We start from the raw sequence: 72,089 nt of genomic DNA, 5'->3' as shown, positions 1-72,089 counted from the left end.
AAAAGTAACAAATCTACTACAGTTTTAGGTGAGAATGCGAAATTCTAAAATCCTCACTTTGGGTACCAAGTTGCTTCATATCTTGCCTCAGAGACATGCACATTTGGTGATCAGAGTTAGCATGACCAGAAAAAATCAAAGTTACAGGCCTGACCCTCTCAATGTCTCCGTCTCCCAAGAAACCCAAGGCATTGACTTCTAATTAGAACTGTTGTCCACCACCCGGCCCAAGCATCTCTCCTATCTTTCTATTTACCTTTTATCTCATAGCGCCCTGACGCAGCATTAATAGGCTTTGTTTAGCTCCTCAAAAACCTAAATAGTTGTGTTGTCTGTGCTCAGTAATGTGACGTGTCCATGCGTCTGCTGACCAATTGTACCGCTTGTTAGAGTGGGGGGTGTTGAGGTACGGCAGCCCCTGCTCTGAAGTCTCTGCCGTCAATGAACATCCCAGACTGTCTCTTTAGACCGAGGTGCTGTCACTTGGGGTTCCAGGTGCTTCATAGACCTGTGGAACCAGCTCTGTGGAAGAAACAGGGATGAGCTGGTATGATGAAACGTGCCCTAGAGAAGGGTACCCCTGAGAGGTGTTTATTGTCTGTAACTCTCGGGATTTCTTAACTTCGGAAACAGAGACGGTGAGTGGAGCTCCCTGCAGGGCTCAGTGGGGGGTTCTACTTGAAGACTGCGCCCACCTCCAGCGCCCACAAAAGAGATGGAACTTCCTGTCCGTATTCTTAAGGTTATTATAGGGAATTAAAGTTGAAACTTTATCTCCCAAACTGCTACCCTTACGTTTTCAGAGATATGACATCATAGGTTTCTAATGAGAAATTATTTCCTTTTACTGTTAAAAGTCTATTATTAAGAATACATTCCAACCATGGAAAGCACAGAGGAAATATCCGTTTTTTAGTTATTCCTTATAAAAATGATATATCATGCCCTTAAATTATGAGAACGAGGTTTGAGAGAGTTATTTAAAGTCGGGTTGAATGTGTGAATGTAACTGTTCTTTTGTAAACTAAAATCGCCGGTATAGTCTAATAGAGAGATGCTTCGAATTGTAGGCACAGAGTCATATAGAGACAGAGATAAAGAATTGCCTACAAACACTTGCACTCACGTAGAGAAATGGCAAATATAAATAACTTATTAAACGGGTGTTCGCATTAACTATTTACTATGTTGGATCCAAATGTGTGAAAGTAAATATTTTATTGTAAATACAAATGGGTGTTTTAAATACATACATGCGCAGATGTATAGGCATACAGTGATACAGAGAAAGATACAGATGCGCCTCGAGACCCTCCCCAGTGATTTGCCGCGCTTTACAAATCCCTTCAATTGATCTGCGCGCGCTCACAAACACTCTTAATGTTACGATTACTAGTATAATCCCAGTTCATCCTCCATTTTAGGAAGCCAGGTGGGGGCGAGAAAGACACTGGATCAGCCTGGGGTCTCTTCCATGGATTTCCCACGGGCCCCTCTCTCTTTGGTCTGCTCTACGGTATTTCCTCCAGAAGTTTCCCAGATGTCTCCGTGGTCTTTGGGGCCCATTGGCGAAAGGGGGGGGGGGGGGGGGGAGAAAGCACCGACCCGAGGCTCAATGTAAGTGTGATAAAGGCCGCTTTATTGGAAGCAGGTGCATTCTACACAATAACATCCTTGGCCTGCGCCGCACAATCTACACCTCATGAATATGTAATTTCCTGCCTCACCCCCACCCCCTCCCCTAACTGCTTACCACAATCCACAACAGTAACAATTGGCATAACGTCAATTTGCCTCTCTACCTGGCTAAATACTTTATTGTGCTTGACCTACCCCCCGATAATCCAAACAGTTCTCCTGCTCTTCCCCCATATATTAGAGAGAACCGCCCCTTCATACAAAATGCACCCCCACACCTGCTCCAGCGACATGCGAAAACCCCCCCCACCCAATCCAAAAAACCCCCTTGTATGCACCAGCCTCCAACAAAACACGGCCCAGATTCCCCGTCACCCCCAAAATCCCCCGCAAAGGGAGCTCCCCCGTAAGAAGAGATGCCAGACCTTGCCCCCCCCCCCGAATCATGCCCAGGGAGGGTGGGAGGGAAAAAATTGTCCCCAACGCCACCCCCCGCCCGGCGGCCGAGACACCTCACCTTAAAATGGTGTCTCTGCCGCGGTCCGGGCGGAAACCACCGCCCAGCCCAGAGGAAGCCCCACCAAGCCCCGCCCCCCAGCCCAAAAGCTACCAAAACCTGGAGCTGTCCCCGGGCGGCGCCATTTCTACCCCCTTTTCCCCCCCCTTCCCCCGGCCCCAAATTTCCCCGGGCGGGGAAGGCCTCCCTTCGGTCGGCCCCCCCCCCCAGGACCCATTGGGGCCCATTGGCGAAAGGGGGGGGGGGGGGGGGGAGAAAGCACCGACCCGAGGCTCAATGTAAGTGTGATAAAGGCCGCTTTATTGGAAGCAGGTGCATTCTACACAATAACATCCTTGGCCTGCGCCGCACAATCTACACCTCATGAATATGTAATTTCCTGCCTCACCCCCACCCCCTCCCCTAACTGCTTACCACAATCCACAACAGTAACAATTGGCATAACGTCAATTTGCCTCTCTACCTGGCTAAATACTTTATTGTGCTTGACCTACCCCCCGATAATCCAAACAGTTCTCCTGCTCTTCCCCCATATATTAGAGAGAACCGCCACTCGAGGGACGTGCTAACGGTCCTCGACCCCCCCCCAGGACCCCCTCCCCCTAACCGGTACGTGCTGTATGACCCCGTGGCAGAACCACCCCCGAACGATCCGGAATGCCGCGGACCCCCTCTAGCCACGTGCTGTCCGGTCCATGCCTCCGACCCGCCGGCAGGTCCTCCCCCTCCCCACAGGGCCATGCCCTCCGTCCCACTGCATAGGGTCATGTTCCCCGTCACCACGTATAGGGCCATGCCCTCCGTCACCAATGTATAGGGCCATGCCCTCCGACACCAATGTATAGGGCCATGCCCTCCGTCATTAATGAATAGGGCCATGCCCTCCGTCACCAATGTATAGGGCCATGCCCTCCGTCCAAGGTATAGGGCCATGCCCTTCATCACCAATGTATAGGGCCATGCCCTCCGTCACCAATGTATAGGGCCATGCCCTCCGTCACCAATGTATAGGGCCATGCCCTCCGTCACCAATGTATAGGGCCATGCCCTCCGTCACCAATGTATAGGGCCATGCCCTCCGTCACCAATGCATAGGGCCATGCCCTCCGTCCACACTGTATAGGGCCATGCCCTCCGTCCCCACTGTATAGGGCCATGCCCTCCGTCACCAATGTATAGGGTCATGCCCTCCGTCCCCACTGTCCAGGGCCATGCCCTTCGTCACCAAAGTATAGGGCCATGCCCCCGTCACCAATGTATAGGGGCCATGCCCTCCGTCACCACTGTATAGGGCCATGCCCTCCGTCACCTATGTATAGGGCCATGTCCTTCGTCACCAATGTATAGGGCCATGCCCCCTGTCACTAACCGCACAGGGCCATGCCCTCAGTCGACGTCACCCTCTCCTTCCGGGGCATGCTTCCTGTCCACGGAATCGAGCTCCCTACAGGTATGCCGCACTAAACGGGGCCGTGCCCCCTCTCTGGCGCCCAGGGCCCCCGGTCCACACCAGGCCTGAGAAGCCTCCCCGCGCCCGCAGGCAGTCTGCCGAAGCCGGCCGTCCCACCAGAGAGAAGCCCTCCGTATGCGTGTCCCACACCTGCGCCCGTCCGCCAGGAAGGAACCCCTGCCCAGTGCCCCCCAACCCCCCCCGTCACCTACCATACCCCGCCGCCCCCGGCCTAGCAGCGGCACCGTTCGGCGTCAGACCCCCACTACGCGTTGCGACCCCCCCTGTCCTCCGGCGGGCGTGCTCCCTGGCCACGGAGTCGAGCTCACTACGTAGAATGACCACACCGACCTGGGACCGTGCTTCCTCTCTGGCGCCCAGAAAGAAGTCCTCCACAGTGCGTCACCCCCCCAGAGCCTGTCCGCCAGGGAAAAGCCCACTGCAAAGAACGTACCCCTATCCCGCGCGACTCGAAACACCCGCGGCCCATGGAACGTCAAATTCGTTTGCCGTATTCCCAAGCGCCTGTGCAGCTATTCGGTAAGGTTGTGAACTCCAGGACTTCAACTGTGAAAAGTGACACTCCTATAAATTTCATGAGCTTGCCTCCCTGTTCCACACCAATAACAAGGGAAAAAAACGTGCCTCTCACCCACGCACGACTCGAAATGCCCGCGGCCCATTGAAACGTTAATTTTGTCTGCCGTATCCACAAGCGCAACCGCAGATATTTTGTTATGATGTTCACTGTAGACCTTCAACTGTGAAAATTGTCACCGTCAGAAACTCTATGCGCTTGCCCCCTTGTTTCACCCTAATACAATGGTCCTACAGAAGATATCAGCGTGGTACTCCGCAATGCACCATCTCCAATCTTGTCACAGGGTGAGTTTGGTCCAGTGAGGCTCCTAACCTCACCTGTCTTGTGATGACAGGGAGAGTGTGCAGTGATAATCTGACTGGCGGGTACCCCTGGGCAATAACGATCTTAAGCCTAACGTACCCAGGGCTACATATTCCAGTGATGCTTCAGTATGCCTCTAACTGGTAGGCCTTGAGTTGTGTCAGGAACCTGAAACCAGTGCTGGGACTTTGCCATCCCTGAACAATTTCACTTATGGCTAGTGCAGGTGCCCCTGTGGCAGCCATCCGACAGATTTACTGCAGGCTGCAGCGAGAATCAGCATTTTCATTTACTACACCAGTAGTGAATAATGAGTTAATATTCACTACTGGTATAATATAACAACGGGACAAAAACAAGGAGGCCGAGCCCTGAAGCCCGTAACAGCGAGCCACGACTGCCACCATCACAGGCCGAAGTGATGAGTCTCAAATGAAACACATCATTATTATGTTTTAATTCTGTGCATAATGTAGTTATTCGCACCAACATTTTTTCACACTTTTCAGGTTGGCCTCAAGCGAATCTGGACAAATGTGTGCATACTTCGTGTTGTTGCTGTACTTTATTCATGCACATTTCATTCAAGAGGGGGAAACAGTACTTAACCATTATAAACCATGCCTACTGGAACCAAATGGACAACCATCAATTCAATGAACTATTACTATATCCAAATCCATGAGGGAAACTGTTGTGTGCCAGAGTGCATAGGGCAGGTCACAGAGTTGCGTGGCACGGCTGCCTGGACTGTGACACGGGCTTTCGCCTCGTCTCTGTGGGAATAGTGAGCGATTTCTTTCATTCTGTCGATGTTGTGGGGTGGGGCGGGGCAGAAGAGAAGGGGAAGGATCCTATCATCAACTATCTGCAAGTTTCTGATTAAACCCACAGACCCTTCCGCCCAATTGCAGAGTTAAGCTGTTATGTAGACCACGACGTGTCAAACTGTGGAGGGTCCCCCAATGCTCACGGTTATAAGTACTCAAAAACTCCTTCTGGGTTTCATTTGGGTATAGAATATCTGAACATCTTAAATTAAAGTCGGCTTAGACGTTGTGAAGCTTTTTATGTTCCATTTATAAACAACTCTAAACAGTCAATCCTTTACAATGGTGGCCTGTACATGAAAGATATGTGTGCCACTGCCCTAACAGATGTCTAATGATGTATTTGCCCATTGCCAAGACATACTCTTCTTCTCAGCTTAAGTTTGTACACAATATCGTTGTATAGGTTGGCCCCAAGTGATCACAACTGCATCAAATACGTCACGTATGGGGCAACCGTGTACAGAAATATGAAAAAGGATATGCCCAAGGAAATTCCAATCAACATGGAGGAAGTACAAAGAATATAGCATTGAAAGCCAGGGGTGGTTTCAATCTGGCGCCCTTAATAGAGCAGTAATACAGCAAATCACAACTGTGGCAAGAAGCTGTTCGGGATTTAAAACACACCCCTATATGCATTGGGGCATTAAGTCTTTGTGGCTAGTCTTAGAAAAGTGACATTTTCTCCCCGCATCCCCCTTCCTAAAGCAACCAGGTGCCCCCAGGCCAGCTGACGCTGCAGGCGGAGCCATTTCTGTGCAAAGCATCGGCAGCATTGGAACGTGTGCCATGCACATGCCGATAGAACAATATAATATTAAAACAAACAAAAGCGGCATAAAATAAGGTAAAATAAACTATACACTACTAGCGCAGCGTGAGCACCTGGGGTGAGGAGCAAGGTAAATGCCCCCAGCCTGCCTTTAGCTAACGCTACCCTGGATCCAAGCTGTCAATCACAGGGAACAGATGAAAGAGATGACGCCACGGGGTGGCCTTCCTGGCCCCATATGCTCGGCTTAACCCAAAACTGACCTCGGATGTAGATACGTTGGAGACTTAAACCAGAATGCTATTAGCTTCTTAGACAGAAGATGTAAGCATTGCCATATTTTCAAACACTCATTAAGGGTGCAGTAGGCCACAAAAAGGCGCAGGGGGCGACCGTGTGGGCGGTAGTGACGCACTGCTACAGAGCACGGCCGCAACGCCCCCTTCAATTCAGAAAACATCCTGACAGCGAGCAGCCATAAGGTACCCTCTCTTTAATGGCGCTGATGTCAAAGGCCAGCTGCCAACGGGCCGCATAATCAAAGAATGGGAACATCTCTCAGTCAACAAATCTCCCGTGGCTAAAATCCATACCCTATAATCTGAGGTATATACAAATTACAAAGGCTTCTCGGTAAACCCACAGCACTCCGTTACCACCCACCACAGTACCACACCATCAAAACCCCAAGCCATGCACCCACTGGATATTCCCCATGCGCAGAGAGAGCAGTCAGACCCCACGAATCCTCCGAGAAGCACAGCCGGCGGTCTTCTCCCCTGCCCCACATTGAAATCCCGGCGGCCGTACAGACCCATCGGGTAGGGGCAGCGGGACTCACCTAGTCCCACGTGGGAGCCTGACCGCCCGCACCAGGCAGAACAGGCCCATCCGCTCGGCCGGTGGAGCCGCAAGCTGCTCACCCGAGCTCCTTGACCTCCAGCGATGGTTCCGGCCTGTCCCTGCACCTGTAAATCCGGCGCCATTATCAGCAGTTCCAAGGCGCCCCTGACGTTGCCGCATTCTCCACGGTGCCATCGAGCCTTGCCAAACGCCGGTGATCTCCGTGCACAGTACGTGCGCCGTCGCAGCGAGGCTTTCCATCATAAACAAAGTCCCGCTAAAGTCCAACAAAAAATTGTCCCCAACGCCACCCCCCGCCCGGCGGCCGAGACACCTCACCTTAAAATGGTGTCTCTGCCGCGGTCCGGGCGGAAACCACCGCCCAGCCCAGAGGAAGCCCCACCAAGCCCCGCCCCCCAGCCCAAAAGCTACCAAAACCTGGAGCTGTCCCCGGGCGGCGCCATTTCTACCCCCTTTTCCCCCCCCTTCCCCCGGCCCCAAATTTCCCCGGGCGGGGAAGGCCTCCCTTCGGTCGGCCCCCCCCCCCAGGACCCATTCCCAGAGGATGGCACCTGGCGCTGGTCACTCCTCGCCCGCCCCTTTTAGTGACGTCACTCTCCACAGGGCTCGATCTCATGCGCCTCTTCAGGGTATATAACCTCTGTCAGGAGACGGACACATCAGCCAACACCAGAAGCTCACCTGCCCTCAGCACCGGAGAGAGCGAAGCCGAGCGAACCACTGTCGCAGGACAGAGACAAAAGAGACCCCTCTCAGGTCGACAGAGATAGACTGCGGGGCACAGGAGGTCCACCTTGAAAGACAGAGACTGCTTGTAGAGACAGGGGAAACTTCTCTCAGGACAGAGGCAGACATCAGTGCAGAGCATGCTTCAATGCGCCTTCCAGGTGAGCCCCGCTAGAGGCATCAGGTTTTGGCAGCTTTAAAGGCTGGATTTGTATATTTTTCGTCTGCTTGGGGGGCATAATTTGTTTCCATAGTCCACTTAGACTGGCTGAAAGCTTCTAAAATACAACAGACAGCGCATTTACTTATTTAGAAAGTGTATGTGGCTATATGACTGCTTTCACGTTTATTTGCTTTTTTCACCTTGGCATTCTGATGCTTTTTATGTACTTTTTATATTCTCGTACTTCTCAAGTATTTGCTTGGTTTCTCAATATATGTTTGTGAATAAAATGAGAGCCCCTTTTATTCTTACCTTGCCACGTGTTTTAATATCACCAGTTCTGAGACCATTCGCCATGTGTTCTCTGATGTTCATAATATGGACGTCTCTGTCGTCCGTGAACATAGCAGAAGCGTCCTGGGTAGTTAAGGTCTGTTATAAGATGTTCACCAATAGAGGTTGTTATCATACGGAATAATCCTCAGAAATCCGACAGTAATATTTAAAGCGTCTTGGGGTTTTGTTGCAGTCCTGTTGTTTGTAGCGCTGTTGCTGTTAAGCACAGCCAGTGAAGCATAAACTGCTGGTTAAAATGCAGAATTAGCAGCAAGAGATTGCACTGAAAGGAGTTTGGGCCTTTATTGTAAGTATTTGCTTCCCAGAGTAGGAGTAAAAATGCACAAAGCTTGATACATAGTGCCTCGGTGGTGCACTGTGGCCCAAGACACATTGTCTTTCTCGCATCCACGGCAGGAGCAAAACAAAGAGTTTCACACTGTGCCAGCTGATATTATGCTTCACACTGCTTCACTGCCAACATCCAATCAGAATGCTTGCACCAGAACAGAGACCCTCTGATGTATGTGGTAGGGCTCTTGCATCATACGACAGTCTGTTGGCATCACAGGCCAAAAGACTAGCATCACCTGTCATAGGGTTGCGATCATATATATGCCAACTTAAAGGTGCTGGCATAATACGCCAGAATGGTCCCTATAATGACCGGTTACTCACCGGTAATATTCATTACTCCGAGTCGTAGCCCTCCCCGTCCCAGTCCTAACTACATGAGCATAGCTCCTCCCACCAGAAACTCCCAAGCAACTTGAAACCCATCCCTTCCCTCCAGGCCACACCCATACCCTGAGGCATATAACCCTGTGACCTGCCAATCAACAACCTGTACCCAACAAGCACAAGAAGCCGAAACAGGGAGGGAGGGATGGGAACCTGGACTGGGACGGGGAGGGCTACGACTCGGAGTAATGAATATTACCGGTGAGTAACCGGTCATTACCTCCCCGTCCCAGTCCTAACTACATGAGCAGATACCAAAGCAATAATCGGCTTCACTCAGTAGCAAAAAACAGACTTTATCAAAGCACAGAAAGTCACACCACCGGAGTAGAACGCAACACAGCGTCCCCAAACCCAGCAGAATCAGTCCCCCCAACCACCAAACGATAATGGGACATAAAGGTGTGCGGAGAACTCCAGGTAGCAGCCCTGCAGATTTCAGCCATGGAAGCCCCCTGAAAACAAGCCCAGGAAGCCGCCACCCCCCGAGTCGACCTACCCTGAACAGACCCTGGAGCCAACACACCACAGGCCTCATACGCAGCACCAACAGCCCATCGTAGCCAACGACTGAGGGTAGCCCCAGAAGGCTTAAGACCCTGACCAGCCAGGCCAAAGGTCACAAAAAGGGTTTCCACCTTACGAAACGGCCCAGTACGCAACAAATAGATCTCAAGAGCCCTCCGAACATCCAAACAGTGCAGCCGCACCTCAACCTCTGAAAGAGGATCAGGACATAAAACAGGCAAAACCAGATCCGCAGAGCAGTGAAAAGAGGAAGGGACCTTGGGAACAAAGGAAGGATCAGGCCGCAGTACCACCCGATCAGGAAAGAAACGTAAAAAAGGGGCCGAACGAAGCAAGGAGCCCAACTCCCCAATCCGCCTAGCCGACGTAATAGCCACCAGGAACAGCACCTTGATCGTCAGAAACCTCAAAGACACCTCCAGTAGAGGCTCAAAGGGAGCCCCCTGCAAAGCCCCCAAAACCAGAGGCAGATCCCAACTAGGAGCAAAGGACCGAATGACAGGCTTCTGAAGGAAGCAACTCCGCAACAAACGGGACACCAGGGGAACCACCGGGTCACAGACCGAACCCCGAAAGGCCCGAACAGCAGCCCACTGAGCCCTCAGGGATGACACAGCCAGACCCAAGTCAAAGCCGTCCTTCAAAAAGTCCAAGACCAGTACCGGATCCACCTCCAATGCAGACCACCCACGCGCCGTACACCAAGACTGAAAAGAAACCCAATGCCGGGCATAGGATTTGAGAGTCGAAGGGCGCCTGGACCTCTGAATAAATTCCGCCACAGAAGGAGAACACCCCAACGCCACAAGGTTCATCCTCTCAACAGCCAACCCGCCAGTCTCAGGCGGACCAGACACTCCAGAGACAGAGGGGGAAATGACAAGGGACAAGGGACCACCGGCAACCTCCAGCAAGGCCCCACAGCCAACTTCAACAACAGAGGGAACCAAGGCCGCCTGGACCAATCCGGAGCCACCAGGATCACCGAAGCCCGATCCAATTTGACCTTCAGCAGAACACGCGGCAGCAGGGCAATAGGGGGAAAGGCATACATCAGGCCCCCCTCCCACCGGAAGGACAGGGCATCCACCCTCCAAACCTCGGCAGAGCGAACCAGAGAACAAAACGTCTCCCTCAAGGCGTTCCCCGGGGCCGCAAACAGGTCCACCACCGGGACCCCGAACCGGGCCATCAGGCAACGAAAGACTTCCTGAGACAGGCACATGTCCGACAGGGAGGGAAACACCCTGCTCAGGCGATCCGCCTCCGAGTTCAAAATCCCAGGCAGATGTAAAGCCCTCAGAGACAACAAGTGAGACTCCGCCCACAGGCCTATCCTCTGAGCCAACAAATTGAGGGAAGCCACCCTCGCACTCCCCTGGCAGTTGATATAACACACCACCACCGTGTTGTCCGACCGCACCATCACATCCCTCTGGAGGACCCAAGGCAGAAAATGAGACAACGCCAATTGAACCGCCTTCAATTCCCGCCAATTTGAGGACATCTCCGCCTCCGGCACAGACCAAAGACCCTGCACAGACTCCTGACCCAAGACCGCACCCCAACCCAGTTCGCTGGCGTCGGTCGTCAGGACCAACCTCACTTGGGACACAAAGGGCGAGCCCTGTAAGAGGTTCCGATCCACCAGCCACCAGGACAACTCCCGGGCGATGGACACACTCCCCGGAACCAACAGCTCGTAATTCAGAGAGGCCGGATCCCAATGCTCCAGAAGATGATTCACAAGTGGGTATAAGTGTAAGCGGGCCCAAGGAACAATCATCACAGTTGCTGACATCAGCCCCTGAACACGCAACCACTGGCGAGCCGTGGAAGACCGAGCCCCCAACACCTTCTTCAGTTTGTGCACAAGAGTCAGTCTGCGGGGTTCCGACAGGAAGACCTTCCCCAACCTGGTGTTGAACACCCCCCCAATGAACAACAATTCCTGAGTGGGGTGAAGATGGGATTTTTCCAAGTTCAGAATCCACCCGAACCGTTAAAGGAGACTGCAAACCTCCCGGGAATGTGACTGAGCCTGAAGGAAAGAAGAGGAAGAAATCAGCCAATCGTCCAAGTAAGGGAAAACCTGTATACCCTTAGCATGCAACAAACCCACCAAGGGCGCCAACACTTTAGTAAACACCCTCGGAGAGGCAGACAGGCCAAAGGGCAATACCTGGAACTGGTAGTGATCCACCCCTACACAGAAACGCAGGAACCTCTGGGAAACTGCGTGCACTGGCACATGAAAATAGGCGTCCCGTAGATCGAGAGAAGCCAGGAAATCTCCCACCGACAGGAAGGGAAGAATCAACTGCAGAGTCACCATTTTGAAGGACCGATGAGGGATACACAAGTTCACCGCCTTCAGATCCAGGACCGGACGGAAGTCCCCATTTGGCTTTTGGATCAAAAACAGGATTGAGTAAACCCCCCGACCCTGTTGTCTCACAGGCACCCTCACCACAGCACCCTTTGACACCAAGTCCCGAACTCCGTCCAATAGAGCACGACATCTTGCCCGAGACCTGGGAACAGGGGTAGCTTTGAACACATCCACCGGAGGAGTCCCAAATTCTATTCTGTAGCCCAGCCGTACCACCTGTAGAACCCACAGATCCCGAACGAACTCCTCCCAGACAGGTAAAAAAGAGGTGAGGCGACCCCCAACCGGCACCTCCAAGGAATCCATCACATAGTCACGACTTGGAGGGACCTGCAGAAGAGGAAGCACCTTGTTGACCCCGGGACTTGTGGAAGGAAGGGACACCCCGGCCACGTCCCCTACCACGAAAGGGCTGAGCAGCCATCTTAGATTGAAACGCCTGCCCAAAAGCCCGCTTATAACCCGCAAACTTCCCTTTCTGAGAAGAGCGGACCGGAGCCAACAATTTTTTGTCCTCAGCTGTCTTCTTAATCAAAGCTTCCAACGGCTCCCCAAACAGCTTAGAGCCCGTGAAGGGAATCTTCATCACGGCCGCCTTCTGAGCAGCTTCCGCCTTCCAAGACTTAAGCCACAACTGCCTCCTAGCAGCAACCGAGGCCCCAGCAGCCGCCGCCGCAGCACTAAGGGAGTCGAAGGACAAGTCAGCCATGAAACGCAACTGCTGTTCCAACATGGACAAAGACTCAGAGGGATCCTCTTCCTGCATGAGCTGCGCAGAAATACCCTGACAGTCCTTAAGAAGCGACTGAACAAGATAGCTGGTGTAAGCAGCAGACCGAACAGCCAGATTGGAGGCTGCAAAGGACCGTTTCAAGGCCCCCTCGACACGCTTGTCCCCAGGATCAGAAGGCACCGCATCTTCAGACACCACCAGGCTCTGAGACGCCATGCCAGCCAGCAGAGAATCCACTTTCACCACAGCCGGAAACTCCTCCGCGAAGCCCTGCAAGGGATACCTCTTAGCCAGAAACCGGGGAAAGGCATGCCTGTCAACATCCTTCCACTCCCCCTCCAGCACCTTTCTCACAGACGTATGAATGGGGAGGCTTTCCGGATCTTTCTTCAGGTAATTGGCGAAGAAGTCTTCAGACTCTCCACCCTCCACAGGATCAGGGAATCCCAGATTGTCTCGAACATGCTGCATAACACAGCGAAGTTCAGCCCCTTGGACAAAACGACCCTTCACTTCCTCATCAGAGTCAACGTCCGGATCTACCGCAGCCGAGGCATCCAATCTCTGTCTCTTAGGCCCCTTGGGATCATGAGCCACAAAGGCCGCCGCCACAGCAGCCTCAATCATTTTTTGAATATTCGCCATGGAAGGAGCAGTGGAAGAACCAGCGACCACCTCCCCATCCTCACAGCCGAGTTCACGCACGTCTGCACCTCTACCCTCCATGTTGTAAACAGGAGAACAGAAATCCAGACCCCAAGATATACCCAGACCAATCAAAGCAAAAATCCCCAAGGGCCAACCAGGGAAAGCCACCTAGACCTGGAGCCAATCCCTACACAGGACTGAAGGCCGGCCTTCAAACCGCCCTATCAGAGAAGACTACCAAACTACAAAAGGAAAAGACTGAACAGGGCCCAACTGTAAGGATACAAAGAAACCCAGAAGACCCCGTCCCAGGAACCAGTGAACCCAGAGGTAAGAACTCCCCAACTCCCCAGCAGAACTCCACAGCAGGGCAGCAAGAGGCCAAGACACGAAATCAAGCCCCATGCAAATCCCTCCAGTAAAAAACGGCAATAAAGCAAAAATGGACCGCCAGTAGAGGGAGCTCCAACAACAGAAACGCGGGGAAGAGAACACTAACCCAGGAAACAATCACCAAAGTCGGACTGAACCTAAATATCGGGCCCCCACGGACCAAACAAAGGCAGTCCCCCCCCCTCCCCGCAACCCCAGACTCCACCAAGGATTGCAGGAAGCATAAAGAAAAAGGGGAAAAACACGGGCTCGAAGAAACGAGCCTCGAGAGTTACAGACAGAGAAGCCAATCCGGCACGCCCTCGGCGCGCTGAAAAAGCCAGCCACACACCCCCCCCTCCCTCCCCGGGTGTACCGGCTAGAGCAGGGAACGAACCCGGAAGATGGGAGGCTGCAGCAGGGAGTCACCACCCCACAGCAGGCAGTCCGGACCCCCAACCCCACGGTCCCGCTACAGCAGGGACTCAAAGCAAATGCCTACAAGGTAAAAGAAAAACAGGCACAATAGGGGTTAAAAACGGGCGCATAGCATCCCGTTCCACACTTACCAGATAGGAGGCCAATTCCAGTGCCCCCCTCGACGAAGACTGCTCGGAAGTGATTCCGCAGAAAAAACAAACAGGTTGTTGATTGGCAGGTCACAGGGTTATATGCCTCAGGGTATGGGTGTGGCCTGGAGGGAAGGGATGGGTTTCAAGTTGCTTGGGAGTTTCTGGTGGGAGGAGCTATGCTCATGTAGTTAGGACTGGGACGGGGAGGGCTGACGAGGAGGTAATGTCAGGGTACTAGGCTCTTTGCTAGGCAGAGCCTGCTCACGTGCCATGCTGAAGTCACTCGTTTGCCAGTCTAGGACTGCAGTTTGACAGATTGCACTTGCTAGCTGTGAAAACCCTCAGATCTCTCCTCTGTTATTCCTCCTTCTCTGTCCTCTTCTCGTTCTTGACTCTGTTGCCTTGTGTTCCTCTCTTTTAGCCCTGTCCACTCCCTTCCAGGTTCTTATACAATGAAACAACTCGACTAATATTGCTTTCTCCCTCTTTCCAGAAACCACACGCCGTCCTCAGACTGTCCAGGCAGGTGCACACTGCAGCGGTGGAAGGTAAGTGTCTGTGTGCGCCCACTGCTCTTGGTTTGAGGTCACTGTATTTTTTTAATGCAGTTAATGGTTCTGGTGTCCCTTCTGGTCTGAGACCTCTCTCTATATCTTGGCCCCAGTTAGTGGTTCTGGAGTCACTCTCCCTGATCTGATGCCGCTCAGTATACCCTGGGCTCGGTTACTGGTTCTGACGCCACTCTTCTTGTGCCCGGACCGCTCTGTATCCCATGGGCCCAGTTACTGGTTCTGGTATCACTTACCTTGACTTTGGTCCCTAATGCCATGATCCCCATAACCGGGTATAGAGCCGCTAGCACTGGTTTGCATCTGCTATCAGTCTAGAACTCCAAGAGTCCTGGGTAGGGATTGTCCCATATAAACATCATCTGGTTCTGGTCCGGATCAGCTGGATTTGTGTCTGATGCCTGCCCAGAATGCTTGTTGTTCTGATCCTGTCTCTTCTCTTCATTCAGTGCTGGAGGGGAGCCCCCTGGAGAAGGCGGTCACTAGCAGCTTTGCTTCCTTCATACATGGAGTCCAGACAGATCACCTGTCCCAAACCGTGCGGCACCGAAGCAAGCGTATGATCCTGGACAGCATCGGCGTTGGACTGGTGGGAAGCGCGACCCATGTGTTCAACATCGCCCTGGGATACTGCCAGGTAAGGGGAGACATTGAACTCACTAAGCAACACACCATGCAGAACAATTAAAAACCCTTTTTACGCCAAGAGTGTGACTGTACTCCTGTGGTTGTGCCATGTAAAACTGCTTACAGACTTTAGTGGTTCAGGATCACCATGAGATTTTGTCAGGTTATTCAAATCTTGGATCGAACCAAGCAACACACCATGAACCCCTTGGCTATTAAATAACCCTCTAGAATAATAGGGTTAAATAACCCTCCAGAATAATAGGTAAGAAGAGAGAAAGACCAAGTCACACCAAAATTACTCATCCACCATGAAATACTCATCCACTAATCACAGCCCAGGCTGCCTTCAGATGCAAAGCAGCTAATGTCTTGAGACACTGGCAGGACTGCGAGCATGGACTAGGGTACTCAAATAAACATTAGGAACTCTGGTCCCCTAAACAACTGTCCTTCAGAAACAATGCATCTACTCGCAGTGACCCCTTGCCTGACCATGTGTTTCTTCTAATAGATACCACCACCTATCAGGTGAATCATCCTGTCTTTAGAGTTGAATAATCCACATTCCCCAAATCTCCGCTGTTTCTTTATTAGGTTTCTAGGTGCACTTTCTATTCCTAACTTAATTCTATTTCCAACAGGACATGTACTCCTTGTCTGCCATCAGCTCTGTGTATGGAAGGAAAGGATTGAGACTCCCACCTACGCTGGCTGCATATGTCAATGGAGTAGCGGTAAGGATTTTGAGAGCGGGCTATCACTTTATCCCTCAATCATACACTAAGAACAATGAGTTTATGAGAATTTTACTTAAATGCTGTCTCCTCCAATGTTCAATTCTGTCTGTTTCCACTTCTGTAAAGAGTCTGTATTGGGCAATGGCACAGTCACTCAACCAAATCTTAGACTATGAATCATACACTTCTGTAAATTGTATCCATAGGTCGATGATACAATCTCTCTACTTAACATCACTTCCTGACCCACCCTTCTTTAAGTACCTTCTAATCCTCTACTCCTCCTTTAACAGATTCACTCCATGGACTTCGATGACACTTGGCACCCTGCCACCCACCCGTCAGGTGCTGTGCTGCCAGCTCTAATGGCTGCCTCCCAGATGTTGCCCGTGGGATTCCGACCCAGTGGCTCAGACTTCCTGTTAGCATTCAACGTGGGCATTGAGGTGCAAGGAAGGCTCATGCGTTTCTCCAATGAAGCCAGCAATATCCCTAAAAGGTTTGTATGATACCCACAAAGGGCAGAAAAATCCCATGACCAACACTTGATGCCCACAGGGGGCGCAGTATCTCCCGGGCATGGTTATGATGTACGATGTATGAAAAGGGTAGAAATATTCCATGTGTAATGTATGAGAACCCTAAAGAGGGGGTGTGTTATGATGTGTGCCCGATTGGCACATAGGGCAGAAATATCCCTAAGAGGAACCTATCATACAAACAAAATCATGTATGTGGATAGCACACAATACAAAGTAAATATGGTAAAGTAATTTTTTCTGCTCACTGTAACTAGATTATTTATTTGTGTCAAATGATTGATTAGATCCTATTATAGTTTCTCTGTTTCCTTGTACTACATATTAGAATTAATGGTTTATATGCTTTTAGTATATTTCCGTAGTTCGCACTTATTGTTAGCATTACCCCTCTTTTAAATCTATTTTGGTATTATCCTTATTCCGTGTCTGACACTGATATTTTTTCTTTCCTTCAGGTTTCACCCTCCTTCTGTTGTTGGCACCATGGGCAGTGCTGCTGCTACAGCAAAACTCCTTTCATTGAATGCAAAACAATGTGCCCATGCTTTGGCGATCGCTGTCTCTCTGGCGGGAGCACCTATGGCCAATGCTGCAACTCTAGCCAAGCCTCTCCATATTGGCAATGCGACCCGCTTTGGGATGGAAGCAGCTCTTCTAGCCGCCCGTGGGATGGAAGCCAACCCACTTATCTTGGATGATGTGCCTGGCTGCTCGGGGTTCAGTGCTTTCTATGGTGACTACCAGCCCTCATCCCTGGCAATGCCAAATCAAGAATACAGCTTTCTCTTGGAGAAGCAAGACATCGCCTTCAAGAGGTTCCCAGCTCACTTGGGCATGCACTGGGTGGCAGACGCTGCCATCTCAGTCAGAAACCGAGTCATCAATATAACGGGCTCCTTTAACCCTGCTTCCATCTGCGCAGTTCTTCTGAGGGTCCCAGTCTCCAAGTATATCAACAGGCCCTTCCCAGAGTCTGAGCACGAGGCGCGACACTCCTTCCAGTTCAACGCCTGCACTGCCCTTCTGGATGGCGAGGTGGGCATCTCTTCCTTCAGTGAGGACAGCCTTAGTAGACCAGATCTCATCAACCTGTTGAGGAAGGTGGTGGTGGAGCACCCTGAAGATAATGTGGCCAACTTTGACAAGATGTATGGGGAAGTGGTGCTGCTCCTGGAGAGCGGAGAGATTGTGACTGGCAGATGTGACACCTTCTATGGACACTGAAGGAAGCCTCTCAGCCAAGAATCGCTCCATGAAAAGTTTCTCGCCAATGCTACCCATGTTCTCCACCAGGACCAGGCACAAGCAATTATTGAAGTTGTGAAGGAGATAGAAAGCCTTACAGACTGTTCACAACTGGCATCCTCTCTGCAGTAAACATATTCAATTAAAATTAATCCCTCTCACAAAGTGGGAGTAAAACTTTAAATGAACTACCAGGTGCAATCAACTTTATTGTAACCAGTTTTACAAATATTGAAAATGTACTCAAGGAGAGGGACTTTAGCAATACAGTGTATAAAACGACGAGAGTCAATCATGTCCTCTCCTATCATGAAAGGAGCTGTTATGTCTCACAGTACAGTGAGGTCCCCTTTTAACCTAAAACAATACCGAAGCATCTGGCTGGCAAGAAACAGTATGCTTACGGTTCCTATAACCTCATTAGTACTTTGCAAGAGCTGTAAAATGCAAGTTGTATTTATTGTTATTTAATTTTTGTTTATTTATTCAGTGAAATACCACGTCTTTTTTCCAGTGGCCAAATATAGGAAGAGCGGGCTCTGCAGGTTTACTCTAGTACTGAATTGTCCCTCTGCTGCGCTCTCTCATGTGTACTTTTATGTAAAAAAAACACAGGACAAAATAGGTCACTCCAAGAACTTTTTTATTTCAATCTCTCATGTTTTGTCAGTGAAAAGTATTTTGTGCTTTTTGTGGTCATTTATTTAATTTTGAATAAAGTCTCTGAATTCATTATACAGTGACTGTAATTTTTGATGTGTGTAGAAGCTTACATTTTAGATGCTAACTTACTGGGTGGCCACGGCTTGATGACAGTGAGACTGGATTCTCTCACATACAGACATTACATATGAAACTCTATTTTTCATCTGATGCTCAACATGCTGGCCCTCCTACTAGAGTTTTACAATCTTCCCTGTTTTAGGAACTTCCCTTACATGCGCAAATACTCATATAACAGTCAGAATATACATATTTGGACAAGTACCAAAGAGTGTTCCGATCATTGGCACACATTTTAAATGTTAACATTTTTCATCTGTTGCCATCCAGTTTGCACCACTGTGGAAGTTCTCAATCCCCAGTGTACAAACTCTGGTGCCATGTGTGCTGGAAGGTGGGGCATATTGTTAATAAATATGTGGGAAATACACAGAAAATCATACATTTTTGCCAACCAACTCTGTGACCCACTCCACTCAGTGAAACATACTGACCAATGTTTAGAAACCCCATTTTGTAAACCTACTTTTGACAAAAAGAGGTGGGAGGTGGAGTTTTTTGCTCCCCCCCCATATGTACTTCTGATGAGATTGCCACCTTTTTTCTGCATTTAATTTCTCATCTCTATTGAGCTCTGTTGGGAAAATACAGGCAGAATTTGGATCTTAAACTGCAGGTGACTCTAGTCAGACAATTATACGTTCTCCTGTATGTGGATGATTTGTTAATTTATTTCTTGTAAGCCAACATCTCTAATACTACTTTAACTTAAGAAGCATAACACTCTGGGCATTTTATTTACAGGATGTGAAATTTGGAGATGAGTATTATTTGGTGTTTCAGCTTGTGGTGAAACTACAGATTATTATTGGAGATCTACTCAAGCTTTGAATTAAACACTTTAGTTTTAAAATATCTGGATATTTGGCATAGACTGATGGTGGATCTATACCCTTACTGCCTCCTAATACAAAGTTTTGCTGTATGTATAAGGGAATAACAAAACCCTTTTAATTAGAATATAGAGGGTCAGATGTACAACTGTTTTTAGCGGTCGCATACAGGTAATACAGGCTTTGTAATTTACTAACCCTGTTTTGCGAGTCGGTAAACTATTTCCAACTCACAAAATATGGTTTGGAATTTGCTATTTAGGAAGGGGCTTGTGGAGGGTGTCACTTCCTAATAGCTAGTCACCAGTGGATGTACAATTGTTTTGCGACTGGAATGCAGACGCAAAACAATTGTAGTTTACCAACCACTTCAAGTAAGTGGTTAGCCAGTCTCAAACAGGAAGGGGTCCTCAGGGGACCCCTTCCCCTTTGTGAAGGGTAGCGAAAACATTTTTTACGGGCAGGCGCTGGTACCATGGACCACTGCCTACCCTTAAAAAATGAAACAGAAGTGTTTCATTTTTTTTTACTAATTGCATCCCCTTTTCTTTTAGGGAAAATAGGCTTCATTTATTTCATTTATTTAAAAAGAGTTGCTTTATTTAAAAGCAAAGGCAGACATGATGGTCCCCCGCAGGCCACGATTCCTGTGTTATTGGCCATGCCCAATGGGTCACAAATTGTGACCTGCCTCATGAACATTGATGAGGCAGGTCAATTGAGACCCCATTGGAAATCACTAATGTGTCTGAAACAAATTAGTACATTTCGTTTTGCGAGTGTCTAATTTTGAGTTGAAAAAAATCGCAAGTCAAGACTCACAAAAGCAAATGTTCGTACATCTGGCCCGTAGACTTATATTTCTAAAAGCACCATTTAGGAATTTTCGTATGTAAAGTGTATTTCTCAAAGCCTGTGGACATCTTGAATAACTGTGTAGAGTAATGGACTGATTCACAGAAACAAGTAGTAAATCTGAACCCATAGTAGTATTCCTGAAAATAAGGTGTGGGCATACTATTTTTGGTAAATCACAAATATTCCCAGTAGTACATCTGCAGCGACAGGCCAAGCACAATTTCCGGGTGTATTACTGGGTATGTCATGTTTCATGTTTCACGGCTCCCCTGTTCCCAAGGTGGAATTTTACATAAAGTAGAATTCTGCCATGTGGAAATGCAACCCAAAGTACAATGATAAACTCTTTCTTTTTATTTGTTTCCTCATTTTTCCCTGTCCAGAGACCCCTTTCCCTACATCCCCACCAAATTTGAAGGTGATTGGTTCCCTGTACCACAGGGTTTGCAGATTTACTCCAGCTTTTTGCTCAAGTAAAACTGTGACCATGTCTATTGTGAGAAGGGTCAGATTTGAGTTTGTGAATTCTAACATTCTCAGTTGTTGGAAGGGGTTTAAAACGTTTCAAGGCAAACAATGTCTTGGCCCACTTACTCCCACCCTTAGCTCGGGGTTTACTAATGCAGGTTTTTCTGCACTCTTGGTGGAGAAATCTGCAGTAGTAAAAGCTTTTCTCTGACAGGTGTAAATGACTTTCTGCCATAAACAAAAGTTTACAAAAGAAACTGTCTATGTGTTCATCCTTTTTTTAATTTAATTTTTTATTTTGATTCCACACTTCCTTTAAAAAAATTTTTTTTTATTAAGCAACACAAATAAAGCATGTACAAAAAACAAAGAAGACATATTCATATTCATGAGTGAAGGTTGTATATGTATCAACAGTAATAACTCTTATTTATTAATACAGATCATGTAATCATATAGGAGAATAGACATAGCATGCTAGCTACATCAAAGAGTAAGTGGGAGAAGAGAGTTTGTTATTATCTTATAGTAATTATCTGAACCTATTGTTCCAATCCTAAATTGGCTTTCAAATTCTTTCCCCTCGCATCCTTGCTTTTTTCCCTCTACATGCATAAATTGCCTTTTCTTGATTGTAAATCCCTAAATATCGAGTTAGCCATATTTGAAAATTAGGAGGATCTGCCTCCTTCCACCGTGCTGCTAAGATTATTCTATAGACTGCCGTCCCTAGAAAGAGGCACATTTCCTCCTCCTTGCTGTGCATAAGAGTATTATCATATCATGGTAAATATAACGTTGGTGATTCCGCTACGGCATGACCGAATACTTCCTTCCAAAAGTCTGCTATCATTTGTCTAAAAGATGTTAATTTATCACATTCATAAAACATGTGCATCAAATTTGCTGAACCAGTACCACAGCGAGGACATTCGGAATTTGCTCTCTTCCCCCAGGAAAAGAGTTTGGCAGGTGTATAATATACATTACATATTGTCTTATAAAGCTGGGCCTTTAAGTTTGATGAAATAAATAATGCAGACAAGAGCTGTAGAGACATGTCTATGTCGACGTTAGGATTGTTAAGTTTAGTTGCCCATGTAGATTCAATTCGCTCTACATCATCCTTCTTACTTTCCAACAACATGTCATAAAATTTACCTATCCTGGATGCTGATTTACCCATACAATCCAATAAGGGGATGTCTAACAAAGAAATATTGGGTAGTTTTCTATTGAGGATAGCATTGATTTGTATATACTTAAAAATATCTGTACTCGGAATTAAGAATTTATCTACAAGATTGATTCCACACTTCCAAAGACATGATAAACATTTCAAAGTATTACTCTTACAATGAAATTTTGTACATTAGACCCACCCTTTAAGAGCGACCAACATACAAAAACTTACATAACAATTACCTATCAAGAGAGTTAAAACACCCTGAAATGGAACATAAAATTAGAATAGAATTGCAGATATCCTCTAGACAAAAAAAAATGGGTTAAGCAACAAAAGTAACACCCGGGCCCAAGTCTAATCATACAAGCATTGACCCAGTCATTCATCGTTGATGAACTTTAACCTTTAAATTGTCATTTCCATTTATATTTAAATCTGCTGTTAATCTTGTCATACACTTCGTACCTCCTCACATATTTACATAATAGTACCCTCAGTTATTCATATGGGCCAACTAGAGTTCTAAAATCCTAAGACCCAATTTCCATTTCCTTACCCCCTTTAACGAATATAAACTAAATTCCAAGCTAGCTATTCTATACATCTTAGCCCGCCAGACCTCGAATCTTGGAGGTTCAGGACAAAGCCAATCCCCCGCTATACATAACCGGGCTACAGTCATTGCTACAAATAAGAAGAGTCTATGTTTATACATACAACCCCCTTTGAAACAGCCTGCCCCACCCCTAAAAGCATCAAGGCAGGAGCAATGTGGACAGGTCCCCCTAATATGTCAGATAGAAACCATTCCATATCTTGTATAAACGAATGCAATTTGACACAAGTAAAAAAAATGTGATCCATATCCGCATTAGGTGTAGCACAGCGAAAACATTTACCATCGTAGCGGCTACCCCATTTTGTCATTCGCGTAATATAGCCTGAATAAAGTTTTTAAAAATTGTATTTGTAAGTTTGCTGACATAAGGACTTCACTAGCTCTTATAATTGCTTCCTCCATTGAAATAGCAATTTTGTTTTCTCCCAGGGTCTCCGCCCAATATACCTTATGCCTTTCCAGCTCATCATTTTTGACAGAACTTAAAATTTTGTACAACCCGCCAATTCTACTTTGAGATTTTAAAGCCTCCATCAAGGGGTTGGAAATTAATTTCAAATTTCGTTTAACTAAGAAATCCTTAAGTTGTAAAAACTTAAAAAACTGTGACTGCGGTAGCCTATAAACCTGTGCTAACTTAGCGAACTGTTCAATCACTCCCCTTTGGTCGTAAAAATCCCCTAATACATTAATCCCTTTTGCCTGCCAAACCCTCGCCGCATTGTCCTCAAAAATAGATGGGAGCAATTTTACCCCGTTCATTGGGGTATAGTGCGTTAATATTACTCAATAAATCAATTTGCGTACTTTCTTCCATAGTTCACTGGCTGCTGCTACCGTCTCAAACCTAGTTCCGATTAGCTTCCTTTCCTAGGGTTAAATGATAAATGGAGCTGCTAGGGATTAATGTTGTTGTACTGTCCTCTTCCCCTCCGAACAATAAAGTGCACATTCTTTGCAGAAAATAAACATAATAATATAACACGAAATCCGGCACTCCTAATCCACCCCTGTCCTTTGGTAGTGTCATAAACCTCATAGCTCTCCGCGGCTTTCCGGGGGTCCATATAAATCTAGCACACAGAGCCTGTAATTTCTGAAGTTGCGCTAGTACTATTTCTAGTGGCAATGCTCTAAAAAGGTATATCACCCTTTGCAAAATATTCATTTTTAGTATATTTGTTCGACCAATTAGGGTGAAATATAGCCTCCCCCACTTCTCCAAGGACTCTGCTATATTTCTATAAAGTAAACCCCAATTTGCCTCCACTACCTCAGACATAGCTGCCCTTATCTTAACACCCAAATAAGTTGCTTCCACAACTACTCTAGGGTCGTTAACTCTCACCATTTCCGAACAAACCAGCTGCGTTTTCGCATCATTTAGCTTATAGCCAGACAGTTGTCCAAAAGTCTTGGCCAACCGTTTAATCTCTATCAAAGCGGGGGCAGGATCTTCTGATGTTACCGCGATATCATCCGCAAAGGCGAAGACTATGTGTGGGATGTTTCGTACCCAGAATGGTTTAATAGCCTCACTGCTGGAAAGCATATAAATAAAAGGGTTAATATATAGTGCAAAAAGCAGGGGAGAGCAGGGGCACCCCTGTCTTGTGCCTATGGTAATCTGAACTATTCTGAAGTTGTGCCCATGGACACTATTCTCGCTATCGGTTCCTCATATAAAACTTGCAATGGCATCATAAATTTTCTAAGAAATCCCATATTCTCCATAAGTAGCCATAAATACTTCCACTCCACACGGTCGAACGCTTTTTCAGCGTCAAGCAGAATCAACCCCAATCTGCGTTTCTCTACCTCAGCTATATCAAACAAGGTAATGACGTGTATTTATTGTAGATCAATAGTACATCAGTAATACAGCCCAACCAGGAGTAGCCAGCAAGAAAATCAGCCCTTCTCCAACTGTGGTTTCCAGAGACCAACATTCTACATTACATCATTCTTACAGAGTTCCACTGCTGGAGCAATGGATGACATAAACTACAAAATAGCTAGGATACTACATATCCTCCTTTCTTTCAGAAGGAAAACAGAAAAGAGAAATATAGAATCAGATGTAGAAACTAGAAGAACAAAATAGAGGGGAGAGTACCGGGGAGAAACAGGGCAGAGGTTGTAGTGTAGTTCCTATATTCCCCATAGGCTCTGAGCATTGGAATAACATATCCTATAGATTTGACGTAGGATTTATGTCTACTAGGTCTCTATCGAATATATTAGACTTAATTGTGAGTGTCAGCTAGCTCTGAGGTCACTAGAAACTTTCTCTAATAAACAAGAAGGGAAGAGTTTCTGACAACCGCATATACATAACAACTTTTTTTCCCCAAGAATAAAACTGATCTTCAGAGTTGTGGAAACAATAGATAGATGTTTTATGCAATCGTGCATGCTTTGTTTCATCAGAGGTGCAGAGAAGTAGAGAGACGGGCGTTTTCAGTATAAGGTGTTTATTGAACAGTCTTCTTTCTCATGCAAGTAAAGTGAACTGCTACAATCGTTATACTGGTTGCAAAGTATAATGCGTACAGTAAGAAGAGAATTATAAAATAATACTGTAAAAGCATTGTATGGTTTCTAGACCGTAGATAAATACATACATAAATAACAAAGGCTAAAAGAACTCAACTGGTGCTTCTAAAATACGCCTACCCCAATGTACCTAACCGTAGTCTAGTACGACGGAAGAAGTAAGTGAGGTGTAGCGTAGGTTTAGTCTTTCTTTGCCAAGAATCTAACCAAGATTTCTCTTAGGGTCTAATCAGCTCCGTACCTTGGTTTTAGAATGTCGGAGGTCTGGTATCTCTGTCTCTGGACTCGATTTCCCAACACCCCGCGAGAGGAGCTTGGAAACACTGGAGCTGGATTCTCAGCGAGAGAAAGGACAGCTTCTCTGTCAGTGCGTCAGCTGGAGGGTCGGTATCCTTCGGCACTTGCTGTAGCGAGCTGTGTCGGGCAAGTAGATAGTTGAGCTGCTCCAAACCACCGTGTTTTTGCTAGGGCAAGTGTAGGCATATTTATACCTTGAAGTTGCACTGTTTGACGTCAAGTCGGACATAATACCGTCACCAAAGAACCCCAAGAGAATGGTAGTTCTTTGAAAACTCCATGATTTCTAGGAAAAATCAATATTCAAGTAAGGGGATGTCCCTGACTGCTGAAGCCGAGTTTTCCAAGAAATCGTTGTGGCTTTTTGGAACTAGTGGAAGTAGCCATGCCTGTATTTGGACTGGATGGATTTTGTCTAAATATTGGTAGGATTTCTATGTCTATGTATGGGCAATGTGAATTATACCTATATAATGGCATGAAACGGTAAATTACGCTTTGATCCTAAAATGCTACCTAACACCCACTCCACTTTATTATGTTCAATATTACTAAATTCTAAGCATTTTATAAACATATCTAAAGCATGATGTGTAAACACCCCTCGCAAAATACATAAAATGCATTTGAAATGGTTGTAAACGAAAGATGAGCATTTGTGCTGTACGCATTTAAAAAAGCAATATTTTCATTCAAAGCATGTAGTGTGTCATGAAAAATGCTTATCAGAATGAGTCATGAAATAACATTTATGAAATGGCTCTTAAATACAGAAGAGAAGTCGATACCATTCCATGACAGAATATATAAACTATTTAGGTTTAGGACAAGGTCAAATATTGTCTCTTGGAAGTGTTTCAAAGAAATATTGTTCTCTAAGAATAGTCCTACTTTAAGCAGATTACTTTGTGCCAAAAAAAAAAACAATTTTGGAAAAAGTCAAATCGCAGGAAAAATAAAGTTCTTAAAGTTGGAATTTTTGTTTTGAAAAGTCAAGGTCGAATACAGAGTCCCATAGAACGCTGTGTGCTAACTTCAAAAGTCATTCTCGTTGTTTGGAGAAAACATTAAATCTTCTAAGCTGGCAAAAAAATCGTCTACCACAGTAGGTGAAAGTTGGACCACTTCATTAAGTTAGTAAACCGATAGCACAAAAATGTGAAGCATCGCCGCCAGCGCTAGCCGCATTAGTAATGTTCGTCAGAGATGGAGATCGTACCTGCGTGCCTGTCGATCCACGTATCTCACCGTTAGTTGATTGCGCCTGTGAGATCTCAATGAATGCCGTCATCAGGATTGGTAGCCGCTGGGGGCAACATGATACATGGGTCATTACTGAACCAAGCAAAGGATCAACATCCCTTGGCAGCGCTGATGGAAGTGTTAGACAGACTTCCAACGCGCATTCTTCTCCACAGAGCAGGCATCGTAGAACAGGTAAGATGCAATCTTGCCAGATTGGTCGGAATGATAGGAACCACGTGGTATTCAGGTCTCTTAGACAAGCCAGGCCTAGAATCTGTATCATGCGCTCACAACACTTCATTGCCAGGAGAGTGGTCTCGATGGTAATCTGGGCGTCATTGCTGACCGGACTTGTCCTATCGGAGCATATGGAAGAAGTATAGTAATCCTGCTACACGTCCCAAATTGAGAGGTAGGCCGCCGAACACAGAGTGCACAAAGTTTGGAAAAATTCTGAGGACTGCGTCAAATGGTGCTAACAGTCCCGAAAAAACTGTCTTAAATACATGTACAATACCACTGGAATCAGACATGTTTAAGATACGACCTAATATTTCTACGAAATGTATTGGACAGTTTGTGGATGAAAGGGCATGTATCTCTGCAGAGGACCTTGCAACTTGTAGTTCATACGTCTCTTTGGACGAGGTCAGTGGCACAGTTTTTTGTAAAAGAATGACTTTCATTTTGCTTAAAGTATCAATTTGAATAGAAGAGATGTTCAGTGAAGGCCATAACAGCGACTTCCCGTCTGTCTTAACTTTAGGAAACAATACTTGCATACAACAAGTGACCCTGGCTGACACAGTTACGAGATAGGATATTCCTGGCATCATTCCAGCTGTGATCATTCAACATTATATAGCTCCCATTAGAAAGCTGCCTAAAAATTGGATCTATAACTGCTGCTGGTGAACCTTGCAGGTGGCAGGATATGTTGTTCGAAGAACCTTCACAGGCTCCATGTAAATTAATACCCTGGCATAAAAGTGTACATCTTAGTGCGCTCTTACATTGTGTACCACTAAGAAATACTTCTTTTCCCCGACTCTAACATTTGTGTGTGTATGATAATTCCCAGGTTGACTTTATGTATTCCTTACCCAACCTTTCATACAAGGCCACTGGTATATGTTTCAAACACTATTGAAAATTGAAAATTGTGACAGGCAGAGTGATTATCCCGTGTACTTTCCATTCTGTTGCTGGTTTTTCTGAAACAGATAATGGTAATCTTACCACTTTTTCAATGCTCAGCACCGTATAGTCCGCTCCTCTTTGTGCCAAAGTGATTTGTTTATCTGTAAGGTTAAATACAGAAAACAATGACGTGGTGTTGATTAGACGCCATGGCACATATCCAGAACGAAGATTTTGCAACGTCCAGCCTAAAAGCATTATGGAACGTAATTGCGACTGTCCATGCTGTAGCATGAGCAAGTCCTGTTCCATTATGTCTGTGGCAGAGGATACTATGCTGTCCAAAGAATAAATTCTGGATGACAGGGTCGTTAACCCATTGTCAATACAGAGAATGCTTTCTCTAAATTAATACGATACATTTCTCGTATTCTTTCTGCAGTCTCTGCCTGTGTCGCTTTCCAAGCTTCATTTTAATGGCATATATACCTGCGTATATGAAACGTTTATGACGTCGTTTTGCAGGACCTAGTAAGAAGTGCCTCAATCAACGCCATCTTTAAGTAAAGATAAGTGTTGTTTAACCTCTGTAAGTGTAGATTTTTGTAGCCACTGAAGGCATAGTTTTCCTGCACTGTATGTCGTTACTATCCCTGGATGTTGTCTCTGGACATATCTTGGATCTGGCCTAGTTACTGTAAATCCTTGTTTCTGGTTCAGGAATCTATCTTGACAGTTATTCGTGTCTGTGGGCCAGATTAACCTTTTTTTCCAATCAAGATCAGTTCTGTTTTTTAAGTACAATTGTTTTTACGACGACCCCTCCCTCTGAAGTGTTTTTACTATCAGGTGTAGGTATGGACGGTTTGTTCAAATCTTTTATCTTGTCCAGGCCAAGACAGGATGTCTGTTGCACAGTGTCGTTTAAAAACATTATTTGTTCAGGGATAATGCAGGCTCAAAATAAGGCTTCTATTCCCTGCACTTGCCAGTCTTTTGAGCCCCAGACAGTTTTTGTTTCTATGTTGTCACTCCAAAAGTCGAAGCCTAATGAGGACAGCTGGGCATATAAGTCTGCTGAATAAATGTGCTTTGTATTGGTTAACATACTTTACATTCCTGTCTTTTTAGCATTTCTAAAGTAAAATGTTTCCGGATTTGTGACATTAAAACCTGGGAAGTATGGAAATTTATCATAGAATGTTTTTGAGCCACCCTTTGGTGGCGTTGGACAATGTTCCCATTGATTGAAAATATAAACCTTTCTAGGGTTTGCAGATTTGTGCAAATAATGATTACCATAGTGAATATAACAATACATTTGTGCATAATCTGATAAACCTTCTAAGTTTTCATGTTTTGTAAATTTTGCAGACATCTCTAAATCTGACATCATATTATTAACAATCTCAAAGTCCCAATCATCAGAAAGCGTGCTGGGTGAAACAAAGTCACTCAAGGAAACCTTAAATTGATGTGGAACCTTCAACAGCTCTGCAGGACCACAGATGTCATAATCAGTTCTGTCCCATGCTATACCACCAGGTATAGGAATGGCTGTGATGTTCACTGATGTCAAGTGTCTTTGTTCACGATGAGATGATTTGTGTGGCTTTAGGAGCAAGTTGATGTTCTTACTTGCTGTGTCCATTTTACTATATCTTCCATTTATCAGCATTCCCAAAGTTAATACCATGATTAGTCAAAGTAGGAGGAAAAGTACGCCAAGCACAATCCAAAAGTTCAACCCAAGGTGAAACCAGATACGTTTTTTCAAGTTGTCGAAAAAGTTCTGTTACTTGTTCTTTAAATGTTTTATTTACTGGTGTCGTTTCAGGTTCACTGGGATCCTCAGAAAACGTATCAAAGTTGATGAAATAGCCAGAGGCAGTTCTGTCAATTGTTGGAATTGCATCAAGATTTATTGAAATCACTGGAGCTACCGGACCCTTTGTCATGTTAGTATATTTAGATGCTACATCATGGTAGACAGGAATGGCTTGACGAACTGTTGGGTCTCAAGAGGTACAAGTTCCATTGCTTAGTCCTTTGTTTTGTGCTGCAGAGTCTTCGAATGTTATTAGTCACTCATTCTGAAAATCTTGTATAGTAGCAAGATTTGGTCTTCTGCTACATCTTTGTAGTTAGTTGGGCCTACTACTTATTATCGGCCATATGATGTGGTTTGACCACGTTGATTGATACAAACCTGTTCTCTTTTCTTCCAGCAAGGGGCGGCAGTAACACTGTTCTTGATACGTGGATTGCTAGCACAGGTACTGGTTTTCTGTAAGAAGGCCCAAATGCCTTCTTATCCGCGATCTTTTCTCTGACTAGATCCCCAATCTTTGGTATCAAGACAGGCCTTGATGGGATGGGTGGTTCTCCTTCAGTAGTCGTTGGCTTCTGTATTGTGTTGCTTTGATTTTTCCTTTTCTCATTTAAGTCCTGCAAAACAGCCAAACGGTCTTTGATATCAAAGGGTTTTTGTTCCACCACTGAAGTGTGACGATCGAGATCCTGGACAAGAATTCTAGTACCAAAAACGAATTTCATATGGAGTGATTCCACCCAGAGAATTTCTTGGCAGATTCTTTAAACTACGTTAGACAGTTATTAGATGTTTGACCCACCCGTCACCCAAGCCTACTACCCTAGCTTTTATAGATTGCTTTATGACCCGTTTTTTTCTTTCCTCTACAGAATTTCCCTCAGGATGTAATGGGCTTGAATACCGCAATGCAACGCCCAGATTGGCCACGGCCTTCTTGTAAGCTCGAGAGCTAAACGCAGGACCCTGTTCAGAATGTAGCGTGCCGACTGCGTATGTGCCGATAAAGACTCACAAATTTTTTACAACAGTTCAGGTGTCAGCCAAGCGCTGAGGCCACATCCAAATGAATCTAGAGCATGAATCCACTGCGACCATGATATATTTATAGTTACCATCCCTCTGTAAGGGACCACAGTGGTCCAGGTAAACACATGCTAATGGGTTATCTGAAATTAAAAGGGGCGTCTGCGCCGGGCGTTTCACTGTTGAAACCTTCATTTTCAGGCAGATTTCACATTTCTGGTCTGTTTTCTCATGCGCAGCCACCAGTATCTTTGTTTTAATAAACACACTGTAGCAGAAACAACTGTATGTGCAGAGGCAAGCCCTTCATGTGCTGCTAAGATCAGTCCTAATCTATGTTCCATGTTTGGAATTACTCTATCCCCCACTCCAAGGATTTGAGCAAAAGGAACATTATTTACATCAGTTATATTTGAGTACTTGAGTGGTAAACCTTTTGGTAACGTTTTACCACTGTCTTTGCTGGAAGCGGCGACAGCTTGAATTATTTTGCTGTCTATTTTTGTTTTCGAATGAGTGATTGCAGCTACGGAAGCCGTTTGCACAGCTGCCTTCACGGATTCATCAGCCAATGAATTCCCTTCAACGTGAACGCCATCACGCTGATGACTCAGTGTATGGATCACATGAGTCTTTTGTAGTTCTTTCTGTAATTGAACTACTTGTTCCCAAAGCAACTAATGCTTGATTGTGCCACATTTTGCATCTTTGAAACCGTTTTAAACCCAGTTCTGCAAGTATTCATTGTAAGATTGTACCCAGTAATACGAATCGCACACTATGAATGTGGGGAATTCGCGATCAGTATTTTCAAGCGCCATCATGAAAGCTTGTAGTTCAGCTCGCTGACCTGTACAGTCTCCGAGAGATTGTGTTTTTGTGACAATAGGTCAGAATTTACCATTGCGCCAGCGACATTTAACAATCGCGCACGCAACACTATAAGCTTGTTTAACCCCAATTGCGGGTTGTGCTGATCTGTCTGTATAAATTATACATTCGTACTGTTCTAGAGGCAGAATTTTAGTTGGCAGTGGACATTCTTGTTCGTAGTGTAGAAATTCTTGAGTTTTCAAATAGGGGGCAAAAACATATTCAACAACTGTTGCAGTGAAATAGTTAACCCATTGTATCCATCTTGGATGTAAAGCCTTAGCATTCGGAATGCTTGCTTTAGTCACTGCTTCTAAGGCAGGTACAGGAGTAACGACCATTATCGTTTACCCTGTGCGAGAGCTCTCTCTTTTGCTACTGTAGTTTGAACCGCTGTAAGAATTTTTTCTGTTGAAGTGAATTTCATTTCAGCTTGTGTGTACAAGTGCGATTTGTAAACAATTGGTACTTTTTAACCTTCATTAAAAGTTAAGTACTTGAATCCGCATCATCCTGGGATTATTCTGATTACAAGGTTGCATACGTTTACACGTGTCTGTAAATATGATGTTGCTAACATGTCTGTTTGCACTGAATGCAAAATTTCTGTGTGTTTTTGAGTCCAATTAGAAGTTTTGAAATCAGGATTGATTAATTCATTAACCCTTTCTGCGTAGTTTAGAATGTATGTTCTCCTGAAATTCAGGAAACTTAGAATTGACTGTAAGTTTTTCAGCGTTTTTGGAGGATGGAGCAGCGCACACTTTTCTAGAAAGTTGGCTGTCCGGCTTTTGCCTTCACTTGATAACTCGTATCCTAGAAAAAGGACATTAAGGTGGGCAATTCTTGATTTCTTAAAATTCAATTTGTACCCTTCAGAAGCAAATGCAAGTATAATAGTATTCACTCTGTTCAAGTGCCTGTCCAAATCATTGTCTGTTAGATAGATGTCATTGACATAAGATAATGCCTCGTCATCATACGTTTGTAGTAACTCTGTTACTCTGGCTGAAAATAACCCTGAACTATTCTTGAATCCCTGGGGAGATAACAGAATTGACGCTGTGTCCCCATATTTGAGAAAGCGGTCAAGTTCCTGCTTCAGGTGCAATGTTTTGACAGAAAAAAACGTTAGAAATATCTAGTGTGGTTTTATATTTTTTACGCACAATGTTATTCATTAGTGCTGCACTGTGTGCATTTTGTACTGCAAAGGTTTTGCAACAAGAGTTTAAATGTCTGTAGTCCAAAACTAGACGATATGTATTGTCTGGTTTGGAGACAGGAAACAAAGGATTGTTTCAATCACCCCTTGGTATTCAAGTTGATCTAAGATCTCCTTGACCTGTTTTTTAGCTTCTTGCTTAACTGGATTCTGCCTCTGTGCAGTTGGTTGAGTTATTAATTGGATTTTGTGGTGAGGGGAATACTCATCCCATCCCACATGATTTTTATATAATGCTGGAGCCTGGGCTACAGCCCATTTTCTGGCATAGATGTATTTTATGTGAATTGGAATGTGATTGGAGAAAGCTGGCATAATGATGTCTTCGCCATGTGAGCACTCACTGACAAGGTGGCCAGTCTTTTGCAGCTAGAAGAATGTCATAACCCTTAGAGAGCTTCTCACAAAAGAGTGCTCTTATTTTCCTAGTTATGTCCCACTCCATCCGGAAAGTTACTTCATATAACCCTGGTATCACATGTTTCAACTTGAATGTACTCATTCAAGTCCACTGTCTCCAGCTGATCCTTCAAGATCTTGGGAGCTATGGTGACTTCTGCTGCGCTGTCCAGCATTGTCTGGGCCCACTCCCCGTTCTTGAGTTGTGTCCTCAAGATCCTCGGCATGTCTGATCTTTAGACCTGCCACCTTCTTTTTGGTGAATTGGGTTTTCTTATTTGTTGGAACGTGTTGATCTTCTTCTGACTTTTTGCGCGTTCTTCCTTGTGTGTTCTGACCGTCCTCCTCTTTCCGATTTCTGTGAGGAAGTCTGAAAGGTACGAGAGGAACGTGTATCAGTATCTTGATATCTATCAGGTTTTCTCAAATTATCCCTGTTCCTGAGGTTATACCTCTTTTCATAGTGCTCCTTTTGGGGAGACCTTCCTCGGGACTGAGAACGCTTCTCATTAGAAGTTTGTTTAGTATTTTCCCACTTCTTTTTAGGAGTAGTGAGAGTATTTTTAATAAAGACCTTTTCAGGATTTTATGTTAGTTGGGGTTTTACTGGTTTCCCACCCAAACTATCTCTACCTAGTTCTTCGTATGATTTTTCAATTATTCTGGCCAGTTCATATGGTTGCTCTCTTATATCAATTTCCCTTATTTTTTGGCGGATCGCCACGGATGCTGCTTCACCTTTAATATTAGCTAATATTATAGCTGAGACCTGTTTGAAATCTTTCAGTAATTTCATACCCAGATTTAAAGCAGGCTCTGCCCCGTATTCATTTTGAATCTGTTTCGGGACGTCTGGTATAACCGCCATAGACAGAACACCATGTGTTTTTGTGTAAATTGCAGCAAAGACTGTACCCCAAGTGTCACAGTCTTCCAGGTGTGGCGCGATCCCAATTGGTAAACAGATTGTTTAGATTCTGTGTTTCTCATGAGGTGTACTGTCAGGAAATACCGCCTCGATTTGAGTCATTTTTTGAGCTATCCAGAATGGAATTTGTTCCCTTTTTGTGAGCAATTTACCAATGACTGATTGTATAGTCTGTGGTGTGATTTTACTAGTGTTCCCCTGGTGAGGGGTTTGTTGTGGAATCCTTATAGGAGGTTGGACTGTTAGAGTCCGCATGACATATTGAACCAATTATCTATGTATTTTAATTAGTTGTTTTAATTGAAATAATAGTTCCGCACCTGACATTTCTTCAATGTCAGGGTGTGGTCATAGCTGGCTAGTACCGGCCATGTTGCTCCTGGTCTACCTAATGGACCGAGCCTGGTAACGTGATTTTGTTGTTGTAGGGCGCCTTTAAACCAGAGCTGATGCTCTTGGTAAGTTAGTGGAATTTCAATGTCCTCGAAAGGAGCGTATTCCAGTGGATTATCCTTTACTTTGTAGAAGTGAAATACATGCGATACTGCATTTGCTGGGAAGACTATCCCTGAATAGAACACCTCTGTCTGCCGATATTTTTGTGCCTCTATGACAAAAACTACCCTACCACCTCTTGGTGATAGGCCATTTGTTATAAGCTTTATAGTTTTCCTTAAGTTTTCCGGGATGATTATAGCATTCGGGTCATTTTGTTGGAGACCTGTAACGTCTAAAACTGGTTGGTTTGCAGTTGCTGCTGCTCCACCGGTTGCGTTATTGCCGTCAAGCGACATTGTTAAATGAAAGTTTGCATAGCAAATTTCAAGGAAACAAAGATAAGGTGCACAATATTTTGGAACACTGTATCCTTCAACGTTGAACAAACCAAAAACTAATACATAGGATTTTTGTCCTACTCAGTAATGGCGGATATTGTGTCCTTTTACCCACTCCAGACGTCTATTGGAGTATTTTACGGGAAAAAGGAGTCTCTGTGAAAAACACGACTGAGTTACTCTAGTATCTAGCGTTAAATTAGTGCCTTACCAAACTTTGGGCGCCATATAGTTTAGTTCCTATATTCCCAATAGGCTCTGCACATTGGAATAACATATCCTATAGATTTGACGTAGGACTTATGTCTACTACATCTCTATTGAATATATTATACTTAATTGTGAGTTCCAGATAGCTCAGAGGTCACTAGAAACTTTCTCGAAAAAACAAGAAGGGATTAGTTTCTGACAACTGCATAAACATGACAACTTTGTTTCAACAAGAATAAAACTGATCTTCAGAGTCGTGGAAACCATAGATAGATATTTTACTCAGTCAATCGTGCATGCTTCCTTTCATCAGAGGTGCAGAGAAATAGAGAGACGGGCGTTTTGAATAAAAGGTGTTTATTGAACAGTCTTCTTTCTCATGCAAGTAAACTGAACTGCTACAATCGTAATACTGGTTGCAAAGTATAATGCGTACAGTAAGAAGAGTATTATAAGATAATACTGTAAAAGCATTGTATGGTTTCAAGACCATAGCTAAATAAATACATAAATAACAAAGGCTAAAAGTACTCAACTGGTGCTTCTAAAATACGCCTACCCCAATGTACCTAACCTAAGTCTAGTACGAGGGAAGAAGTAAGTGAGGTGTAGCATAGGTTTAGTTTTTCTTAGCCAAAAATCTAACCAAGATTTCTCTTAGGGTCTAATCAGCTTCGTACCTTTGTTTTAGAATATCGGAGGTCTGGTATCTCTGTCTCGGGACTCGATTTCCCAACACCCTGCGAGGGGAGCTTGGAAACACTAGAGCTGGATTCTCAGCGAGAGAAAGGACAGCTTCTCTCTCAGTATGTCAGTAGTAGGGTCGGCTTCCTTCTGCACTTGCTGTAGTGAGCTGCGTTGGGCAAGTAGATAGTCAAGCTGCTCCGAACCACCGTGTGTTTTCCAGGGCAAGTGTAGGCATATTTATACCTTGAAGGTGCCTAGTTTGAAGTAAAGTCGGACATAATAACGTCACCAAAGAACCCCAAGGGAATGGTAGTTCTTTGAAAACTCCATGATTTCTAGGACAAATCAATATTCAAGTAAGGGGATGTCTCTGCCCGCTGAAGCTAAGTTTTCCAAGAAATCGTTGTGGCTTTTTGGAACTAATGGAGGTAGCCATGCCTGTATTTGGACTGGATGGGTCATGTCTAAATATGGGTATGATTTCTATGTCTATATAAGGGCAATGTGAATTATACCTATATAAGGGCATGAAACAGTAAATTACGCTTGGATCCTAAAATGCTACACAACAAGGTAGAGAGAAAGAATACAACCAAGAAACAGATAAACATAACCTGTTTTCCATCCTCCTTTTTATAAATGAGAAAAAGAAATAAAGAATAGAAAGAGAAAGAGAAACCATCAATGACTACCCTCTGCACACCCACTGGCCAGGTAAGTATGCGAGAGGGCAACCCACATCAGGAGGAAACAAGATGACAAAGAAGAAGAGGAATACACTTATACTTCTCCATAAAATTTAGAAAAAAGAATCAAAAATAGAGAACACCACTCGGCTATAGTGTTGAAAATGAAGCAAGAAGCAATAAAAAACAAACGTCCAGTGTAACGTAACCCAGGCACTATGGTGACTGAAACCATACACCCACCAAGGGTAAACATTTGATTGTGCAAGGGCAACCTCGAGTGGAGGTAAAGCAATGTGCACTGTTACAATCAAAAAACATAACCCACACTTGGCACCTAATGTAAGGTAAGAACATGCACTGTAGTGAAGTATAAGTCATGTAATGTCATGTCAGTGTAAAGACGCACCTCGACTGGAGGTCATATGTTATGCACAGGATGATAGGGAAAGACCCAACAAACACACCTCCGAAGAGGTCAAGAGATTGTGCATTGTGAATGTGAGACAACAGTCCACGTAACACCTCATGTAATTGAGGATTGGGAATGCGGGACACCATCCTCGCAACGTGTGAACCTTGAGGTAAAGGTGTGCACTAAAACAAGAGACAAACCTCCTGAAGAGGTCAATGTTGTGCACTAGAGTAGCGGGAATACAACCCACGTGAAACATCCTGTGAAGAGGTAAAAACATTGTGCAGTGTAACAAAAGACACATACCTCGTGGAGAGGTCAATGTTGTGCACAATAGTAGCTGAAAGACAACCCACGTGAAACACCCCATGAAGAGGTAAAAACACAACAAAAAAAACAACCACCCGGGGTGAGAGCCTGTTGTTGTCCACTGTAGTGACAGGGAGAATATGAGGACAGAAATATATATGCAAAAGAAAACAACGTGCCCTGTAACAAACAGGACAAACCCCCTCCCCCGTATGGAGGTACACATATTGTGCACAAAGCGAGGTAACCGCAAAATTAGACTATTAAATAGCAAAGTGTATATGACATGACATGTCTTGAAAATACACAACACGGTTTTTGGACGTGCACAACCTGAAATAAGCAATAAATATGAAATACTGTAAATTGCTAAATGTCTAATGCCAGTGAAAAAAGTCACAATAACGTTATAATATGTTAAAATGCACAAACAATTCACAAAACATCAAAGCCAAAGGTGGGAAGTAGGCTAAGTCGCACCAGATGGCACACGGCGTAGGCGTGCTCCAAAATGTCCACAGAAGAGCTCCAATCCCTAGCAACAAAACCTTGGCAGCAAAGAAAAAGAGGGAATGGCTCCCTGCATGGCAACAATGCCGGTGAAGGGATAAACTTCACGAGCATAGATGAACATAGTTCTGTATGCCCACTCAGAACCATTATAACAGAATGGCAGGACCAGGTAAGGAATACCTTTATCAGTAGAATGAGGCATAAGGCCACACACCCAACAATTAGTGGTGTTCACTACTAACTGTTTGTGCAAAAGTTGAATAAAAGAGTTATTAGCAAATTCCAATCTTCTAATAGACTCATGTTCAGACAAAGGGTGAAAAGAATGCGAAGAAACAGTAGGAAAAGGCATGGGTTGTGTAGTGGGCGCAAACGTCACTTGAAAAGAGAATATAACATATCCCATCAAAAACATCAACATGCTAAGTAGCATCAAAAGACATATTATCAGAAAACATTTTCTACTCATTATTTTACATAACTTTGTCTTAAGGTTCATTACTTCAACAACTCTCTCCATCTCGAAGAACTCCATCCTCTAACCGTGCTGTTCGCGGCAGTTGGTTCTCTTCGCTCAGTGTACCTCCAAATGTTCCAGGGAACGCCCTAGAACAAACCAGAACCGTCGACCTTGTGTCTACACGGCCGTACGCTCTGAGTCTTTATACCGCGACCCTACAGCTGAACCCAGATGGGGGTTCGAAAAACAAAAATCGATCAAAACAGTCTCTCGGAGGAGAGAGCAAAGTTTCCAAAATAGCAAAAGAAGTATCAATTTATTAGTCCAACGACTCTCGTCGTAAATTATAGCGGCCTTTACCAGGCAATGTCTGATCACGAAACAATAGTTTGGGTTCAGAAGTGTCCAGTCGAACTGGTGGAGGCACAGCTTCTTGCAAAATGTTGTCGCTTTCACGCTCAGAACTCGTCCCAATTAAATGTGCATCACTGAACTACACAAAACGGGGCACGGTCTCAGTCTCTGAATCAGCAATACCTTCCTGGACCCACTGGTCGTACGGCATTGGCAAAGGAGCCGTCTTACAATGTACGCCGTGGATCCAGTTCTTTTTACCGTGCACTTTCACTGCAGTCCGAGTCGCCAACAGGACCTGGAATGGTCCAGTCCAGCGAGGCTGATTATTCTTTGTTCGTTGAAAGTTCCGCACGAAAATCCAGGATCCAGGATCAATTGCGTGTCCGGGATCTTCAGATGCTTGTGGCAGTGTTTCGTGAACCTGTTGGTGTAAGACACGCAAATTAGCCGTCAATTCATACAGATAGTCAAGCAGTATAGGATGTTCAATTTCACTAAACTTTGTCGGCCTCGGCACTCCCCATATATTTGCCGGGCGACCAAAAACAATCTCGTAGGGACTAAGGCCCACTCGAGAATGTACTGTCGTCCTAGTTGACAAAAGTGCTAATGGCAAAGCATCGGGCCATTGGAGACCAGAGCTCGCCTGAATCTTGGCTAATTTCAGCTTCAAGGTGCCATTATAGCACTCAACTAAACCAGCTGATTGGGGATCATTTGCAGCGTGAAACTTCTGTCTGATGCCTAAACCATCACAGACTCTCTTCATCACTTGACCTACAAATTCACTCCCGTTATCACTCCACACCATTCTCGGCAAACCATACCGAGGGAAAAATTCCTTGAGCAGGGCTTTAGCTGTGGACAAGGCAGTATTATCTTTCAGGGGGTATGCTTCTATCCATCTTGAAAGGCACACACAAATACAAGGACGTACTTCAGGTTGTTACATCTCTCCATGTGGATGAAATCTAACTGCAAAACCTCGAACGGATACGTAAGAGGAGCAAAATGACCAGCTGGAGTTCCCTTACCAGGATAATACATCAGACAAACCATACAATTCTTGACCAAGTTCTCTGCACACTTAGGAATTCCAGCATTCTGCCATACTGGAGCTAACAACTTTCTGAGGTTCCGTGATTCTGAACCCGTTCAATAAAGGTCGTCGGATCTAGACGATTTTGGTATCAGCGGACCGCAAATGACGAGTGCGGTATGTACGAGTGTTTTCGTCATAAACGATCTATCGAAACACTACGTATTGAGGGATTTTGTTCGAACCTTCGGGTTCCATTTTGTGTACGGCAGCCATTTTGTGGTTGCCCTCACATAGGCCTATGACTACGGCCGAACGAGTCTTTGGGACACGTACACCTTTAGCTGACTTCTGAGTGACCTTAGCGAACTGACTCCCTTGCTCGAAGCTGACCTTGTTGAGCTAGTTCCTTGTTAGGCAGCTGGTCAGATAGAGATCAAAGAGCAGGACATTGCTTAGTTTATGGTACATGCACACACTCGTCTATCTTGCTTCTCATCTGTTTCTGTTCCTTCCTTTTCATGGCTTAATTATGGTTTGGGTTGAGGTCCTTTTATTATGGGTTCATCCGGCCTGTCCGAGCAAGAATGTTGGATTTTGCCTTGTCATTTCTGGTGGGCTGGACAACCGAAAGTGGGTTTGTCGTTATGCGATACGTTTGAAATGTCACTGTTTGATTGGTTCGTTTGTAAATAATTGATGCTAGTCAGGAATGTGATTTTGGCATAAAAGACGATGTCTCGCAATACTAAATTGTGCAGTCTCTAGCGAGCCACCCGTGTTGTGCTTCGTAGACCTCTGTTCCTGGTTGCAGCCAATAAATTTGGTCTTTGACATCACCAAGAAGTGTCCCGTGTCTCTGTTTGCCAAGGCAGGGGAACTCGAAGACATCGGGCGTTTTCCCTGGCGCCGCTGGGTTCTAAAACCCGCTTCTTCATTACAAATCCCTTTCGCACTAATATGAGCCATTCCATGCGCCATCGTAACCACTGGAAGCACATACGCATCAGGTAACAACCATCGCTGATGCTCTGACAACTCAATCCAACAACCAGTTGAATCCAATTTTCCCATACTCTTTCTCCATTCATTCAATTCTTTCTCTGTAGCTTCAGACTGAATAGACTTCACACTCTCTATCGTATCTTCACACATCCCTCTATCCGGAACCAATCTCGCCGGACCCGCAACATACATTCGACTCATCATATCTTTTGCCGTCTCATTCGCAACTTCATCTGCAAACGCATTACAACGACCAACGTCATCGGTAACATTCTTATGTGCACTGCATTTCACAATCACAACTTGCAACGGTAACGTAAGCGACTCAAGAAGTTCATTCACCAACTGACCATGCTGTATTTTCGTTCCATGAGACGTGAGGAACCCACGTTCCTTTTACAAGTGTCCAAAACTATGAGCCACACCAAACGCATACTGGCTGTCAGTATACACAGTCACTCTCTTTCCTTTCGACAACACAGACACTCTTGTCAATGCAATCAACTCTGCTGCTTGAGCTGAATTGTGTGGGATACGTGCAGCTTCAACAATCGTATGCAGAGTCGTAACAGCATATGCCGCAGTCGTATCACCATTCGGAAGCTTGAAGCACGAACCATCTACCCATAAGGTACCATCACACTTTGAAATAGGAGTATTTTTAAGGTCTATTCTTCGTTTCCTCCTCTGTCCTAACAAAGCAATCATGCTGTTCAAAAACATCTGTCTCTACAGAAATCGGCAACAACCTAGCTGGATTCAACGTGTTGCATCTCTTTATATGCACATGACTCGCTAAAAGTGTCAACTCATAACCTGACAATCGAGCACTAGTTAAGTGCTGTGTCTTAGTCCTGTTTAACAAGGTATCCACTGCATGTGGAACCATCACAATCAATGTATTATGTATAACCAAGCCAGCAGACTTTTGGATAGAAACAGATGCTGCTGCTGTAGCTCTCAAACAACTCGGCAATGCTCTAGCTACCGGATCCAAAGTCGACGAGAAATATGCACATGGACGTTGTTTATCGCCAAACTGCTGTGTCAGGACTGACAATGCACATCCCTCTCTCTCGTGAACATATAGTGTAAAAGGCTTACTGTAGTCGGGAGTACCCAACACAGGAGCCGAACACAACGCATCACGCAATTCAGAAAAACTCTTCTGGCATTCGTCAGTCCAAGGAAGAGGATTCGGAGTATCTTTAACAGTAAGTGCTAGCAAAGGTTTGGCAAGAAGCGAAAAATTTGGAATCCATTGCCTACAGTATGAAGTAATACCCAAGAAAGCACGCACTTCTCTCTGTGTGGTTGGCACATTCATTCTCGCAGTCGCTTGAATTCGTTCTGGAGTCAATCTTCTTCCCTCTTTCGATAAGAGATGACCTAAGTAGGTCACTTCTTGTCGACAATACTGCAACTTCGAAAGAGACACTTTATGATGGAGGTCAGACAAATGACGCAACAAAGACAAAGTAGCTTCCTTACAAATCTCTTCATTATCAGCAGCAACTAACAAATCGTCGATATACTGAATAAGAGCAGCACCATCAGGTAAAACAATCGTATCAAGCTGAGTTTTTAAAGCCTGACTATGGATGGATGGACTCTCACAATAGCCCTGAGGAGTGTGCTTGTACCGGAAACTTCGTCCTCCTAAAGAGAAGCCAAAAATATCTCTACTCTCCTCGGCAATCGGGATGCTGAAGAAAGCATTCTTCAAATCAATCACCGAAAACCAAGTAGCTGAAGCAGGAATCATGGTCAGCAAAGCAGTAATGTCTGGAACAACAGGAAATTGTGGTACTACAATCTTATTTACTTCGCGAAGATCGATCACAAACTTATACAGAGGCGGTTGCGAAGAATCAGTACGTTTCAGAACAGGCAAAACCGGACTATTACACACATTAACTCTCGTTTCTTCGCTCACACCTTTCTCAATCAGATCATAGATGATCGCTAAAAGCGCTCTTTCACCATCACTACAAATCCGATATTGGGGAATGCGTGGCAATCTAACATTCGCTTTCAACGTCACAACATATGGTGGGATCTCCAAAAGACCCACATCATTACTACCAGTAGCCCAAAGAGTATCAGGGGGAGAACACAATTCCGGTGGAAGTCGATCTTTAACCAAATACATCGGAGAGATCACTCTCTTACCCAATGTAAGCTGTACTCCTGAAGGAGAACAATGTAATGTCGCATATAAGTTTTCAACAAATCCAATCCCAACAAATTCTCACCACAACCTGTCGTTAAGACCAGGGGTGCTTCAAATTCGCATGGTCCAACAGAAAGAGACAAAGGAGTAGAAACCGGATTACAAACTGGGGCGCTAGAAAATCCTACCGAAAGGTGCGCCAGGGAGTTTAAAATGCATAATAGAACTCTTCGCAGCACCAGTATCCAACAGAAAAGGCTCTAACACACCTGATGTAATCACTTCAACATAAGGTCCACTCTGATCTACTGGAACTGACACAACTCCCTCTCTTTGTCTATGGCTGTCCTAGCAATCATTACCATCGATATTATCACTCTCAACATAATAGTCGTCGCATAGTACTGAGTCAACCTACCGGACGCAACATTCTGTTTATCAAAACAGTTCATCGTATTCTGTGGAGGAAAAGAACGTGCATTCTGTGGAAACACACCACATCCTCTACCTCTAAGAGCTTGTTGAACACCTCGACCTCTCACACCAGAAACACCATTCGTACGCTGTAACAGAACCGGACAACTATTCTTAAAGTGACCTTCTTCTTTACAATACGCGCACTGATTAGGGCCTACAGGAAAACGCGGTTGAGAAAGCTCGAACCTTTGCGAATTTCTCTGAAACTGCTGAGGTTGCTGATAATCACACTGATTATTACGAGGCGGATACGCTTGCTGCAAAGGAACCTTCGTCTTCAAATCTTTAGTCTTTCTGTCTGCTTTCTCTTTCTCATCCTTATCCCTATTCTCATAATATTGCGCAGTAGCCAATATCTGAGCAGACGAAGAAACAGCCCATGAACTCTCTGAATCCTTCAACTTAGTACACAACTCGGGAAGCAAGTTATGCACAAACTTATCTACGAACAACCGTTGGCCACCTTCCCTACTCATATCTTGACCACTATGGTCAATAAACGTCTCTTCAAACCTAGTGAAGAAATCAGACACACTTTCATCTTTCTTCTGCTTACATGCTGACAACTTATCCCAATTCACTCGTACAGCAGGCATCAAAGTCTTCATATAAGTAATGATCCTACCAGGAAGTTCTGCAACTAAAGCTTCAGGTTTAGCTCCACCACCTTGGAGACCATCTGCAGCAGCAATTTAAGTCCATGTGTCACCTAACTTTTGCGCATGATCCACATGACGATTCATTCCCCACAAGGGCTGTGGAACCACATTCCCAAACAACATGTCTATATCAGCTAGGTTCATAATACATGAGTCTGCTGTCTGTGACAACTCCTTATAATACCCTGCAGGATTTTTACGGGGGTCAGGTAAAGTCTGTTTAAGAGCCAAAACTTCAGCTCGCTTCCACAGAACATGTACCCAAACACACTGAAAATGAGCCGGTACAGCTTGAATACCCTGGTTAACATCGGCCTGAACTGCATCTTTCCATACCTCTCTAATAGGATACTGTCACGCTTTTCTCCTAACAGAAGAATCAGGCTCAAACAACGACTGAGAAGGACATGTATTCCTAAATGAAAGCAATGTCGCAACTGCATTTTCAACATCGAGACCCACTATTGCACCTTTCGCAAACTCGGACTGTACACGGTACAACTCTGACGGAGTATGTCCCAACTCACCATATTCCCATTCTTCACGAAGGAAAGTACCCATCATGTCAAAGACATACCTCTGCTTTGGTGCTTCCCATTGACGGAAGACATCCATAACCGACTCTAAACCTCGAAGAATTAGTAACCCATTTACGCGCCAAATGATCCAATACTGCCCGCTCTTCGGGACCAGGCATTTGGCTACGCAGCTGTTTACGCGCAGAAACAGGGGTCATACTCAATGACCCAAAGAAAGGAGACAAAAGACCAGTGACAGTATCAGTCATTCTCTGCCGAACAGAAGGAGAAGTTGCCAGAAGGACAGGAGGCAAAGCAGGTTGAGACAATGTATACGTAGACATAGTATCAGAAAGAGTATCAGAAGGAGTAGGAAATACAGGAGACAAAGTCGTAGGAATTGGAGGCGGAACTGGAAGCAAAGTCAGCGGCCCTTGAGAAGGCTGCGCCAAAGGAATAGGAGCCAACTGAAGAGGAGCTGGCGGTTCAACAACAATCGGAGGCACAACTGGAGGTTGCAGAACTAAAGGTTGCGGAGGTGCTGTAGCACTCTGCGCATAAGCGGGTGGCAAACTCAACAAATGGGACATCAAAGGATCCTTTTCAGGGTCCTTCGTCGCACTCTGTTGAAGAGGTGACAAAGCTGGATAACATTTATCAATCGCCATTTTACGTTGCCTGTGCAACTGCTCACTCGCTTGTTCTTCTTCATTATCTTTAAACTGTATAGCAGCCTGCATTATCGATATACCCTTCTCTCTTTTATTTCTCTTCGCTAATTTATTTTCTTTCTGTTTGACTTCTTTTCGCCAAAGGCGGAAAGAGTCAAACATCGCCGGCCGGGCTTTCTTCTTGAATAGTTTAACTTCCAAATTATTTAAAATCTCCGTGTCATAGCTACCATGTTGGGGCCATTTTAGAACACCATCTTTTCTGGTGTACCTAAGCTATACTTCATTATACGTAATGGGGCTCACGCCATGTTTCGAATAGAGCTCATAAGTCGGGGTTCCAACCGGAGGTATCGGACACGAATCCTCCAGTCGGGAGTCCCTGTTACAACCACAACAAAATATCTTTCCAAGTCTGCTAAGACCAGGCATCTTCGCTCACTAGTCTAGCTTCAAACTCGATAGTCTCGCAAATATACGAGTCCCTCGGCTTTGGCACTTGCAAGTTCCAAATCAAAGGTCCCGAAGGATACACAAAAACTAAGGGCTGGGAGACGCTCCACTCATACTTAACTGCGGTATTGATCACGTCACCAGAAGACCCATCTACCTTCTCGCTCTACAAATCATCAAAAGGGTCCAAGACAGAGCGACCGTCAATGCAGCAGTCCTTCGTAGCCGTAGGAAAGTGGGGAACCTCGCAGCAAAAACTTTCGGACCACGACGACATACAGGGGTCGATGAAGTGGTTGGCCTTCCTCCAGAATTTTCTCACGAAGCTCCTCACCATCTTCAGGCTTGGACCGGTACCACTGAAGTCGCCCAACGTGGGGCGCCAACTGAAGAATCGGGTTTTAGAACCCAGCGGTTCCAAAAGTCCAAAGTCTTCGAGTTCACCTGTCTTGGCATACAGAGACACAGGATACTTCTCGGTGACGTCAAAGATCAAATTTATTGGTTGCAACCAGGAACAGAAGTCTACGAAGTACGACACAGGTAGTTTGTCAGAATCTGCTTAATTTTCGTATTGCGAGACATCATCTTTTATGCTAAAAATCACATTCCTAACAAACACCCATTATTTACAAACTATCCAATCATTGGTGACATTGCAAAAGGTATCGCATAACGACAAGCCCACTTTTCAGTTGTCCAGCCCACCATCAATTACACAGGAAAGCCCAACATTCTTGCTCGGACAGGCCGGACGAACCCATAATAAAAGGACCACAACCCAAATCATAAACAAGCCATAAAAGAAGGAACAGAAACAGATGAGAAGCAAGATAGAAGGGTGTGTGCGTGTACCATAAACTCAGCAATGTCCTGCTCTTTGATCTCTATCTTGACCAGCTGCCCGACAAGGAACTGGCTCAGCAAGGCTAGCTTCAGGCAACGGAGTCAGTTCGCTCAGGTCATCTAAGAGTCAGCTAAAGGTGTACGTGTCCTAGAGACTCGTTTGGCCGTAGTCATTGGCCTATGTGAGAGCAACCACAAAATGGCTGCGGTACACAAAATGGAACCCGAAGGTTCAGAATGAAATCCCTAAATATGTAGTGATTCCATTGATCGAACACGATGAAAACACTCGTACTTGCCACACTCGTCATTTGCGGTTCGCTACTACCAAAATCGTAACGATACCATGACTTGAGCTGCGTAGAGACTGGAACTGGCACTTTTTCTGTAGAGGGCAACCGATGGGCAGTCACTGGAAGTGCTGATGTGTGCCCGTGGTAGAGTGACAGCAGCTGTAGTTACAGTGAGGGATAAAAATTAGATTTTGCATACACGGTGCGTATCGGACATATATACATATTGTGTTAGCATGATGTATCTATATATCCTTTCTGCTTAATATGCACACAACATAACTTACATATGTTTTAGCCGGGAGGAAAAGGTTTATTTTTTCGTTATGTTCCATACTAATAGAGTAGGCCGAGAACCATACAGACGCCATCTTCTTTCCTCTGTGTCAGAACACAAGCTATGATCACGTATTATTCTGCATTAGTTGTCAAGTCCCAGTTCATTTGAGTTACTGAGAGCAGCTGAAGGTAAACTGTTTTCCCTCTGTCCTGGGACTCAAGGTCGCATCTGGCTTTGGGTGCGATAAGCGCATTCCTGGAGTCGCCGTGCCTACACTCCCGGGCACCAGGACGAAAGGGAGTCACCTCTCCTGACCTTCCCAGTAATAAATAGTAAAGCTTTGAACTAAACATGTATGCCATATATGGTCCTTCCTTGGAACCCAAGGGCCGAGTGGTGTTTTTCCATTTACAGTGATTTCATGTGTTGAACTGAAAGTATATATGTTTAGTTTTGACTGTAAGCCAGCAGTCTTCTCCGGGCACATGATGGGTGAGGGTTGGAGAGGCTCCTCTTCTATAGAGTATTTTTGCTTAATAAACGATTGACCCTTCTCCACTGCCAACTATTTGGTAATGGTATTGGGGCTATGTGTTAGGTATAACCTTTTATGTTATTTTTACTGTACATCAACAGGAGTTGCTTTAGCTTGAGAGTAGGTCTTCACACACTCCAGACTTGAAATTCAAGGCCTTAGAGGTAGCACACACAGATTCTTGGAGGTCCTCGTCGCCATAAAATTGTAGTAATTACCCCAAGCTGGTTGAGATGTTTCAAGAGTATTTATTGTAGATCAATAGTACATCAGTAATGCAGCCCCAGCAGGAGCAGCCAGCAAGGCGCTTAGCCCTTCTCCAACTGTGGTTTCCAGAGACCAACATTCTATATTACATAATTCTTACAGAGTTCCACTAGTGGAGCAATGGATGACATGAACTACAAAATAGCTAGGATACAACAGATTCTTATAATCCTTTGCATATTTTGCAGGTCTGAAAAGCGTCTACATATAAAGCGTTGACTATGACTAATTCAATTGTTTTATTGGTATTGATTTTAGCGGGGCTCAGCTTTTCGTTCATTTGACCCTTATGAGCCTTTTCATTATTTGTAGGCCTGTCTCAGCCTCCAGATACAAGGCGTTGAGCAAATCTCTTTATGTAGATTTTAGTATTATTTTAGCGGGTCACCACATTTTATTTACCCTTACTGCGCTGACAAGGGTTGTGCGATCATGGGCTGGCGGTCGCAGCTCCATATCACTAGACCACTCAGCAAGCGGGTGGCCATATTTGCAGTAGATTTAGAAAAGGGGGTGGTGATGAACAGAGTGTCTGAGTTAAACAGACCACTCTTACCCAGTCCAAAGATCAGGGCTTGATCCATCACCGTTATTTATCTCACTGCCCCATCCCAGCTCAGAACCTGGCTATATGCAAATCAGTCTGTCCCTGGCCCAGTGCATCATAGGAACAGGGCAGACTACACTACCAAGCCAATTCTTCACCAGAAAGGAGACAAGCTACCGGGGACCGGTTTCTGGCATTTCAGCCTTCTTCGGCCCGGCTTGCTTGAATCCTGATGGAGCAGTGAGAAAGGGACTCATGTCTGAGTATACCCTGCCACACCTATAGTGGCCAAAAACGATTTAGAAAAGGGGGTGGTGATGAACAGAGTGTCTGAGTTAAACAGACCACTCTTACCCAGTCCAAAGATCAGGGCTTGATCCATCACCGTTATTTATCTCACTGCCCCATCCCAGCTCAGAACCTGGCTATATGCAAATCAGTCTGTCCCTGGCCCAGTGCATCATGGGAACAGGGCAGACTAAACTACCAAGCCAATTCTTCACCAGAAAGGAGACAAGCTACCGGGGACCGGTTTCTGGCATTTCAGCCTTCTTCGGCCCGGCTTGCTTGAATCCTGATGGAGCAGTGAGAAAGGGACTCATGTCTGAGTATACCCTGCCACACCTATAGTGGCCAAAAACGATTTAGAAAAGGGGGTGGTGATGAACAGAGTGTCTGAGTTAAACAGACCACTCTTACCCAGTCCAAAGATCAGGGCTTGATCCATCACCGTTATTTATCTCACTGCCCCATCCCAGCTCAGAACCTGGCTATATGCAAATCAGTCTGTCCCTGGCCCAGGAACAGACTAATTTGCATACAGCCAGGTTCTGAAACTGGGATGGTGCAGTGAGCTAAAAAACGGTGTTGGATCTAGCCCTGATCTCTTGACTGGGTGAGAGCTTTCTGCTTAATTCAGAGACTCTGTCCCTCACCACCCCTTGTTGTAAATATTTTTGTCCACCCTAAGCGTGGAAGGGTATTCTCAGATGTGAGACCCTTGCTCATTGCACCATCAGGATTCAAGCAAACCGGGCCGAAGACGGCTGTAATGCCAGAAACCGGTCCCCGGGAGCTTGTTTCCTTCCCAGTGTAAGAATTGGCTTTTGTAGTTTGGTTTGCCCTGTTCCCATCATGCACTGGGACAGGAACAGACTAATTTGCATACAGCCAGGTTCTGAAACTGGAATGATGCAGTGAGCTAAAAAACGGTGTTGGATCTAGCCCTGATCTCTTGACTGGGTGAGAGCTTTCTGCTTAATTCAGAGACTCTGTCCCTCACCACCCCTTGTTGTAAATATTTTTGTCCACCCTAAGCGTGGAAGGGTATTCTCAGATGTGAGACCCTTGCTCATTGCACCATCAGGATTCAAGCAAACCGGGCCGAAGACGGCTGTAATGCCAGAAACCGGTCCCCGGGAGCTTGTTTCCTTCCCAGTGTAAGAATTGGCTTTTGTAGTTTGGTTTGCCCTGTTCCCATCATGCACTGGGACAGGAACAGACTAATTTGCATACAGCCAGGTTCTGAAACTGGGATGGTGCAGTGAGCTAAAAAACGGTGCTGGATCTAGCCCTGATCTCTTGACTGGGTGAGAGCTTTCTGCTTAATTCAGAGACTCTGTCCCTCACCACCCCTTGTTGTAAATATTTTTGTCCACCCTAAGCGTGGAAGGGTATTCTCAGATGTGAGACCCTTGCTCATTGCACCATCAGGATTCAAGCAAACCGGGCCGAAGACGGCTGTAATGCCAGAAACCGGTCCCCGGGAGCTTGTTTCCTTCCCAGTGTAAGAATTGGCTTTTGTAGTTTGGTTTGCCCTGTTCCCATCATGCACTGGGACAGGAACAGACTAATTTGCATACAGCCAGGTTCTGAAACTGGGATGGTGCAGTGAGCTAAAAAACGGTGTTGGATCTAGCCCTGATCTCTTGACTGGATGAGAGCTTTCTGCTTAATTCAGAGACTCTGTCCCTCACCACCCCTTGTTGTAAACATATTTGCAGTAGGCCACAGTGCCGACACACTGGAGTACATGCTAGCGTCATGTCTGGTATGCCTTTCATTAAATTGAAGAGCCAGCACTGAGGTTCGGTGAGAATCGGAACGACGTTTTGGGCTGTTCGGATATGGATGAGTTTGGTATCTACGAACCGTAAATGATGAGATTAGTAGATGTACGTGTTTTCGCTACACTACTTGGAAGGGTTCGTCTTATTTACGGGTTTTTCATCCGAACCTTCGGGTTCCATTTTAGATATGGCATCCATTTTCTTTCTTGCCCTCACGTAGCCGGCGAACGGACAATGTCCGCTTGATGACCCTGGGATTCCCAAGCTCTTGCGGAAGATGCATATTCCTTTGAGTGTGCCTTTATGACTAGGGAAGTGACACGGCAAAAGCAGATGGCTCCGCTCGAGGCTCATCTTGCCGTGCCAGTCTATTGTTTCAGCCTTGCATACGTTAGGCTTAAATCCTTTGATCCTGTGATCACGCTTCCGATATTGCCCCCACACTCTTTTCAATCTGTTGTCTGTCTTTGTTTCCCTGCACCTGTTTCTGCCCCTTCTCTTAGGTCGTTTACGACTAGAATGGAATGTGCCTAATGGTGGGATAGTGTGCTTTTACAGTTGGGAACCGACATGTTTCTGTAATTATGTTCCGGGCTTCTGAAAACATGAATGCGACCCTTTTGAAGTTTACTGTGGGAACTGAGTTGTAACCTTTTTTTCGTTATGTTGTGCAATGGCTAAAATGTGTATAAAAGGAGCGATCCACTTTTGCAATTTGAAACAGACTCTCTGAACATACACTATGTTGTACTTCTAGCGATTTCTGTGTCCCTGCAGTAAATAAACGCTGATCTTTGACGCCGAAGGAAGTGTCCCGTGTCTCTGTAATTTGTACGCCGGAACAGGTATCTCCACGAAGGTTTCAGGTGTTGTCCCCTGGCACCGCTGGGCTTTAAATTAGCCCAGTCCTTCAGTTGACGTGGGGCGACATCATGCGGTACCGGTCCAAAGCCTGACGATCGTGAGGAACTTCGTGTGAAATCTCTGAGGGAAGGTGCACCCCGCTTCATCGATCCTGTTGTCGAAATAAGTGGTCCGAAGATTTTTCCCGCGAAGATTCCCGCTTCCCGACGGCTGCGACGGACTGATGCCCTGACTGTCGACCTGTTTTGGCGCCTGGCGTAGTCCTTTGTACGGCGAGACGGGCCTTCCTGGTGACGCCATTGTTCTTTCAGTTAAGTATTTGTGGGTCGCTCTCAGTTCTTAGGTTAGCTCTTTGGTTCCTTTTTTGGAACATTTGTTTCAAAATTGAAAATTTGGCATTTGCTTGACATTTGCTTCGTACTTTGAAACTTGGTTGTTGTTGTTGAAACTTGGTTGATTGCATGGTTCCATTGCATTTTTGGTCCTTAGTTGTTGGTTTTTTCTTTTTGTTGTTTGGGTTCTTTGACAATTGCAATTGCCAAAAACCGAGGGTCTCGTATTTTTGCGAGGATATCGTAATTTGATAACCCTTGAAGTTTGAAACTCGGTTAGTGTGCATGATGCCTGGCCGTAGTATCTTGTTTGGTTTCCTTAGATGTTGCAACACGGATTCCCGGTTGGAGGACTCGTGTCCGATACCTTCAGTTGGAACTCCGATTTATGAGCTCTATAGTAGACATGGAGTGGGCCCCATTATATATAACGCATTTTGGATTCGTTATACGAGAAAAGATGGTGTCCTTAGTTGGCCACCCCATGGTAGCTTTGAAACTGAGATTTTAGATAATCTCGAAGCAAAATTGTTTAAAAAGAAAGCTAGGCCAGCAATGTTTGATTTCTTTAGGTTATGGCGTAAAGAGGCCAGACAGAAAGAAATCAAGCTGACTAAGAAAAATAAGAAAGAGAGTGACCTTTCGATAATGCAAGGTGCAGAACAGCATCAGCGAGACACGGCAGAGAAGGAAAGGAAAGTTTCCATCAGACAGCATAGCGTGGCGGTAGATAGATGTTATCCGGTTTTACTGTCGAGTTCTGAAAAGAAGGAAGAAGAATCAAAAGAGGATCCTTTGTTATCTTATTTACTAAAGTCATCACCCCCTTATGTACAGGGTGCTATAGCCCCTATAGTTCCTCCTGTTCTTCCGCCTGTCGTTCCGGTGGCTGCTGGTCAGTCTGTAGTTGGCCCTGTTCCTCCAAATCCCCTTGTTCTTCAAGTGGGCCCTGCTCCTTTACCACCTCTTCTTCCTACTGCTCCTCTGCCCGTAACCTCTCAGTCTACTGCTACTACTACTCCTGTTATCTTGGCTTCTTCCACTGCTCCTACGTTTAGTCCTAATATTGTTGCTCCTGTTCTTCTTTCCTCTTCTCCTTCTGTTCGTAAACGTATACCTCATTCTATTGCTAATCTCTATTCTCCACTTTTCGGATCGTTATTTGAATCTGATGTCTCTGAAATCTCTCAGAGACGAAGTCAAATGCCTGGTGTACAGGAAGGTGAGGTGTTAGAATCTATGGCGCGTAGGTGGATTAGACACCCTGCTAAGTACACTTCACGCATAGTTTTCGATACGTTCTCTCAGTTTAATGAGCCCACACAGAGATTCGTGTTCGAAGAGATGTACAAATCATTGAGAGAAGAGTGGGATAATGATGAGCTAGACATCGTACCGCCCGATATGACTGAACTTCAGAGTCAGTTTTCGAACGGTATGATTGTAGGTAGTGATGTACGGCGTGCATTAGAGCGTTTGTTAGCTTTTAGGTCCACAGTGCCTTCACGAGTGTCGTTTGACGACGACTCCGGTGATCTGAAAATGAAATCTGGTCAGTACACCATGCGAGAGGTCCCCCCAGTGTGGAGGCCAGGTGATGCTGCTGCCGTTCCTCCAGTTTTGCCACACTTCCAGAGAGTTTGGATACACCTCCCATGGAAGCGATCAGAAGTCTTGCAGGTGAAACAATCCTTGCCTGACCCACGGAAGAATCCGGCAGGTTATTACAAGGAGTTATCCCAATTTGTAGATGCTTCTATTATGAACCTTGCTGATATCGACATGTTGTTTGGTAATGTAGTACCGCAACCGATCTGGGCGAAGATTCGTAACGAGAATCATGCAGTTGAGTTAGGTGGTGATTGGGCTGCAATTGTAGCGGCCGACGGACAGCAAGGTGGTGGGGCCAAGCCTGATCAGTTAATTATGGATCTGCCCCAAAGAATCATTGCGCTCATGAAAACACTCATGCCAGCGATGAGGGTGAACTGGGATAAACTGTCTGCTTGCAAACAAAAGAAAGACGAGAGTGTCTCCGATTTCTTTACTAGGTTTGAGGAGGCATTTATCGATCATAGTGGTCAGGATATGAGCACTGAGGGAGGTCAGCGATTGTTTGTCGATAAGTTCGTGTTCAATCTGTTGCCTGAGTTGTGCAACATGCTGAAAAACTCTGAAAGTGCTTGGGCTGTTTCAACCACAGCTCAAATATTAGCAACGGCTCAATATTATGAGAATAGAGAAAAAGAGGAGAATGATCGTGCAGAAAAGAAAACGAAGGAGCTAAAAACTAAGGTCTTATTGCAGCAAGCGTATCCTCCGCGCTCGAATCAGAATGACTCGCAACAGCAGCATGTGCAGTATCGACCACAGGCGCAGTCTTCTAGGATGCAGTCGCACTCTGAATACTCTGCATCCAGATCTATGCTTGGGAATAATCAGTGTGCATATTGTAAGGGTGAGGGCCATTATAAGTTTAATTGTCCTGTTTTACGTGACCGAACGAATGGTGTCTCGGTTCGAGGAGGTCGTGGTGGTTATCAGCAAGTCTCTCGAGGTAGAGGTCGTGGCACCTCTCAAAATCAAAATGAGCGTTCTGCTCCTCCATCGAACACGAGCAATTGTTTTGATCAGCGGAATGCATCGTCTGGTAGATATGCACAGTATCATGTGGATGACTATTATGTTGAGCATGAGATTGGTGCAGACAGCGATTATTAGGACAGCCATAGACAAAGAGAGGGAGTAGTATTAGTTCCGGTTGATCAGAGAGGGCCTTACGTCGCAGTTACCACATCGGGCGTAGTTGAGCCTTTTCTGTTGGACACTGGTGCAGCAAAAAGTTCCATCATGCATTCGAAACTCCCTGGCGCACCTTTGTCTGGCTTAACGAATATTTCTGTTGGATTCTCTGGCGTCCCGGTTAGCAATCCAGTTTCTAGCCCTTTGTCCCTTACGATCGGGACACGTGAGCTAGAGGCTTCTTTGATTTTAACTACTGGTTGTGGTGAGAATCTCTTGGGTCTGGATTTGTTGAAGCGGTTAAATGCGACTTTGTATTGCTCTCCTACGGGAGTGGAGCTTACATTAGGTCAGAGAGTGATCTCTCCTATGTACTTGTCAACTGATTAGCTCCCACCGGAATTGAGTTCCCTTCCTGAGTCTTTATGGGCAACAGGTCCCAATGATGTGGGCCTACTGGACATACCACCTTATGTAGTCCAATTAAAATCGCATGTGAGATTACCACGTATCCCCCAGTATCGTATCTCTCTTGATGGCGAGCGAGCGCTATTAGCGATCATTTATGACTTGATCGAAAAGGATGTTATTGAAGAAACTAGGGGAAATGTGTGTAATAGTCCTGTGTTACCTATTTTGAAACTAACTGACCCATCCAAGCCTCCTGTGTACCGTTTTGTAATTGATTTGAGAGAAGTGAATAAAGTTGTGATTCCACAGTTTCCAGTGGTTCCTGACATTACAGCTTTGCTGACCCTGATTCCAGCCTCTGCCTCCTCGTTTTCGGTGATAGACCTAAAGAATGCTTTCTTTAGTATTCCGATTGCTGAGGAAAGCAGAGATCTATTCGGCTTCTCATTAGGTGGTTGCAGTTTTAGGTTCAAACGCTCACCACAGGGCTACTGTGAGAGTCCATCGATCTACAGTCAGGCCCTTAAGAGTCAACTTGATGCTTTTGTGTTACCTGCTGGTGCGGCCTTGATTCAGTATGTCGATGATCTGTTAGTGGCTGCCGACACTGAGCAAATTTGTAAAACTGCTACAGTATCATTGTTACAGCATTTATGTGACTTACATCACAAGGTGTCACCTTCTAAGTTACAGTATTGTTGTCAAGAAGTAACCTATTTAGGTCACTTATTGTCAAAGGAGGGAAGAAGGTTGACCCCAGAAAGAATTGCAGCGATTGCTCGAATGACTGTGCCAACAACTCAGAGAGATGTACGTGCCTTTCTAGGTATCACGTCATACTGCAGACAATGGATTCCAAACTTCTCATTGTTAGCGAAGCCATTGTTAGCTTTCACGTGTAAGGATGTTCCGACTCCTTTGCCATGGACTGAAGATTGTCAGAAAAGTTTTTCTGAATTGCGTGATGCGTTGTGTTCCGCTCCTGTGTTAGGTACTCCTGATTACAGTAAGCTGTTTACACTATATGTTCACGAGAGAGAAGGTGGTGCGTTAAGTGTTTTGACGCATCAATTTGGCGGCAAACAGCGTCCATGTGCATATTTTTCTTCGACTTTAGACCCAGTAGCTAGAGCGTTGCCAAGTTGTCTAAGGGCGACAGCGGCAGCTGCGGTGTCCATTCGACAGTCCGCAGGTCTGGTCATGGATAATATGCTTACAGTGATGGTTCCGCATGCAGTTGACAGTCTCTTGAATCGAACGAAGACTCAACACTTGACGAGTGCAAGGTTGTCCGGCTATGAGTTGACACTTTTGGCAAGTCATATACAGATAAAACGTTGTAGTTTGTTGAATCCAGCGACATTGTTGCCGATTGATATGGAATCAGGTGATGTAGCACCACATGACTGTTACTTAAGAACTGAAGAAGAAACGAAGGGTCGTATCGACCTGAAAAACACGCCATTGGTAGATCCTGATGGTACTTTGTATGTAGATGGTTCATGCTTCAAGTTGCCGAATGGTGATGTGACGACGGCGTATGCTGTAGTGACGTTGAGTACGGTTGTGGAAACTGCGAGATTGAGTCAGAATTCGGCACAAGCTGCAGAGTCGATTGCTTTAATGAGAGCGTGTGTTTTGTCTAAAGGAAAGCGAGTGAAGGTGTTTACTGATAGTCAGCATGCGTTTGGCGTAGCACATAGTTTTGGTCGATTGTGGAGAGAGAGAGGATTCATGACGTCTCATGGAACGAAGATTCAACACGGACAGCTCGTGAACGATCTTTTAGATGCACTTACATTGCCTAAGCAAGTGGCAATCATTAAATGCAGTGCACATCGAAAGGTTACAGATGATGTTGGTCACTAGCAGAAGGCGGTCACTAGTAGCTTTGCGTCTTTCATACATGGAGTCCAGACAGATCATCTGTCCCAAACCGTGCGGCACCGAAGCAAACGTATGATCCTGGACAGCACCGGCGTTGGACTGGTGGGAAGCACGACCCATGTGTTTAACATAGCCCTGGGATACTGCCAGGTAAGAGAAGACATTGAACTCACTAAGCAACACACCATGCAGAACAATTAAAAACCCTTTTTATGCCAAGAGTGTGACTATACTCCTGTGGTTGTGCCATGTAAAACTGCTTGCAGACTTTAGTGGTTCAGGATCACCATAAGATTTTACCAGGTTATTCAAATCTTGGATCGAACCAAGCAACAAACCATGAACTCCTTGGCTATTAAATAACCCTCTAGAATAATAGGGTTAAATAGCCCTCCAGAATAATAGGTAAGAAGAGAGAAAGACCAAGTGACACCATGAATTACTCATCCACCATGAAATACTCATCCACTAATCACAGCCCGGGCTGCCTTCAGATGCAAAGCAGCTAATGTCTTGAGACACTGGCAGGACTGCGAGCATGGACTAGGGTACCCAGATAAACATTAGGAACTCTGGTCCCCTAAACAACTGTCCTTCAGAAACACTGCATCTACTCGCAGCGACCCCTTGCCTGCTCATGTGTTTCTTCAAATAGATCCCACCGCATATCAGGTGAATCATCCTGTCTTTAGAGTTGAATAATCCACATTCCCCAAATCTCCACTGTTTCTTTATTAGGTTTCTAGGTGCACTTTCTATTCCTAACTTAATTCTATTTCTAACAGGACATGTACTCCTTGTCTGCCATCAGCTCTGTGTATGGAAGGAAAGGATTGAGACTCCCACCTACGCTGGCTGCATATGTCAATGGAGTAAGGATTTTGAGAGCGGGCTATCACTTTATCCCTCAATCATACACTAAGAACAATGAGTTTATGAGAATTTTACTTAAATGCTGTTGCCTCCAATGTTCAATTCTGTCTGTTTCCACTTCTGTAAAGAGTCTGTATTGGGCAATGGCTCAGTCACTCAACCTAATATTAGAATATGAATCATACACTTCTGTAAATTGTATCCATAGGTCGATGATACAATCTCTCTACTTAACATCACTTCCTGACCCACCCTTCTTTAAGTACCTTCTAATCCTCTACTCCTCCTTTAACAGAGTCACTCCATTGACTTCGATGACACTTGGCACCCTGTCACTCACCCGTCAGGTGCTGTGCTGCCAGCTCTAATGGCTGCCTCCCAGATGTTGCCGGTGGGCTTCCGACCCATTGGCTCAGACTTCCTGTTAGCATTCAACGTGGGCATTGAGGTGCAAGGAAGGCTCATGCGTTTCTCCAATGAAGCCAGCAATATCCCTAAAAGGTTTGTATGATACCCACAAAGGGCAGAAAAATCCCATGACCAACACTCGATGCCCAGAGGGGGCGCAGTATCTCCCGGGCATGGTTATGATGTACGATGTATGAAAAGGGTAGAAATATTCCATGTGTAATGTATGAGAACCCTAAAGAGGGGGTGTGTTATGATTTGTGCCCGATTGGCACATAGGGCAGAAATATCCCTAAGAGGAACCTATCATGCAAACAAAATCATGTATGTGGACAGCACACAATACAAAGTAAATATGGTAAAGTAAATTTTTCTGCTGTAACTAGATTATTTATTTGTGTCAAATGACTGATTGGATCCTATTATAGTTTCTCTGTTTCCTTGTACTACATAATAGCATTAATGGCTGATATGCTTTTAGTATATTTCCGTAGTTCGCACTTATTGTTAGCATTACCCCTCTTTTAAATCTATTTTGGTATTATCCTTATTCCATGTCTGACACCGATCTTTTTATTTCCTTCAGGTTCCACCCTCCTTCTGTTGTTGGCACCATGGGCAGCGCTGCTGCTACAGCAAAGCTCCTTTCACTGAATGCAAAACAATGTGCCCATGCTTTGGCGATCGCTGCCTCTCTGGCGGGGGCACCTATGGCCAATGCTGCAACTCTTGCCAAGCCTCTCCATATTGGCAATGCGACCCGCTTTGGGATGGAAGCAGCACTTCTGGCTACCCGTGGGATGGAAGCCAACCCACTTATCTTGGACAATGTGCCTGGCTGCTCAGGGTTCAGTGCTTTTTATGGTGACTACCAGCCCTCGTCCCTGGCAATTCCAGATCAAGATTACAGCTTTCTCTTGGAGAAGCAAGACATCGCCTTCAAGAGGTTTCCAGCTCACTTGGGCATGCACTGGGTGGCAGACGCTGCCATCTCAGTCAGAAACCGAGTCATCAATATAATGGGCTCCTTTAACCCAGCTTCCATCCGCGCTGTTCTCCTGAGGGTCCCAGTCTCCAAGTATATCAACAGGCCCTTCCCAGAGTCCGAGCACGAGGCACGACACTCCTTCCAGTTCAACGCCTGCACAGCCCTTCTGGATGGCGAGGTGGGCATCTCTTCCTTCAGTGAGGACAGCCTTAGTAGACCAGATCTCATCAACCTGTTGAAGAAGGTGATGGTGGAGCACCCTGAAGACAATGTGGCCAACTTTGACAAGATGTACGGGGAAGTGGTGTTGCTCCTGGAGAGCGGAGAGATCGTGACTGGCAGATGTGACACCTTCTATGGACACTGGAGGAAGCCTCTCAGCCAAGAATCCCTCCATGAGAAGTTCCTCTCCAATGCTACCCATGTGCTCCTCAAGGACCAGGCACAAGAAATTATTGAGGTGGTGAAGGGGATAGAAAGCCTTGCAGACTGTTCACAACTGGCATCCTCTCTGCAGTAAACATATTCACTTAAAATTAATCACTCTCACAAAGTGGGAGTAAAACTTTAAAGAACTACCAGGTGCAATCAACTTTATTGTAACTAGTTTAACAAATATTGAAAATGTACTCAAGGAGAGGGACTTTAGCAATACACTGTATAAAACGACGAGAGTCAATCATGTCCTCTCCTATCATGAAAGGAACTGTTATGTCTCACAGTACAGTGAGGTCCCCTTTCAACCTAAAACAATACAGAAGCATCTGGCTGGCAAGAAACAGTATGCTTACGTTTCCTATAACCTCATTAGTACTTTGCAAGAGCTGTAAAATGCAAGTTGTATTTATTGTTATTTAATTTTTGTTTATTTATTATTCAGTGAAATACCATGTCTTTTTTCCAGTGGCCAAATATAGGAAGAGCTCCGTCTGCAGTTTTACTCTAGTACTGAATTGTCCCTCTGCTGCGCTCTCTCATGTGTACTTTTATGTAAAAAAAAAAACACAGGACAAAATAGGTCACTCCAAGAACTTTTTATTTCAATCTCTCATGTTTTGTCAGTGAAAAGTATTTTATGCTTTCTGTGGTTATTTATTTAATTTTGAATAAAGTCTCTGAATTCATTGTACAGTGACTGTAATTTTTGATGTGTGCAGAAGCTGACATTTTAGAGGCTAACTTACTGGGTGGCCACGGCTTGATGACAGTGAGACTGGATTCTCTCACATACAGACCTTACATATGAAACTCTATTTTTCAGCTGATGCTCAACATGCTGGCCCTCCTACTAGAGTTTTACAATCTTCCCTGTTTTAGGAACTTTCTTTACATGCGCAAATACTCATATAACAGTCAGAATATACATATTTGGACAAGTACCAAAGAGTGATCCGATCATTGGCACACATTTTAAATGTTAACATGTTTCATCATACTTTGACAATTTAGAACTGTGTAAGCAGCTGTGCGTTAGGATAGATTATAACAACCACTAAATACATTGGGGAACGAGCTAAGGAATCATTAGCTAGTCTGAATATGGCTGGTGTGCACCTTAAACGTATCAGAGTTAATGAGGATATTGGATGCGAGCTATTTTCCCATTTTGAAATGACTGACATTTTATAGTGTAATTTTTCAGAAGTTTATTTTTTGAAAAATGTCTTGAAAAACATGCATATTGTTATTAAACACCAGCAAAATGGCAATTTCCAGCACAGGAGGGGGAAAACGCCTAGCAGCCAAGGTGTTAAATATTGTGAGCTTTGGTAGATTTTACTATTTTTCACACTGGTAGTGTGTTTTTGACAGTGCTTAATTTACAGTAGTGGTTGCAGGTGGCCCACACCAGCATTCATTTTTTGGGAGTCACACTTACTTTTTGCTCAACAAACTTTAACCTATAGCAAGAGAGAGAAAATCACAAGGAGGAAAGAAAGATGATATGAAAGGCTGAAAAACAGTGACAAAAGAAGGAAAGAGGGATAAAAAAGAACTACAAAAGTGAGATCCCAGCGCAACCAGAGACCTAACCGGAGCAAGCAAGCGCAGCTATTATCAAGAGCAGGTTGAGGGACCATTCAACCGTGCCCACCTCTTGGCAGATACCATATTGTACCTCTGACAGAAAACTATTGTCATCAGCCCAATCCTCTATCCTGGAGAATCACCCAACCCAGGATCTTATCAGAAGAGACCAGAAGAGAGATCGTACAGTAACATGTGGGGTTTCCCCTGTCGCCCTTCTTAAAGACAGGGACAATGGTGGAAAACCTCCAAGTTTTAGGCAATCCTGCAGGGGAAATGGCCCGGAACAGATTTGCCAATTAGAGGGGCCCACAATGGTATGTTCTGTTTACAAACATCAAGTGGCACCCTGTCCGGGCCAAGGGCCTTCCTGGGTATGTTATTCAAAATAGCAACAGTTACTTCAGATACATCAATATATGTCATGGTGAAAACACCAGCCGACCCTTGGTTGGCGGTATAATTTGCCTCGCAAGAAGGATTAGTTAGAAAGCTAGAATCAGCAGAGCTGAAAATCGTGGGGAAGTAAATCAGACACTCCTCTGGCAAAATGTGGCAGGATATTTTAGAGTTACCATCTGCTAAAAAATATGGGTGATTCTTTACATTCCAAAATGCCTTTGAGTATCTAGATTTAGCAGCAAACTGCACGTTTTCCCATGCCATCTCTCTGATTTCCTTTCTTCTTGCCCCCAGGGGTCGACCTGTAAGCCCACCTTGCATACCTAATGGCTACTAAGTCTTTAGGCAACAGCAAGAATAATCTGGCATTAAAGGGTCCCACTAGGAGTGAGATTTAATAGAAAGGTAAAGAGGGGTAATAGAGAACATAGAGCAGGTTGAATATAGCAGACACATTGAGGATGGCAGAGGCAAGTCTATTAGAGAGTCTTATGAAGCGTCCATTCTGCAACAGTGTAATAGCATTTTTCCAAGCTGCCTCCCAGACTTACCTTCTATGCCCTTGCCAGGGGTAAACAGCATACAAGGCATGCAAAGTCTCCAAGCTGAGGCATCGGGCCAACTTCGGGGCCAGCAACTGCAAGTACTGTCTTCAATGTCCTACAGGGTCAGTTGGGGGGACCCGATCATTAGGGGGATCTTGACGGGTGTGCGCTGCAAAGTAGATAGCAATGTGTCTATTGATCTAGTCTCTGAAGAAAGTGCAGCCGTACAGCAGTGTGGCAATTCAAGTGAAAAAGCTCCTTCAAAGACAACTTGTAGTAAGGATCATGCATCTATCCCTGTTATCCTTGATGCCCCCGCTCACCAATCAGATAATGTTCTGTACAATAATCCAAATATGGAACCTATTCTTATTCAGGGGCGCAGTCAGCTTCTAGCCCAGCGCAAGACAAGACAAACCAGGAAAAAGTCTACAGGCCTGGCTAAGTCTTACCAACAGCCCAAACCCACAAAACAGAGTCAGGCTGGTAAGACAAGTGTTCAAGTGGCTTAGAGCAGCCCGCTTAGGAAGTGGGTAACATCAAAGGGAGAAGTGAAAACACTCATCTCTTGCTTATCTGCCACACGTACATGGACAGAGGTGGTCAAGCAGTGCACAGAACAACATGCTCCAAACTGAACTCCAGTCTTACCTCTGAAATATCTTCTGATACTCTGTCTGATCACTGTCCCCCACTTACTACCAAAGAGGTACAAGAGCCATCATTAAGAGCAATCGTTTTGTCTCTTCAGGCCCAGTGTGCAGAGGCTCAGGTATATTACACTTAGGCGAGGGCAGACAATCTGAAAATGTAACAATCCCTGGATGACGTCTCAGGGCACATCACAAATCTTACAATGTAGCTCACAGAGCAGCAGTAGAGAGTGGCTCACACAAGGAGACAGTGACTGCAAGCAAGGCTATTGGGAATCATGATGATAAGCTAAAACTCCTCCTAATCAAAATTGAAGATATGGAAAACTGTCAGAGGAGAAACAATGTCAGGATTTTTAGGATACCAGAGGGAAAAGAGGTCTTTGATTCTTGGCAACATATGGTGCAATTGTTCAGGAGGGCCTTCCCTGATCAGATGGACTGGGACTCTCAAATTCAGTTTGCCCATTGTCTCCCATTCAATCATAATTCCTTAATGCTAGCACAGCTCATCCTCGCCCAATGCTAATATATGTTGGAAATTTCCTTTTGAGGCAGACAATCTCCCTTAAAGAATGGCCAACAACCCTATGTCAATTCTTGCCCAGTCTGACTTCTGCAGATCTACAATGGACTCTAGATGGAAGCTGCACCAACTCATTGACCCATTGAAGGCTGTGGGGGCACAAGTTTTCTTGCAGGAGCCAGCTCACTCAAAATTATTATGGAAGGACGTCCCAGATGTGCTTCTCTGAGACAGTAAATACGACGCATCCATGGTGTTGCAAGGAGGGTGCAGTGGAAAGTGTTGCATTGCTGTTTTATCGCAGCGATGCAACACTTTTCTTAAATGAGATTCAGAGGTCTTATGGCTAAGATTAATTGTATGTGCTGGAACGTGTCAGGGATCAATGCGCGGAGCAAGCGACAATTAGTTCGGGAGGGGATCAGATTGCGTAAACCCGAATTGGTGGCTGTGACTGAGACCCATCTGGTATACAAGGATAGGTCTTTACTTAAGAAGTCGCCTGAACATGGCAAGCTGTCTTGATCCATGGGGTGGCTGTGCTTTCTGCTAAGAACTATCAAGGTCAAGTATTAAAAACTGCGGTCGACCCCAGGAGAAGGTGGGCACTTGTATAATGAATACTACATTCAATAAAGTTTGTGTTATGAGTGGTTTACGGGCCCAATACTGATGATCCAGAAATGCTGGATATGCTATACCTGGAAATAGTGGTTTGTGCTGAAGAATTGATTTAATGGATGATTTTAATTGTGAATTGAGCAACAACCGCCCAACCACCCTGCACAAGCCTAGAACTAGGGCTTCCCTCAAAGATCTGATCCAGCTACATGGGCTTGGCGATGTGAGGCAGACTCTCTATCCAAGGGAGTCCGGTTATACTTATTATTCATGTCCGCATATGCACTACTCTAGGATAAATATGATCTTTATTAAGTGGTCTTTGCTGGATAGGATGGAAATGAATGTATGCACCAGGGTTGTGTCAGATCACAACCCGATTGTGTTTTCATATGAACAACTGTTCCAAGTTCTCTTTTCATTGCCATCTGCTGGCTAATAACGAGTATAGAACGCATGTTTCAGGGTTACTCAGGGAGTTTCTTTCTATTATAATTGGTACAGCTTCACTTCGATTAATTTGGGATAGAATGAAAGCATACATTCGGGGTATAACATTACAGTACATGGGTGAGCAAAATAGAGCCATTGCTGAAGAGGCCCACTCTCTTTGCTAAGCCTTTCTCCTCCTTTCAAGTGTAAAATGAGTAATAAACTTCAAGTTCAATTGTTTAAGTTCCTGTCTTCAAGGGGTATAAAAGACTCCAAGAGTTTTCCAGCCTGTGACACAACATAGTCAAATTGTTTTCAAGCAGGTTCTTCGTCCCTCGAGTCTTGAATTTTGTCTGATGTGTTCTTCTAGTTCTGGTACCTTGCCCTATTCTTCAGACCTCTTTCTACCTCATCTTTCTTGAGCCTTTTTCGAAACTTGAATTTGAATAGTGCTTTCTTCGTCAGAAGATTGACATTCAGGAGAGTTTTTTTTTCTGCCATTTAGCTTACTTTGCAGACACCTCCTCCTTTCATGCGGGGCGCTGTGTGCAAGGTTATAGTGACTACCAGAAGGCCTGACCAAGCAACCACAAACATAATAAAGTTCAGCCCTCAACAGTTTGTTACAACTTATGTTATAATTATTGAGTAAACCTCTAGGGTAAAATATCTCCAACCAGAAAAGGTTTAGTACTGGAGATGTTTTTCAGTACTATTTAGAGATGTGAAAGTTCCCTACATTCCTAGTGTTATCCGGTGCGGCCAGTGTAGGTAAGATCGATGGGGTGGGGTGGGGGAGAGTTGACAGATGACAATGATGTAAATTTAAATAAAAAAAATTAAAACCACTTACCTTGTGCTCGCCGCACCGCCAACTCACCCCACTTCCTGCCCCACTGCTCTTACCTGCACGGGCCACAACTGAGTCTATTGGCCCACCCACCACATGAGATCAAAAGATGTTGGACTTTATGAATGTCTTGTACCATTTCATAAAAAACATTGCAGGTTTTCCTCAAAATTAGTTTCTTGACCATCTGAAAATTATTGCAAATACCAATCGATCTGTGGAACACACATTAAAGAACAAGGGATCCCTCTAACATCTACAATGGAGAAAAACTGCCTGAGGCAAACCTCACATGTGTGACCTATTGCAGAATATTCTAGTATCAATTACATGACTAAGTTATCAATTACATATAACATAAGTGGTTCTGTCGGGTGACCGGATAAATTGCTTTGAAGAAGAGGCTGGGATAGCTCAGGAACACAATGTAATAATTCAAGTGCAATTAAATTGAATAAAACCTCTCTGAAAACAAATATAGTTCAAGGTATTTATATAGGAAACAAAGTCACATTTGTAAAACACAGGAATTACTTCATTCCATTTCAGTTTATACAAATTCTAAGAACATGTGAAAAAGTGACTGTAAGTGAACAAAGTGAATAGTGCAATATATTGAGTGACACTTATTTACAATTATATACAGTACTATACACGGGGAAAGGGGAGGAAAAACAATTTTAAATTGGTGGTCAGTGTTCTTAATTAAAACTCCAATGAGACAGATGGTTACTATGATCGTTCCTGGAGGTATCCTGACCAGTGTTATGCGTCGACGTTTCGACCCTGTTGTGCCCCAGTTGGTGGTCACGGCGGGTCTTTATCAAGACAAGGGGGGGTGGGGGGGACCTGGAAGTGAATAAGAGTGGGTTTCAGAGAGGTATGGATGATGAACCATCAGTTTTTTGGTAAAATCAGGTGAGTGCATTATACTCACGGGGGGGGGTTCAGGATTCGCAGGAGGCAAATAAGTCACACCCTGGTATGGAAAGCCGGAGGTCAATCTGGGAAAGAAGTACAATGAGACCCTTAGTAAAAGCATGTTGATATAGCCATGACTCAGAGGGATAGGTCATGCATTACCTACATGTATCATGGGAGTTAGTTAAGAGAATGTTATTAAGTGGCTAAATGTATGCCAGATGCACCTGGGAAGTCAAGTGATCACAAAATAAGTGGTGTGACTAGACAACTTTAAAGGCAAAAATGGACACCACCTGGGCAGCGCTCCTGGTTAAGGCTGAACCCGGGGGCGAGTTGCCCCAGGTGACCACCAGGCGTGTGTGGCATTTAAAAAGACTTGGTGCTCGTTATAAAATTGGGGCTCGTAGTGCCGAAGTTGTGCAGTTTAAAACGGGTGCCGGAGCGTGATTGAGGAACGGCACTGATCGGGCGAAGACCGCACACCGTGAGGCTGTGTGCACTTTATTGGCTTACCCCAAGTCAATATAAACGAGAGTATCACGCTGCTCACTCTCGAACATCCGAGTCCCGTCTGGCATGAATCACGGAGGCTCAATTGCTGGAGGAGCGGGGCGCGAGGACGTTGTACACGTCGGTCGCCTGGCAACGCCGTAGCTTACAGCGTGGTGCCGTTTGCTAAACCCTCATTGGCTAGCAAAGGCAAGCCCCTGGGTAGCTAGGCAACGCGTGGAGTATTCGGGACAGCGTCAAATGACGGTTTACACAGACTGCGCAATGCGCTTGGGGGCCGCCTACAGCTTGGTGGATAATTTGGCGGCATATTAAGAATCTTCTGGCATGAGAGTACAGACAAAGTCAAGAGCATAATATTAAACCTTATGTTTGAAAAAAGTTAATGCAGTCATGTGGTTAAATTAAACAGCATATTAATAGTCAAGTTCAGCATGTCACAGATAGGTAAATTAAAACATGTAATTGTTAGGCTTCATATCATGAGGTGGGAAAGAGATGGCAAGTCCAGCATTTCATGGGTGAGCCTAATTAAACATACAACATGTCACAGATAAGTAAATTACAACATGTAATTGTAAGGCTTCATATCATGAGGCGGGAAAGAGATGGCAAGTCCAGCATTTCAAGGGTGAGCCTAATTAAACATACAATTCACAAGCGTCATACAGAATGGAAGAGGGTCATAGTTAGAGAAATGCATCATATTCATAAAAGACCCTTCTGCCTTGATATCTCCTCATGTTCATTTAGACCTTGGCTCACAGAGTTAAGAATGTGGATCCATTTGCACTCCTTTCTATTGAGTCCAGAGGTAATGGAGCCACCACGAGGGTTGGTGTTGATTTTTTCCAGTATGCGCCAGCGCAAACTGTTTGGGTCATGATTCTGGTTAACAAAATGATCCACCATGGGGGCTCCCTGGACCTTGCAGCGGATTCTGCTCATGTGCTGTAGTATGCGTGCCTTAACTTTCTGTGTTGTTTGGCCCACATATGGTTTGTCGCATGGGCACAGAATGATGTATATGACATTTGAGGCGTTACAATTTGTCAGGGAAGGTAATGTATATGTTTTATTGTTGTGTGAGAAAGATGGTCCATCAATGGATAACGGGCAAGCTTTGCATGTGCTGCATTTGAAGTGTCCTTTCACTGGGGGCAAGCCTTACTGTATGAGCCAACGCATACTGGCGTTTGAACAAATAGTCATGTACGAAGTGATGAATAGCCTAGAAGAAAGACACTACATCAAATTTAATATCACGAAGGAAGAGAACCTTGCATTGAAGAACCTCAGCCTCAACACCTCCATCATTGTCAAAGCGGCTGACAAAGGCGGAGCAGTGGTACTACAAAACACTGAGAATTATGTGGCTGAAATCAGACGTCAGCTGGATGTAAAAGAAAGCTACCAACCGACAGCGAGGGATCCGACACCAGGCATCAGAACCCTAATTGAGACCTTGGCAGAAGATGGTGTCAACAAGGGTTTTTTGAGTCCTCCTGAAAGAGATTTCCTGATTAAAAAGGAACCCCGTATTCCCACAATTTACACCTTGCCAAAGGTACACAAGGGGTTAGACAATCCACCAGGAAGACCTATCATTTCTGGATATGGATCCATATTGGAACCTGTGAATCAATTTATTGACCACTTTCTCCAGCCATTGGTAGCGGAAACCAAATCCTATGTGAGAGATTCAATGCACATAATCCAATTACTTGAAAATCAACCCTACGATGAAGCCACCCAACGCATGGTAACACTCGATGTTGCATCTTTATACACATCCATACCCCAAGACGAGGCAATTAACATCATACAGGGCGTACTGGAAAAATGACCATCACCGCATTGGATACCAACTGACTTCCTCATCAACCTCCTTGAGATTGCGATGAAACGCAATTACTTTGTCTTTCAACAACAATTCTATATTCAATGCAAGGGAGTGGCGATGGGGGCCACGTATGCCCCTAGTTGGCGAATCTATACATGGACCAATATGAGGAACAACATCTATACTCAGAAGGAAATCCATACATCAATTCAATATCAATATGGAAAAGTTATATTGATGACGTGATGATGATATGGACAGGCACAGAAGCTGATCTAAAAGACTTCTTCCTCTGGCTGAATTCCAGATGCAATGACATCCAGTTCACAATGAGCTATGATATAACAAACATTGCTTTCCTTGACCTTCGATTCAAGGCTGAAGATGGCCTAATCATCTGTGATCTTTACAGAAAACCTACGGAGAGAAACACCCTCTTAAAATATGACTCTCACCACCCACGTAATTTACGTGACAACTTGCCCTTCGGGCAATACCTACGGATGAGACGCAACTGCACCAAAAAAGCAGACTTCTTCAAGGAGTGTGAGACACTTACTAACCGCCTACGGGAACGAGGCTACCCAATGGGCCTACTCAAACGTGCCAAAAAAAGAGCCTGGTACAGTCCGAGAGAGGAGTTACTTGCCCCAAAAGAGAAGAGAGATACTTGCCCGAATCTGGTCTGTGTCACTACGTTCCATTCCAGGAGCAACATCATGAAGAAGACTATAAAGAAGTACTGGAACCTGGTTGCCTCAGAGCTCAACACCAATGAAAGTCCACTATTTGCCTTCAAAAGAGGACGGAACATAAAGGATAGTGTGGTAAAGGCATTCCTAGAACCTCCAAAACCGGTCACCCTCCGTGACCACTTGGGCTTGCCCCCAGTGAAAGGACACTTCAAATGCAGCACATGCAAAGCTTGCCCGTTATCCATTGATGGACCATCTTTCTCACACAACAATAAAACATATACATTACCTTCCCTGACAAATTGTAACAACTCAAATGTCATATACATCATTCTGTGCCCATGCGACAAACCTTATGTGGGCCAAACAACACAGAAAGTTAAGGCACGCATACTACAGCACATGAGCAGAATCCGCTGCAAGGTCCAGGGAGCCCCCATGGTGGATCATTTTGTTTGCCAGAATCATGACCCAAACAGTTTGCGCTGGCGCATACTGGAAAAAATCAACAACAACCCTCGTGGTGGCTCCATTACCTCTGGACTCAATAGAAAGGAGCGTAAATGGATCCACATTCTTAACTCTGTGAGCCAAGGTCTAAATGAACATGAGGAGATATCAAGGCAGATGGGTCTTTTATGAATATGATGCATTTCTCTAACTATAACCCTCTTCCATTCTGTATGACGCTTGTGAATTTTATGTTTAATTAGGCTCACCCTTGAAATGCTGGACTTGCCATCTCTTTCCCGCCTCATGATATGAAGCCTTACAATTACATGTTGTAATTTACTTATCTGTGACATGTTGTATGTTTAATTGGGCTCACCCCTGAAATGCTGGACTTGCCATCTCTTTCCCACCTCATGATATGAAGCCTAACAATTACATGTTTTAATTTACCTATCTGTGACATGCTGAACTTGACTATTAATATGCTGTTTAATTTAACCACATGACTGCATTAACTTTTTTCAAACATAAGGTTTAATATTATGCTCTTGACTTTGTCTGTACTCTCATGCCAGAAGATTCTTAATATGCCGCCAAATTATCCACCAAGCTGTAGGCGGCCCCCAAGCGCATTGCGCTGTCTGTGTAAGCCGTCATTTGACGCTGTCCCGAATACTCCACGCGTTGCCTAGCTACCCAGGGGCTTGCCTTTGCTAGCCAATGAGGGTTTAGCACACGGCACCACGCTGTAAGCTAAGGCGTTGCCAGGCGACCGACGTATACAACGTCCTCGCGCCCCGCTCCTCCTGCAATCGAGCCTCCGTGATTCATGCCAGACGGGACTCGGATGTTCGAGAGTGAGCAGCGTGATACTCTCGTTTATTTGACTTGGGGTAAGGCATTAAAGTGCACACAGCCTCACGGTGTGCGGTCTTCGCCCGATCGGTGCTGCTCCTCAATCACGCTCCGGCACCCGTTTTAAACTGCACAACTTCGGCACTACGAGCCCCCATTTTATAACGAGCACCAAGTCTTTTTAAATGCCACACACGCCTGGTGGTCACCTGGGGCAACTCGCCCCCGGGTTCAGCCTTAACCACGAGCGCTGCCCAGGTGGTGTCCATTTTTGCCTTTAAAGTTGTCTAGTCACACCACTTATTTTGTGATCACTTGAGTTTCCAGGTGCATCTGGCATACATTTAGCCACTTAATAACATTCTCTTAACTAACTCCCATGATACATGTAGGTAATGCATGACCTATCCCTCTGAGTCATGGCTATATCAACATGCTTTTACTAAGGGACTCATTGTACTTCTTTCCCAGATTGACCTCCGGCTTTCCATACCAGGGTGTGACTTATTTGCCTCCTGCGAATCCTGAACCCCCCCCCCCCGTGAGTATAATGCACTCACCTGATTTTACCAAAAAACTGATGGTTCATCATCCATACCTCTCTGAAACCCACTCTTATTCACTTCCAGGTCCCCCCACCCCCCCTTGTCTTGATAAAGACCCGCCGTGACCACCAATTGGAGCACAACAGGGTCAAAACGTCGACGCATAACACTGGTCAAGATACCTCCAGGAACGATCATAGTAACCATCTGTCTCCTTGGAGTTTTAATTAAGAACACTGACCGCCAATTTAAAATTGTTTTTCCTCCCCTTTCCCCGTGTATAGTACTGTATATAATTGTAAATAAGTGTCACTCAACATATTGCACTATTCACTTTGTTCATTTACAGTCACTTTTTCACATGTTCTTAGAATTTGTATAAACTGAAATGGAATGAAGTAATTCCTGTGTTTTACAAATGTGACTTTGTTTCCTATATAAATACCTTGAACTATATTTGTTTTCAGAGTGGTTTTATTCAATTTAATTGCACTTGAATTATTACATTGTGTTCCTGAGCTATCCCAGCCTCTTCTTCAAAGCAATTTATCCGGTTACCCGACAGAACCACTTTTGTTGTTAACCACGCCTACCCAGGTTCTGAGGGACACAGGGTTACCCCGTTTTTGTTAAAACATTCTTTTGCAAGTACTGACTTGCGAAGGTCACTTTTTATGCTGATTCATTGCTCTTCATACAAATTATCTTAAATGTACAACACTTGAGAACATATAATGTCTGACAAAGAAACTCTTTCATACAGTGAAGAATACATAGCGAAGCTAATACAAGAGCAAGGTTCATCCAACTTTCTCTTAGGTTCAGACAGAACAACCGCTGATGTAACACTCAATGAAAAATTGTTGAAAATAGAGAGATTAGAAAAGAAACTGATCCGTTCTCGTTTGCATGGACACGTCCTCACCAAATATCTGGCGTCCAATATAATTCCCAAGGGCTTACAAGTCAGAAACGAGCCTGGGATATTCATCGACGTACCTAAATTCAGGGAAGGATTTAGTTTTGTGGCCAACAACTGCTCCAGGCACTGGATGGTGCTAGGGGTTGAGACAGCCATCGAATACGTAAAAAAACTAACACAAGAAATTGCAGATCTAAAGAAAGAGATACTTGAAGACGGTGCACTTATAAACGCCAAGGAGGCACTAGAAAAAGCTGAAAAAACATTGGCTGAGTTCAACACTGTGACATTGAACA

At 44.9% G+C, this 72,089-nt stretch overlaps 1 protein-coding gene and 1 pseudogene across 1 annotated transcript; both read left to right on the top strand.

Moving 5' to 3' along the window:
• Positions 1-14,459: 14,459 nt before the first annotated feature.
• LOC147728155 (cis-aconitate decarboxylase-like) lies at positions 14,460-18,044 on the top strand (annotated as a pseudogene).
• An 8,785-nt stretch (positions 18,045-26,829) lies between these two features.
• LOC147728154 (cis-aconitate decarboxylase-like) lies at positions 26,830-59,509 on the top strand. The gene is made up of 5 exons (XM_086963741.1): positions 26,830-26,949; positions 56,703-56,870; positions 57,506-57,607; positions 57,889-58,094; positions 58,588-59,509. The coding sequence occupies exons 1-5, from the start codon at positions 26,830-26,832 to the stop codon at positions 59,507-59,509; spliced, it is 1,518 nt and encodes a 505-aa protein (XP_086819867.1).
• Positions 59,510-72,089: the final 12,580 nt, after the last annotated feature.

The sequence above is a fragment of the Lissotriton vulgaris genome, chromosome 3_1, assembly GCF_964263255.1.
Source record: "Lissotriton vulgaris chromosome 3_1, aLisVul1.2, whole genome shotgun sequence".
NCBI lineage: Eukaryota > Metazoa > Chordata > Amphibia > Caudata > Salamandridae > Lissotriton > Lissotriton vulgaris.
Note: the sequence above shows the minus strand (reverse complement) of the source record. Positions and strands in the feature narration are given on the sequence as shown.

Excerpts from the sequence above, each read along its gene's own strand:
- LOC147728154 (XM_086963741.1), top strand. The coding sequence starts at position 26,830 with ATGATACATGGGTCATTACTGAACCAAGCAAAGGATCAACATCCCTTG. Across the intron at positions 56,871-57,505 it reads TAGCCCTGGGATACTGCCAG|GACATGTACTCCTTGTCTGC; the intron begins GTAAGAGAAGAC and ends TATTTCTAACAG. Across the intron at positions 57,608-57,888 it reads ATGGAGTAAGGATTTTGAGA|AGTCACTCCATTGACTTCGA; the intron begins GCGGGCTATCAC and ends CTCCTTTAACAG.